Below are 60,948 nucleotides of genomic sequence, written 5' to 3' on the forward strand. Positions count from 1 at the left end.
AATATGAAAAAATTGGATAAATAATATTTCCAAGATATTTTGTAGAAAAAAATAAAATAGAGGTTTTCAATGATAAACAATAAAAAGAATTTGTATTGAAATATAAAAGTAAAAGGAAATGAGGGAGTAAATGAAATATAAATAATAAAAAAATTGTTTGAAGGATGAATAGTACTACCCGCTATGTATAGCGGGTTACTGTAGCAATTTGTATTTTACATGTTCTTTTACATAATCAAATGGAACTCATTTTATAATTAATTCTTTAAATAATTTACATTTTTTATATTATACATAAGCCATTGACAATGCTCTGTGTATTATATGGAGGAAGGTAGGTAGGAAGGTGTTTTAGGACAAGAAAGACTCGTTCACAAGCATGTGATCTTTAGAATTGAGGCCCTCATGCAATAAAAAAATTGGTATGCATGTAGTAAGCCAATCATGGCAAAATCTTCCCACACCGCCCCTTGTAAAGTTCAGTGAAACTAGCAGCTCCAACCTAACCCTTGCAACGTCTGCAACAAAACCAGGAGCGTTCGCTTTGTCTCATAGCTTTGTCATTAAACTTTCGTGGCTGCATTGTTTACTGAAAATTCTAGCCTTTTCCTCTTGGCATGCATGTCGAGCTTTTACCATTTATATATTAATGCCAGCAAATAGAGTATGTGTATGATTGAATCAAGTTTATACATAATCACATGAAAATAATAGATCCTCTAGAAGTATGATCTGCGTTCATATATTCAACGGTTTGGAATGATTTTATAATAAGAAGGGATTTTTTTTTTCTTTTTTATATATTGGGATGGGAGTTCGAACCTGCTCTTCCATTTGAACACCAGACCTTACGTCATATGGTCCAAATAACCTAATTGACATGCAGTACTGATTAATTCACTAAATCATGTCATTAAAGCAATAATTATTTACTGATTGATTCACTAAATCATGCTTGTTGTCGTTGTCGAAGTACTTTCTCGTGTAATATTACAGCTTTTGAACTATCTATATAAATAAATAAGGGCGAGTCGACATTGTTGAAATTACTTCTGGTTGAAAATTGAGAATAGTTTTTTTTGTTTTCGTTCCTCTTTCTTTCGCTTTGCACATGATTATGTTTATGGGGCTGGGCAAAAGTGTTTTAGGAGCTGCACGAAGAAAGATAGCCGAAGTTTCCATGCAATTTTTCTTTGAGGAAAGATAAAACAACAACTCCTTTAAAATATTTATTTTAATTTTGATGTATTTAAATTTTAAAAGTGTATTATTTTATTGATAAATTATAAATGAACTTTAAACCATGCATCTCTTTTCTTATTTGGTCAAAAGAACATCTTTCTTAGATTGCTCTTTTCAATTCCTACGAATAATTGGTTTCCCATATACAGTCGAAACCAGGGGCCTTGGAGATGCATCGATCGAATTAAGCCAACGCCACGTGATCAAGATGTATTTCAAAGTCGAGTTAGGCTGGCTAAAAATTGTCAAAAAAGAGAAGAGTTAGGATGGCTAAAAGGAAGATTATAGAACCCAACCCCACGAAAAAGGGAACAACTTTCTATATAGCAGCGCATACACTTTCTATATATATTTTCTCCATCGTTCTTCACCCAAGCAAAAAAATTTTGTGAAAGGAATCTGACCAGTTAGGTACTAGAAGCTGGTTTTGGGTATCGTATTAGGATGGTATTGTTCTCGAAAAGGAAAAAGCCGGGGGTTCTCTTTTAAGTACGTACATGCATTTGTTAAAGACTAATGTTATGTCACAAATAGATTACATAAAAGTAATATTATAGATTAACGTAATTTTATGTAATCTGTTAGATTTATTTTACAATTTGATTAACTATATCATATCACATTAATTTATAGATTTGCTTTTATTTTAATCTATTTATGATTAGAATATTTTTCTTTATTAAATCGCTACTTCCTTTCGTCATGTGAGGAAGAATCCGAACAAAGTGTTACTTGGAAGAAATCAAGAGGGAATTTTTCTTACATGAGATGGTTTTGTGTATCCAAACCGGACTCTTCCCAATAGAGATACTCGGAAGGCTAGAATGTAAATATAAAAAATAAAATTCAAAAATTAGGGTTTAATGACCGGGGGAACATTCTCTTTATAATACAGTAATACTCCAATATTCTTAATCAGTTTCAATTTTATGTTTTATTTTTTGCTTTTGAATTATACTTATATTTTAATTTTTGGCAGTCTTTTTTGGTGGTACGTAATTGGGTGAGTCTTTTCGACTTCTCGCATTTTAGTGTTTTAATATTAAAAAATATATGCACATAATCATTTTTATAACTTTTTATACAATCATATTTTAAATTAAAATCAATTTTTTATAAAATAATTTATAAAAAATAATATCAATGTACAAAAATACTTTAAATTTAAAACCATTCCTCGATATAAAATGCAGACATTGAAACATGGCAAAGCAAAAGCACTTCTTTTTCCATTCACTAATTCTTCTTTAATCTTTTTCCCGCAAATAAAAGCATATTTCTCAGGAAGTATATACTGAAAATGTGGAAGCGTACTGGCTTGTTGATCATGGGCCGGTGAAAAGAGTATATGATTCAGATAGCCACGTGTGTTTTCTTTGCTCCAATTAATTACCGACTGATTTTTTTTTTATTTTTTTTTTTCACTTTGTCGGCTGATTCTTGCACTTTTTGAAGCCGGTACGGTCAAATATTCTGCAATTTTCTATGAACCAAAATAATAAATTCACCAATTAATACCTAGATCATGTCAATAATTACGTAATCAGGTGAGGCAACTTTAGCATATTCATGGGGTAAAAAAAAAAAAAAAAAAGGTGCATGTGATCAGAAAATACACGAGTCGTTTAATTATTCTGATTTCAACAGATCCTTATGCTTCAACTTCCTCTTTTCGGTGATCCCCATCAGCTGTTTCCACCCTTTCACACCCTAAATGATCCCATAATTAAGCTACATTACTTTGAATGGTACCTAGATTTTGGCAACTGCTACAACTTTTATTTAATTCTAAAGTTGCCAAAATGCATGAACCCTATATATGTATATATATGGTCAAATTTAGCATCTAATCTGCCTCCTTTATCAATGTCTGTGGTAAAGAATTAACGTCCATGCATGTGGAGAAGTATATGGGATATCTACCAAACTCATGAAGGCCTGCATGGAGGGAGGGGGGAGGCTGGATGATAAATTAAGAATAAATTCTATATATATGGACCAACTTTATATATATAGCTTAATTAATGGAATATATATATAGTCATAGAACTCATAGAATACAAGGCCGACCTATAAAGTGGCAGGGGGCTCCCAAAGTTTGAAAAAAAATATATATATATATATATATTAATTTTTTATGATTTAATAGGATTATATTAATCTCATATTGTGTTGGTCTATTCTCTAAGAAAGTTATCTTGGCTCCCTCTATAAAATTATTTTGATTTAATAGATTATTTTGACTCGGAAATAGAATAAAAATATTTTATTATAGTTTTAGTTTTACTCGCCCCCTCCAACAAATTCATGTTCCGCCACTAAATACAAATAATCCATTTTTAAAAGAATATTCTCTCTCTCTCGTTTTTAATAGGATCACGCAAATCTTCATGGCAAAGATGGCCTAACCAAAAAAAAAAAAAAACTAAAGAGAATGGAGATCGGACTGCTGATCAATTGATGCGGATTTTTGTTCCTTTTTTTTTTTCTCATCATCAAGAGTCGCATATCTTCACCCAATCTTATTCAATTTGGTTAAACTTTGAGTTAGCTTTGCAATTATTGCAGTGTCAAAACAAATAAATAAGATCTTATGAGATATTTCTTTGGCGAATATATGCAGAGTCCTTTAATAATCTTGACATTTGTCCTGATTATTCTTATAAGCGGAATATTTAGGAATTAATATCGTACTTCCAATCACTTTTGTAATAATAATAATAATATTATTATTATTCAAATAATGATACGTGTATTAAAATATAATAACCTTCTAGAATTAAAGCACTACTATATATCAAGGTTTTGATTATTGAATTAAAATTCACCACGTAGCCGCCACTTTCTAGTTTCTACATCGCCAACTTTCCAATGAATCATTAACAGAAGACCAAGCAAGTACTGATGTCGTCCCCCTTAGTGCTATTAGCCTCTTAAGCTATTGAGTAAAGATCATATAGTAAACCTGACCCACTTCAAATCAAAGTATATATATATATATATATTAATTTGGTACAAATTAAATATATAGATCAAATTAAAACCAATCTTCCACATTATTGTTATTATACATATATACTAATTAATGGGTAAGCGAAGAAACAGCCACATTTCGGTTTACCAAAGTAATATATGGACCCCCCCATGCCCATGGGGGCCTTCTCTCTCTCTCTCTCTCTCTCAAAGCTTTTTGAGATATGACATGGCATGTTGCCATGACAATGATTCATCAGGGACCATCAAAATTATGCCATAGTGCTAAGCCCACTCTCATGGCCACCACCCGGCCGGCCCCACCAGCCTTAAATTCTGTATATATCCCACCCCGCCACCTTCTTCTAATATCAAGCTGGATATCCAGCCTCTTCCTCTGTTTCTTTTTCAAGATTTTGTTTTTAATTATTTTTTTGTTCTTTTGTGGAGTACTTGGCAAATATTGATCAGAACTTACAGATTATATATGTTAATGATCAAAAGTGGATTGTTGTTGTTGTGTGCTTGGCGAATCTGTTGGTAGGCCCTAGAATATTATGGTACGATTATTTATTGTTAACTTGGAATCTTGTACCAAATTATATTTGGGTATTCGAGTCATAATTATGAACATAGTAGATATAATCATTCTCATGATCTTATAATCGATCAGTATCTCTTATTCGAATCGTCAGTGTTCAAATTAATTTTTGGCAGCCCAATCTTTGTTGGCCGGTTGATATGGAGAATAACTAATTTCAACAATTTGTCACGATAAATAAACAATAAACAAAAAAGTTGATAAGTAATCCGTGAGGATCAATACCCGTGCATACATACCGATACGAAAGAAAGCAAAGTTAGAGACTAGGTGCATGTTTGGTATTACAGTAAAAAATATAGCTTATAATTTATAGCTTATATAATAAATTTTATTATTAAAAATTTATTTACTAGTGTTTGATAATCATATATTTAAAACACTTTTAAACATATTACATTTGTTTAGAAACAAATTTAAAAAATTACTTTCTGATGTAGAAATGACGATCATTTAATTTTTTAAAGATTATGATCATACTCTTAAAAGTTTGAAAATTGTAATTATCTAAAAGTTATATATTAACAATCTTTTCAAAATTTGAACTACATTACAGATTATCTGGAAAAGTACATTCGAGGAAAACTATCATTTTCATACTTTTTTTTAAACGTACATTTTAACTTATTTGAGATTAAAAAGTATTTTAATAAGTAACAACCAAACAACCTAATTTTTCTATTAAAGATATTTTAAAACTATTTAAATACTTTTTAAGATTCTTAACGCAATCCCAAACAGGCCCTAAGCTATATTAAAAAACAAAAACTTGAATTGTCACATTTTTAAAAGGTCAAAAACAAAAAAAAACAAAATTATCAACTGAATCCAAAAAAAAAAAAAAAAAAGTGAGTGGATCGGCCATTGTTCTCCATACCGCCACTGGATATATTTTGATATGATATTATATAATGTGAGCACTAAGAACAAGGCTCATACGCAAAGAAGATCTTCCCATGGGTGGAATACTTAAATCAAGCAAGATTATGCAAATAAAAAAAAGAGAGTAAATTATGCTTCTTCAATGATTGTTACTCCTCCAATCTCTTATGTTCTCTCCTTTAAAATATTTAATCTTACAAAACAAAACAAAACAATACAAAATCAAACTATACCTACTTATTTTTATAAGAGTAATATTACATACAATCGTATAGTATATAAGTACCGCACAATTATTTTAAAAAAAATAAAATTTATTATTAAAAAAATAAATTTTTTTATATAAATCTTATATTTACTTATTTTTTTCAAAAAAATTACATGACATTTATACAATCCATTCATTTCTCTTTTCATAATAATCTTTCCATGACTGATCATTTCTCTTTTCATAGTATGGTTGGGTGCGTGCGACATCGACGTGGTAGGTGTAGCATGCAAGCCCACGGTGCACGGGTTTCTGTAAGGACAAGTTGATGGGCCACGTACGTTACAATCATTAATCCACGAGTCCACTGATTACTGTGGATACAGATCCTTCCTAAATGATTGGATCCAAGCCCATTTATTGAAGACTACTGTAATAAACTCGAGATGGTGTTTTTTTTAAGGAAAAATCTTCTCACAAACAAGTTTGCACATTAAACCGCACACTGATCTGATATTGACATGTAAAGTATCCGTCTAATGAAATGGTACAAATTAAAAATGAAAATAATTTTCGTGAGATAGAAGATTTATTTTTCTCTCAAAATTTTTCTTCTTTTAATTTTCTTTTTAATAAAGAAATCCATGTAAATTTTGATATGCAATTTGGTGCGCGAACTCGCTTGTACCTAACAAAAATTTTTTTTTAATTCCTTTTTTCTTGTCTTTTATTCCCAGTAAACAAGTTAAACTAAGAAAATGCATGCCTAAGAAAAAAAAGTGCTACAAATTGTTTGTCATTTTTTTGTGCATAAGTTAATAGGAGGGGAAAATAATACAAGTAAAATATATAAATAAATGAAGAAAATAATTGTATTTTTCTTTCACTCTCAAGTTTAACCGAAGTCTTATATATATATATAATCGTGCATCCTCTAATTATAAAATAAATAAATAATATAATGACTCAATTATATATATAACGTTTTGAAAACTCAGATTTGATATTGAGTACGTATATGCAAGCTATAGAATGCATGCATGCCAACAGGCCTTCTCAATCCTTCATTGATCGATTGGGCATTAATGCACATGAGCTCTCCCTTTATTTCCTCACACCCCCTCTCCCCCTCCTTTTAACTTCCATAGCGTAACGAGCATCACCTTCACATGATCATGATCTGCCGTCATCGGATAACGGAGCCAATTATCGGCCCAACCTCAACCGCATTATTCTGGCCCCTGAGAATGACCTTGAGCGCGCTCTCCGCAACAACACGAACAGGCCGTACGTGTTGTTCTTTCTGCTTGAGTTTTTGTATGTTGGTTGTCCTCATCGTTGTCCTTTGTTCTTGATTTCACAGCAGGCATCTTCTCTGTCTCGCTCAAGCCCGATATTGATCCTGAGTTCTACGTTGAACGTGTGTTGTAAGACCCCTGCGTTCACATTCAGCCCGTAATCAGCTGCATGCATTCTTCCCATGCAGAGTACGACATCACGTTAATTAAGAGCCAATTATCATAATAGTACAATCGAACGAAGGCATGCATTAATTCTCGTTGTACCTAGGCCGGAAAATACCCAACTTTCTACCAATACCATATATAAGAATTGCGTTAGTGGAAGCATTGCGATGTGGGTGCGGTAAGCGGTTACCTGCCTGTATAAAAATACTTCAGGTATGCCTGTATATATGGGCGATATAGTCGCATAGAATTAAATTTGAGTGTTAGGTTTTAATTATTGGGAGATGATCATGTTAATTTGATATCCTCCAACGTTAAAGTAGCAGATAATTAATATCAATCAGCTCATGACATGCGTATCAATAGATTATATATATATATATGTATATATTTCAAGTTTCAAGACTTACCGGCACGGACTTCGACCTAATTAGTTCCAAAAATCATGGGTTTGGTAAAGTTTCACCTTAATGATGGACATTATCTAGATGCAACTCGCTGGGTTGTGGGACATTGTTATTGATCATGCTATGGATCATATATCAAGATTAATAGGTGTCACTTGTTTTCTTTTTTTTATCTTTTCTTTTTCGCCAGATTAATTTGTTTTCTACATTATTCTGATCAGTCGTGGCTAATTGCGAGCAAAAGATGTTCAACTGGTAACTAATATATTATCGATGAATTGCCTCAAAAAGGCCCACTTTAGAGGATATAATATATCTAATTTTTTATTTTCACACTTCTAAGTTATCAATAATGATTTCAACGAGATCTGTACTGAAGTGTGGAGAGGGTGAAATTTAGAGTTTACAGTCCTCAGGAAGTGCCCTTTTCCGCCAATCATTGGAGCTTGAAGAATAGTTTATTTTTCTTTCAGGCACCAATGATGGATTGAATCTAGTGGAACCTTTCTTTACACGTCTAAAGGAGGCAGGGGTTTTCCATGGATTTGAAGCATGTTCGATGTTCCTATTAAAAATCCCTTGTCTACTTCAATTCAAGCACTTTAAGTGGATTCCAACTCCTTCACAACCATGGATTCCTCTTCACCTAGTAGTGGGTTTCCCTTTCATCACCTAACCCTCTGAAATTACTCATTATCTTGAAAATTGGTACTTTCAAAAAGCAAATTGATTTTTTTTTTAGTCTTTGGAAGTGGGCTCTCTCGAATCTAGGTGTCCCAATGGTGTATAACTCTATCGATCCGTTTTGGGAGTAATGCTACTCTCTCAGTAGCTAGTCTAAATCTCATTCATTTAGGGGCCATCTTATACTTGTGGGTCTTTTGTTTATACTTGAGAGAATATTTCAATCACCATATTACCTAATCAGTTGATCATTTGCTTGTAATTAGTTCAAGAGTAATGTTATTGATCATTTTAATTTTTATCATCTTTTTATCATCTTATGATATTATATTAGATGATTGAAAATTATTTATTATATTTTATTTATGAATCTATTATTTAATATTATATTATAAAATGATAAAAATATGATAAAAATTAAAAATTAATAGATTTATTTTTTAATTCAAAAGCATAGGCTCTTTGTTTTAGTTCTCTAGCTTAATGCTGACAAGATCGAGCCCGGAAATGATTGAGAGTTGTTGCGCGTGAGATATAACTCTTCTTTTGGTGAAGGGACGTAAGTGTCTTTTTTGTTTGTGGGAAACTGGGAATGCAATTCGACTAGCACACATTTCAGCAGCCTGTTGTTGGAACAACTGTCATGTCACTTTTGTTTGGATATTGTGATGGAATAAGATCGTTATATATATATATAATAGTAAAATAGTTTATAAAAAATAATAAATTTATTTGAGTTAAAATATTTTATAAAATTTTGAAAAATAAAAAAATATTAAATAAAAAATATATTATAAAGTTAAAATATTATTATAATATTATAAATTTTTAATATTATTTTTATTTTAGTATTTGAAAAAATTCACTTATTTTTTATTTTTTTTTAAATTTAAAAAAGTTTTAATGCTCAGATGAAAATGTTAAGATTTGAGATTAAAAAATATTTGTATTTAAGTGATATTTAGATATTGAGATAGAGAAATGCTTTTTGTCCTTAATGACTTTTTTTTTTTACTTAGAGATTAAAGAAGTGTTTTTTAATGATGTTGTGAATTTTTTATTTTTTTTAAAAATGTTTATAATGACTAAAAAAATACATGAAAAAAAAAAGAAAAGAAAAATAAAAATGTAAAATAGCCTATTCAGGATATTTTTCTGTCAATATAGCAGTTCTCATTGAGATAATATAAGATGAGATGAAATGAGATTATATCATCATCCAAACGGGACCTTAATAAATTAGGTAAGTATTACTATTTATGTTCTTATACTTTATATTGGTCCCATCTCTCTCTCCATATATAGGATGGGTCTACGCCCATAGCTAGGAGCTCCAATTGGGGCTCCCGTTAATACATTATGTGTTTTTTTATTTTTTTGATATGATTTTTTTAATATCTTTAAATATTTTTTAAAAAATAAAAAAAATTCACAATATTATTAAAAAACATTTACTTAAACCCGAAGTAAAAAAAAAATAAAAATAAAAAATAAAAACAATCCTACAAGATCTCCAAGCGAGCGCCCCCAACGGTAAGCATAGCTTTTTCATCCATATATATATATATGTATGTGTCTGTTGCTAGGGTACTGTCCGAATCCCGTGACCCCAATATAATGTACTGATATAGGTTAGTTGCTTTATTTTTTTAAGCATTTATATTTTTTAATATATATATATATATATATATATATATATATAAACATACTAATGTAAAAAGCAAATCACTTATCAGTATACTTGGGAGCACGAAATTCAGGTTGCGTTTGAGGGATGATCTTAGATATTTTGTGAATAATAATAATAAAATATTAATAAAATATTAAATAATAGTGAGTAATAAATAATAATAAAAAGTAGATAAAAAATAATAATAAAATAATTAATAAGAATGGACTACCAAAACTAGCCCTGCAAAATAACATTATATATATATATATATTTACTAACACAGGCTAATTAATTATTTGCAGCGCGTGGCTCTGTATCCATATTCCTGCCCGAGACTAAAGCGTGATATGTTTGGAAGGAGCGAGAAGGATATCATGGGATTAAGAGTTAAGAGTTCATGAGTGGTAGAGATAAAATTAAATCAAACACTGATAAAGAATTTGGTAAGGATAATATTACATATATAATCAAATCTAATTCTTGATTTGATTTTATCTCTAACAATTCATGAGTCCATAAAATATTGAGTTTAATTAAATAAATATTGACTCAAATCTCCTAATCACGCCGGTTTTCAGAAGTTCTTTTCAACAATTATTTCAGTGGGATCGAATCCCTGCCATATACAATGGGCTGTACGTTGGTTAGGGTGAAAATTATTGTGAATAAGATGCTTAGGCATGCGAATAATCTATGTATTGCACGTGACTAACTACAATTTATCAGCCTAAAGATGTCAACATCCCGTGATCCAATAGGGCGCATGCAGCTGCCAACCAATAATTAATCAAGTATAATTATATTATTAAATTGTTGTGTAGAGTATACATAGTAAAGTATTTATATGATATAATTTAATTTGAAAGATACATTTTAAAATTTAAATCTTATAAATGAAATCTTACAATTTAAACGACGTAGATAGTGTGCTCTACACACGCCTGACAATATAATAACTCATTAATCAAAACTCCTCTCTTGGGTACTTACCCCAAAAAAGCCTAATATTTATACAATAAAGAATTCAAGATACTAATTAATTATGATGATTACAGAGACGACTCCATGCAATTAGGTACATATTTAAATCAGTAGCCAGCTTGCCACAAAATTGTACCATCTTATCAATAAGTATTGCACATACGTACTTGAATATATATATATATATATATATATATATTTATAGATCATCATGTATATCGGTCGGCAATAAGACAGCCTACATAGTAACATAAGACAGATATACTTGTCAAAAGTAGGCTAGATGTCATGTACATGCATTGCAATATATAGAGTTTGCTTTCCCGGTTTATATATACACGCCCAAGTGTGGACAAATTTATGTACGTACGTACGTAGGTAATTATGTTTCGGGGTCTCAGAAATATGTACGTAGTACAAATTAATAATGCATGCATGCATTCCTCAAGGGCGAGCATCGCTTTGGTAATTGATCAGTGTCACATGATTAAACATTTGTAGCATTCGGTCGGGAAGATAATAACAATATTAATTAATCAACTCACCAGTATACCTTAATTCAAATGGACAAGTTCCTGGGTTTCTAGAACTGATCGATAACAAAACTATATAAAAAAAAAAAAAAAAAAAACTTTGATAAGAGGGAATATACGTACGTACGTATATAGTTTAGTGTGTGCCATTCCGTCCCTGCATGCTCTGATTTAGGCCCTTTACAACTGTTAGAGATGCCATCCATTATTGAGATTTTAACCTTGTCCAGATCATTCATCATAGAACAAGGTGCATGGCCATTGGCCGCGCGCGCGGGTGAAACACTCGGTCCAAGAATGCACTTTTTTTCCCTTTTTTATATATGCAATTATATATATATATATATATATATATATATATATATATATATATATATATATATATAACATAAGCAAGTTCTAGAATTCACATAATTCTATTCGTTGACTGCGAAATAGTCTGATCCACGTACGTAGTTAATAGCTAAATAGCTGTAAAAACCAACTAATTAAGAAAATATATAAGGGGCCAATTATATACACTTGGCCTGGGAATGCACCAAAAAAGGATCATGTGGTCCTCATGATCAGTACTAGTAATGCATGCACATGATCACGAACTTAATAATTTCAGGAGTTTTTATGTAGTACTCCACTACTCATATGGGAAGGCTCCCGTTTGCAGATAGTGACCTGGTTTTGTTCCCCCCCCAAATTAAATAGACAAATGCTATTGACTGAATCAGAAAGAAACGGAATATAGTAATTCTTCCTTCCTCAATACCCTCCATGGTTTGGGGAATGTGATATATGGGACCATGCATGGATCTCTCTCCAAGTACTGTCTATATCATGTGCTTATGCATGAGTCATTAGTCATGTATTCAAAACTAGCTAACAGCAACTTGCTAAAACTATAAATAATTTTAAACTATAAAAAAAATTGTCTTCCACCTCGAGTACTTTTACCATTTTCATGGGTCGACTTAATTATGTATTTACATTTTTAGTAACTTTTTAAGCGGTTAACTCGTGACACCATTTAAAATGAATCAATTAATGACTAATTAAGTACATGTATATATGATAAAGGTAGTATTTATTAATACTGCTTGAAAAATGATAAGCACACAACTGATCTTTTATAATTATTTTACAACTTTTTAAGATATAAAATAAATAATAAAAATCTAGCTCTTCCTATTAGCTTAAGCTTTTGGGACAAATAGTAATTTCACATATAGTATCAGAATAGAAGTCTTGAATTCAAGTCCTGACTCTACACTCTATTATATTTAATTAAACATTCCACGTGTTGAGACACCCATTGATGAAGAGTCTGGCCTACACGTGAGAGAAAGTGTTAAGATATAAAATAAATAATAAAAATCTACCTCTTCCTATCAGTTTATGCCTTTGGAACAAGTGGTAATTTCATACAACTATCTATTACAAATGAGGTTACTATTGAAATTATGTGTGCGCGCGAGCGCGCATTGTTCAAATTAACATAATGTAAATATCTACAGTACTTCATATATTCATGGCGCAAAAATGCACACGGTTGATCGAAAATCTAACGTACTATATATATATATATATATATATATATATATATATATATATATATATAATCTGCTACTGCATGCATATATATATATATATATATATTTATATATAATATTATATATATACTGGCTAGCTAGTACTTGTTAAATATTGTCGTTTTAGTGGTTATAGTTTATAATCAGCTCTTAAATTAAATAACACTTTGTACGTCCCTCTGAAGGGGAAAGCAATTGACGGGTATGGTACGTATAGTACTGCCCTTTGAATGATCAAGAAATTAAGCAGCTTTTAACATGAGAAACCATGCATGGTTATTACCTTCTTCTCATGAATTAGTTGCTTTAATTTACTATAAAAAAATTATTTATTTATGATCAGTTAATTTTAATGAAATAACTATTTACAACTAAAATTAATTACAAATAATCTTTTGATTGTAATAAATTGATCACAAAAATTCGTTTTTCTTGTAGTGATTATTGCTGAAGATTCTGAATGTTAAATATTAGCTCATCATCACAAGTTGCAACATATTCTTTAATTTGAGACTTTGGTAGCCAGCTGATCATCTACGACGTCGATAGGTTTGTACGAGTACGCGATCCCATACATGCACGTACGTACGCAGGAAAATGGGCATGGCATATTTGCCAGTGCATCTATATATATCATGTATCAGAGAGAGAGTATTTGAACAATTTCCAAACTTACGAAAGATTCTTTTTCCTTTTAATTAATTTGATAATCACTTACAGTCTCTAAACAAGAAAATATAAACGTACGTACAGTTGCAATTTTTTTCTCAAGATGTACTTATAAAAGGTGTACATAAACATACAAGCACGCAGATAGCTAGCGAAAATTAATCCCACTCCAAAAATTATGCGATCAATAATATTTATAATTAATTAATTTACATATATATTGTCCTAGCCTTGCAGCGACAGTCTTTTCCACTCCACCACCAATTGCCGCAAAAATTCCTTGACCTGCAAATTAATTAGCAACGAAATTTATATATGTATGAAGCTTATTATAATTATAACATGCAAAATACAAACTAATTTATAATCTTTTATCTTGATCTTATTAAGTTTTAAATAACAATATCGATCGATCAAACACATGAAACTTTATCTTAATAGTTTCGATATATTAATCATGATCGTACGTACGTATATACCTCAGATGGCTCTTGCAAGGAATAAGTGGCATTTGTTTTCTTTGCAACTCTAGAAACAAGGATCCCAAACCCTTGACCTCTATCACGCAAAACCTAATTAGCATCCAATGTAAACAAAATATATAATAGGTTAGCATCCTGCTAGCTGCATGGCATAGTAAAAGAAATTAATAGATCACTCATCAGAATAGATCGTACTCGATAGAAATATACCTTAAATGCATCCTCGTCCGTTTGATCATCTCCAATATAGACCGGCAAAATGTCATTAGAATTTGCATATCCTAAAGATCAGAGGCATATATTGACCAGAACAATTAGAAATATTGGACAATAAACCAGCTTTATTATATATTTTTGGCCGGCTAGGTTATATATATATATATATATATATATATACACACACACTTCGTTAACCCCGAACTTTATTTTAAAATGCGCCATGCACCAAGCATACAATGAAAAGACAACATGATTACCATGAAAAGAAATAAAATTATCCAACACGCACGCACTTGTTTATTTATTTATCTATTTGCAATGCGATGTAGTGCGCGCAATTATAAATCTTGATCTCGTTTGTAAGTAACTTTGTTTTGATATATATCAGGATTTTTTTTTCTTTTTATATTATAGAGAAATTAATTAGTCATTTCATATACTTTTTTTTGCTCCAAATTAAGTACTTAAAGATGCAGATTGTCAGAATCGAAATCTAAATGTACTTCCAGTCATTTAAAATTCGACGATAGTGTATTTGATTAATTATATATAATGGAGTACTAGTACGGCCATTGTATATAATTTATAATCAAATACATCGATCATGAGAACTAGCAAGAATTATCGTTTTCTTTTTGTCATGGATTCCTGCGTTTTGCTCAAAGAAGTTGCTTCCATACTCACCCAATGACTCCAGCAAGAATTCAAGGGCTTTTCCCTTGTCCCATTTGATGGTTGGACGGATCTCTAAGACCTGTTTTAAACAGTCAGGCATATAAACATGCTATTAAAAACTTTGAACGTTACAAAAATTCACAGAATGTTTTTTGCGTCGATCATCATCATGTTCTGTTTCCTTTTGAAATAGAAACATCATGATCAGAACTAGCTACATAAAGAAACGAGGGGTACGTACCTTCCTCCCTTGAGTCAATTTAAGTTGTGGATACGCACTGAGCACCACCTTAACTTGCTCTGCTAATGCCGCCCATCTCTGACAAACACACACAAACTCATATTAGTCTTCTATTATAGATAGGTGGGTGGGGGGGGAAAATTGATCAAATGAAGAGATTTTCGGCTGTACCTTTTCTTCGACACAGCGGAAGTGTACGGATAGGCAAAACTTATTGTTTTCCACCTTTGCTCCTGGGATGGAACTTGTTTTGTTTACTAAGACTTTGTAAACCTGAAAAACATACACTTTTAGTCCTTCATATAGACATATATCCTTTTTTATGTGTGGTCTTTTAGTACTGATCATGAGGAAAGATCGGAGAAGTAAAAGGAAATAAACCTCGTCAATCATGGGTAGAAACTCGGTTCCAGCTTGGAAGATGACTTTCTTATTTCCCTGAATCATCTAAAAGTTGGGACAAAAAATTAGAAACAACGAATTAAAAGAGCAAGCTGGAAAAAAGTTACTGTTTTTCTTTTCTTTTAAAATTTTGATGGTAGAATGGTACAGATTACAACTCACTTTGTGGCATTTTGAGCGTTTGGATGGTGCCTTTATGTCCATCCCATGGCTACCCGCATAGTAAAGTTCTGCTAATCTTACAAAACTATAAACCTGAAAATTTGATTAACGAGAAACAAAATCGAAAAAGTCATATATCAAGAAGTTTCGCAGATAAAATGACCGCCTAGAAAACTAGGGCAATTTTGTAGTTCGGGAAAATGCACCTTATCCCTGCATCTCCCAGTCACTATGGCTGTGGGAAAGTATCTAGCAACATCCCTTACAACTTCTCTCATCTGCTTTAAAGAAAAATCGAAGAACACGTGAACGCAAGTTAATTAAGTTTACCAAATCTGGAACAATGACAAAATGTAGATTAAAAAAAAAAAAAAACTTTAGAAAACATCGGAAATGATTTTCTGGAACAGAGAACAAACCTCTCTCGACATGAATGCTCGATCTGGATCTTGGACAATCGGAGAAAGGGTACCATCGTAATCCAAAAACATAACAATCTGCTTCCCCCTGGAAGCTGATATTATCTGCTCCAGGTTACTTAACGCTGATGGATGACGGAGCTGTGCCCGAAGATTGAAGGAAAAAAACATATTGCATACCAACTTTAGAAACTTGTATGAAAATTAATAGCGCACCATTACCATTAGGGAAAGAAATATACAATCTGGAGAAAGCCTGACACTTACAATCCAAGAACTTCGCTCTTCTGTTTCAGGCAGAGAAGCTGTAGATTTGATTCGGGTAGGCGAAGAAGCTCTCATGGAATCAACCCAGGCAGTGACCCAGGCTCCTCCTCCAGTTTCAAGCCTCTTCAACAGCTTCTTTTGGGGCATGGAAATATGCCCACCAAGAGTAGCCAGCGTTTCCGGAATCGCTGGTGGGAGCAATGATGCCTTCCACCCGCCCAGTCCAACCATGCCAATACGCGATGTGCAATCAGAAACCAACACATTCTGTTTAGTCATTTTCTCTATATTCAACCCTGCATAAACACCGGAAAAAATACGATCAACTTCCGGTAGATATAGACTACTGCAAGAAGATGGAAATGGAAGGAAAGTCCAATTGAAAAGGTTTGAGAAAACCCATTGAAGAGTAATACGATACCTCAAGGTTTTCGAGAAGCTTAAGGAAGAACAGATTAGGGAGGTTAACAGCGAGAATGAAACAGAGAAAAAGCAGAGATGCCAATCTATGAGTTCTTGAGCAGAAACAGAGGTCTTATAGAAGCCTCGAAAGGAAGAGAGAGGAAATATTTCCTTTTTTTTTTTAAAAAAAAAAATGTTGAAATCCACACGCGCAGTCTCTCTCACATGTCACAAATAAGGCTGTCTAGTCAATATAGAACTGGGTTTCAAGGCACTATACGACTAAGACAACCACCCCTTTTTTTGGCCCCTGTACTTTGAGACCACAGTACTAAATACGAGAGTAGGGACCAAGATCTAGCGATCCTCACACCACGATGTATTATTTGCACCTGTTCTTAATTATATGTTTTATACTCAACCATCCTGTTGTGCAAACTTTCATAATTTCAATGACATTGTTGCTAATTAATTTGTAACACCAAACAAAATAATCAGTGTCATCCCAATGGTATTCTTTGAGTTTTTGTTTGTAAATTATTTGAATGACACTTTCAGTGTTATTTCTCTCTTTCTTTCTAGATTAATCATAGTACGAGTAATGCTATTCTTTATTTTAAATCTTATCATTATTTATTAAAATAATGAATTTTAAATGATTTCATAGTCTACCAACTTAAATAATAGCTCTTTAAATGTGCCACATATATAACATTTATGATAAATGATGACATCTTTTTCTAAGAGACTGCAACTTAATAACTGATCAGAGTAATTTAACGAGAGAGAGAGAGAGAGAGAGAGAGAGAGAGGCACAGGGGTAAACGCAGAACTAGTTAACTCTACGTACGAGATAAGTCCAACATTTGAAACGTAAAAAAAGTGTAGTACCATGCAGATGGGGAACAAGTAGTACTGAGGAGATTGATCTATTCTCTCTAGTCATGCAAGTGAGACTTTGATATATAAAAGATCCAGTACTCGAGGTCCGGACGCTCCCAGTCCAAGTGAATTTTTCTGCATTTGCCGGGAGAGCAAAAGTACTACGTTCTGGCAGTACTATGTTACAGCATTGGCCAGGATCGTGGGGAAAGACCACTTGAAGTACCCCTCTATTCTATATGTTTGGTTAATTTGTTTGGTCTACAATGAAATGGGGATAAGAATTGCCAAATGATAATTAATTATTAATGTTGCAACTTGTGATTTTGTCAGTTTGTTATTCAATTATTAGCCAGGACTTCTAGATTTCGTATCTCAAAGTACTATATATAAATATTGATATATTGTACTTCAAATTACGATTAGGTACAGTATCATCTATTAATTGATCTAGCTGTTAGGATGAATGAAAATAAGTCATGTCACATGTGTTACAATTTTGACCATTAAATCTTGATGTATAGTGGGCCTACATGAATATTATAATGTTTTAATAGTTTGAGGATATAATAATATCATGTCATTATTGATAATTTTATGAGCAAAGTATACATGATTATTTAAGAGGGTGGAAAACGTAATTTTCTTCATTTTATTAAATAAAAAAAAAAAAAAAAAAAAAAAAAAAAAAAGGTAGAAGAATTAGAATTCAAGAGTACGTTGATTTAAAAAATAAAAAATAAAAATTCAAGACTACTAGTTATACAAAGCCCTAGACACTCGTTAGGCTTTGACCCTTTTTTTCTTGGTCTATGAAGAACGGATATATAATAATGATATATCCATTATTATATATAATGGATATATATAATAAGAATGTATAAACATGGTTCTTCCCCCTCTAAGCTTAAACATCGATATCCGATCAGTAGACGTAAAGCTTTAGTTCCGTTGGACAAAAAGTTCGGTGAAACTAACGTACAGCGCCGGCCAACCTGGCCTGTAACCTGGCCTTACAGAGTTTGCAGCAAAAACCGGCCGGGAACGTCGTCGGCCGTACGTGTTTGTTTCTTAGATTTGACAATATTAAACATTCGTGCATGGCTAGCTGCTGCACTGTTTACAGAAAATCTGGCGTTTACTGATCTTTGCACGTCGAGCTTTTACCATTCATACTAATTCATACGTTGCTCTCAAATATATATAGTTTGTATACGATTAATTATTATTTTTTTACTGCATGCAGTCGAGAATGGTTTAACTTTTCCTTCGTCTTTCGACCTTCTTTTGCCCATGATTATGTTGTGAGCAAAAATGTCGTAGGCATCCGAATAAAGATGACCGAAAGTTTCTTTTCCTTCGTGTCATGTTTGGTCTAGATTGAAATAATCATCAGAAGCTGGCCTGCTTAATTACATGGAGAATCATGAACGCCTCCAAGATAGACCACATGCAGAGAGTCCCATAGAATCTAAAGACCGGCCAACCAATATTGCTAGTTCCATAATAGACTCATTTATTGTATCGATTCAATTATCTCTTTTTGTTAAACGGAATCTCTATCTTTTCTTAAAAAAATAGGTTTTTTAGGTCGCTCTTTTCAATTCTTGCTAATAATTTGTTTCTAATATACGACTGAAACCAGAGGCTTTAATTGGAGATGCTTTGACGCCAACCCCACGTGAGGTTTTTCAAAGTTGAGGTAGCTAACAATTGTCAAAAGGAGTAGTTAGGCTCGCTAAAAGCTAGCTAGGAAGAAGATTAATTACTGAGATGATCAAGTCTTTGAATCAGACACCCCAAGAAAAGGGAATAACTTTGTCATTAGGAAACTTAATTGCTTCATCTCTCTATTATTGTGACAACAAATCTCTGTCATTCTTCACCGACTAGTTTTCAGGTCGCCTAAACAACAATTATGAATGGAATCTGTGCCAATTAGCAGGCGGATGCAGCTAGAATCTGTTTTTGGTACTAGGATGGTATTGTTTCTAGCTAGATATCGTTTCTAACTCCTTAATTATAGTATTTCAAAAAAACAATAAAACTGAAACTACTTATAAATTATTATAATTAAACTCGAACAAATTAACAAGTTTTTGGTAATTCATTTTAAAACAAGTTTCAATTGTCTTTTCTTCTTCTTCTATAAGACCAGAAAATAAAAGTGTTTCCACATTTTCTATTTTGTTATTGTTGTTGGCGCTAGCTTATGCTGTGGTCTCTTCGAATAGGTTGGGGTTAAAACGTCATAGCTGCAGGAGATTGGAGGACGGCAAAAGAAGGAAGAGATCGATAGAAAATTGAGTAGGTTGCTGAGCTAGCTTATGAGTAATGTTTTCGTGAGTATTCAGACATGCATGTTGGTTTAGAATGTGTGACAACTAATCCTATAAATAATTAATATGCTTTAGCTACAAAAAGATTCTACAAATATAAATCTACAAATTGACTTGGTTTGATGTAGTAAATTAAATTGTAAAGTTACTTTTGTTATAAAAGAGATTTAACGTTATAGTACATATTATGACTTCTCCAAAAATATATATATATATATATATATTATGACTTTTCATATAAAGTCATGTAAGTTTGTAGATTTATTTTTATGAGATATTTTTGTAATTGTAATACTTTTGATTATTATAAAATAAAAATAGCTAAATAAAAGTAACGATTTTTTGCTTTCGTTGATTAAGAGCAAAAATGACTATAATTTCGACGAATGAGTAGCGAACTAAAAATTGACAGAAAAGATCAATTGCGACGATTTTGTCTACTTTTTGCAACGAATTAAGGCGCTACAAAAAGTATTTTTTCTTGTAGTGAAGAAATACTGAAAATTGCTAACAAATTTAATTTTTCTCTCTCTCTCTTTTATTTCATAGTATTTTTGGGCCGGTTAATAAAACGAAATACAATTTCTTAAAAAAATTATCAAAAATTATATATTATTAGTATTATCATTATTATAATTATTATTTGTGCTTGCATGGGAGTTACTCATGATAGGGATTCCCACGCTTCGATCCCTTTCGAGATTTGACAACTTGGCCACTTGCATATATATTTCAGTTTTCCGTTTTCGGTAATTTGTTGCTCCCACATAAAAAGAAAAAAAAAAAGGAAATTGCCAAATTTTCAGAGTTTTCTTCTTGGTTCAAGCTTATCATGATCATGGCAAAAGTTGAGCCTTAGTAATTATAATATGGTCCATTATATATACAACGTCGTAGTAGATTAGTTCTCAACTTCGGTGGAGTTCAGATTTCAAATTAATATCTTAAGATTGTTGAGCATCATTAATAATGCCACTTGCAATTTGCAAATTATCTTTGCGTTGCCAAATAAAAACAGAAGGTCGAATTATATACTATTTGATCATGGCAATCTGATCATGATGCGAGCTGATATTTTCTTTCTTTATTGTACAGGCGTACTTTGATATTATATATATATATATATATATATATATATATATATATATTCCTTATAATTATAATATTCCAAGTAGTTATAAGTACTTCTTCTTGATCTTTTCGGTGATCGATCCAAAACTGTTTCCACCATTTCACATCATAAATCCTTCATGCACGATCGATGCTCATATCTTTGAATCTCAAAGTTTTTGGGTAAGGTCATTAATTTATTCTGATCAAGTTGCCAAAATGCATGCACGAACCTGGCTATATGGGTCAAATATAGCATCTAATCTGCCGTAAACTATATTTTCCTGATCTAATGCCAATGGTCGAGATCGAACCATTTAATTGAGAATTACGTATCTGGAACTGGGATATCTGCCAAACTAAAACGTCCTTGAGGGCCTCCAATTAAGAGGCATAAATTAAAGAATAAAGTCCCGGTACTGGACCAACATGCATGCATCGAACATCCTTCGATGCATGTCATGATGTATATAATAATATAGAACTCCTCGAACACAAACATTAATTCGTATGCTCCATCGTTTGATACAAATAATTGGAGAAATTAAAAGAATGTACATGATTTGTTCTTGTTTTTTTAATTAGAAGAATCTTGAAATGATCTTCACGGCAAGTAATTATGAGTACCCATTAATATGATGAAATCATGATCAGGTCATGCATGATGCTATATTATATTTTCCTATAGTAACAAGAATAGAAAGTACTAGAATATATAGAAGGGAATATTGCATTAACCTAGATGTGTAATTAATATTGATAACTATATAGTTACGAGAAAAACGATTACTTTCTTTTTATTATAAAATTAACAAAATAAAAAAAATGTGATGATCGATCACAAAGATAAAATATCCTGTTTCGAATAAGCTGAGAGAAACCATTTACTTGAGTTTTGCTACTTATCAATTATATATATCATCTGATTCACACATGACCACACATCGCATTTTTTTTTATTTTTTTTTTCCTTCTTAAATTAATTAAATTTTTCTACTCATCATCCTGCATATACCACCACGCATTTGGTAAGAGGGAAAAAAACGTGGTTTGTGAGAATAATGAATATAATTTTTCATTAACTATATATTCAAGCCATGCACTTGATTAACTTTTAGAATAAGTAATAACTTTACATGATATTAAAGACGAATTCATCAACATGTTTAAGTTGAAAATTATGGACAAGGTTTAAAAATTCTCTACATGATTGGCTCCTGTTTTATTTCACAATCTTTGTCACCGTGATCGAGATGGGACGCCATCGCATGCATGAAGTGTCACACATCTACTGACCCTAATAATTCGTTTGATTAAGCTTGAAGTATTAATAGCAGTATCAAAACAAATCGATCCGTGAATTAAAGTTGTGTTTTATGATCAGATCATAATGTTTCTCTGGGCACAGCTAATATATATACGAGTAATTAATTAATTAATTAATTGAAGTACGCAAATATATATTTAAATAGTATAAGCTAATTAAGTCGGATTATCTAGAAACATATATAAAGGACGTTTGATTATTCGATTAAAAATCACCATTAATAGACGCTTCCAGCTTCTACACGATCCATCGCCAACTTTTCAATGAATCATCATTGCAGAACACCGAATAATATTTGTCGATCATGTCTCCATAATGCTGTGAGTACTTGTGAGCCTGATCGTCTTCATTGATTAAGTGGAGATCTTTAGCTGCTTAACCCCTGAAAAAGTCCGAGCCACTTTAACAGATTTGGCCCAAAATAGAAAAAACAATCCTGCCGGTTGCAGCTGAAAGAAACAACTAAAGAAACTGATCACACATTATATATTAATGATCAATATAATCTGGATTTTATGTTTGAAACCGATCGATTTCTGAGTTAATAGGATCAACAATTCATGTATATATTATCCGTCCAGACTTTACCTTATGTTTTGAAACAAGAAAATTCTTAACAGATCAATTGCTGTTCTAATTCTGACGTTATTCCCGCGGATCAGATCAATTAATCCGATGATTGGATTGGACGTTTGTACTATATAAACTTTTGATTTCCCTCGGCTGGCACCCAGATGGAAAAACCAGACGCAGCATAAGATGGATGTTTTTAGACGTGACGGCAGGGAAAATGTTGCCATGGCTATGACTCATCAGGGACCCACAAATTAAGCCATAGTGCTAAGCCCACTCGTGGCCACCACGCCCACTGGTCTCTATCCTCACTGGTCTCTAATTTTCTTTCCCCACTAGCTAACATGCACCTTCCAATAACCTGGATATTCCCGTTGCCATTTCTTTTCTAGATTTTTGTGGAGGCCGGGGCAATTTGAACTTAATTTCAGAGGTCGACCATCTTTCTCTGCATGCCAGCTTGCAGAGTTTGATCGAAAGCATGTATTATTGTTTTGTGTGTTTGGCAACTCCAATGGAGGGAGCTGGCTCATCATGTAAAGGTGCATGGGGTACGTACTATAAGAACCGTGGCACACTTTGCTTGTAATTGTATCATCTGGAAAGTGGAAACAACTCTTTCAACTTTCTATATGAATTGATCTAAAGTTTACACTGACGACTGAAGTGAATTTTATGACATGTATAATTAATCATGATCCACGTGAGTTTCAACGGTAATATATTAAATGTTTAATCTTAGCTAGTCTTCTTCAAGCAATTAAAATGCAGATCGAAGATGATATTTTGCAGTATAATATATATATATATATATATATATATATATATATATATGTTATCTTTATAATTATTGTGATGGGCCAGCTTGATCTGTAGTTTTGGCAGACGTTTTTGGTGATCAGTATAATTTGCAAGTTTTATGAAAAATGAAAGTCCATTAATCATGTTAGTAACATTCAAGTTAATAAGGCCTGCAAGGATGCTGGAAGTGGATTTATTCATTATAAATTTTGTTATCTTTAATTATATTTTTTGTGCTGACATATTTTAATATGAAAAGTAATAATTAACAAGATTTAAGATAAATGCTAATATATTTTAATTAAATAATATAAATAAATTATAATTATATATAAATAAAAATGGTGTACAATAATTCGGATGAAAATATTATTTCCTAGTTGATATATAATACTGTCATTGAAAGATAAACTCAAATCACGTATGGTATCTCCTTTTACATTTGTTTTATTTGAACAAATTAAAGCAAATGTACTTGGAGGGAACATGCCAAGAACATAATTATTGCAGTAATTTGTGCATCTTTGGAAGTCATGAAAAGATTGCTAATCGATTCCCTTTATTTGTCAAAATCAGAGTCCCCCCCCTCCCTTTTATTTTTGAGTGCCTATTGCACTAAAGTAGATGGTCCAAAATAGAATTGATTGTCTTGCAGTACTACCACAAAGGAACGTTATATCTTACAATGTGTCATTCCATTATCGAGGCTTCTTTAGCCGCCATTAATTATCACTCGAAGGTTCTTTAATTTTCACGTTTCTTTTTAGCCCTAATTACTTATACATTAATTGTAAAATTTAAGCAATTAAGTACAAATACCTCTTGAAATTTGTAAATATTTTTTAACCCAAAGCTTAATTTTCATTAATTTTGACATACCGTCCCTATCAAAACACACAAAAAACTGAAAAAAAAAAAAGTGTGATTTTCTTTGAAAATGCCCTAACAACGGTCTTCATCCGGCCGGGTTTTTTTCAGAGTTTACAACTTTAATTTTCTTTATTGTTTTTTTATTTGAATGTTTTGATATTTTTCTTTTTTTGTTCATTTCTAGCAACTAAATGAATAGAAACTCAAAAATAAAATGTATATTATATCCAATGAATCATCCATTTTATTTTTTTATTTTTTTTACTCTCTTCCCCATGTGGCTTTTTATTGGTGGTCAATGAACATGTAAGTCGCTTTGATTTAAAAAATTAAATATATAGAGTTTGAATGGCTTTGATTTAAAAAGTTAAATATATAGAGTTTGAATGTTACATCAATATTTTTTTAAGAAAAAATATTCATAATATGTAGGTTTTGATTTTTTTTTTTTTTTTCAAAAACATCCAAGTTTGACCCGGTCTAACCTGTTCTGAGTTTCAGCCCAGTTTTGAAACTCGGGTTCTCGAGCTAGAATTCAGATGAACAGTACTACTCAAATGATTTTTTGTATTGGGTCTAGTAAAATAAGGGATCATCTTGGCATGAGGTCCGAATCAAAACGATGTACACATTTCATGCGAAGAACTCAAAAGTTGGTGAATAACGTGAGAGGGAATCAATTTGGCAAATCATCGCTCAATTGAAAAAAAAAACTTCCATATATTCCTCCACGTTAGAGCAAGGGAAGCTTATTCGACATAATAAAGTCAATTTTTTATTTTTGATTTGATCACAGGCTTGCGCATGATATGATTAGATCTCTGCCCACTCAATGACATGACTGCAGTGTTAGAAAATACAAAAAAATATATATATATATATATATAAAGTGCGAAATTTATTCCAACTTTAGGCAATAGTCACGTGCTTATATATACCAAAACTGGTGGCTCATAAATAATAAATAAATAAAAACTTGGTATCTTTAGGGTACAAACTACAAGGACAGCCGCAAATGATTTAAAGCAGGTTTTCTTTGGGAATTTATACCTTTTTTTTTCAAAAAGAGAAATTCCATATTTATAATGAGAATTTTGACGTTTATTTTTTTTTAGATCAAATAACCTTTAAGCTATTAAATTTATCACTTAATATGACTCGAAATATTAATTACAGTCTAAATTGTCTAATCTGTATTCTAAATTAGAGAGTAAATGGTAATCTTAATATTCTGAATGCCATGTGACAAAATAGACAATGAAATTATGAAATTGAATTCAGAAATTGATCGGAATTGATCGGAAATTATGGTCACTTGGAAAAATGCAAAGAGTACTTTGACAACCGGCATTAACCCACTTTTTTGGAAACTGATTGGGCCTTTTCTTAATTCACGACTAGTCCAACCCAAACTTTACAGAGGCCCAAGGTTGGGCCTTAATGTTTTTGATTGCAGATCATCGCATTAAAATGTCCTCGCGGAGTGCACCCGAAATTTGCTTGATTGCCATGCCAGCCCATCTCCCCTCACGCCTCAATCTCCTGGCAACGTGGTGAACTAGTTGAGGTCGAGTAATGCTCTTTTTATCTTAATTTGTATCATTTTTAATTATAACAAGTCACAATGTTAGCATAGGTTTTATTCCTCCTTCTTTCTAAAATCTGTGTTTCAGATTAAACTCAAAGATCTTTATTTCAGAGATTCGAAAACCTCATCTTTCATTTTTTTTTGGGACTCGTGTATAGTATTGAGTTGTTTGGAATGGCCACAGTTGGGGCAAAAGTTGGTCAAGAGGGACGGCCGATGCTATGGTTGATTGCTTGTGCAGCGGAGCTCGTGCATAGGAGGGTCTTCTGCGCAGTGGAGGCTAGTGTTCATGCAAGCTGGGTGCTCGCCATCTGGGCTCGGGATGCCGATCCTTGCGGTGGACACGCTGTTCTAGGCTCACACCAATGCTCATGAAGGGTGGTGATAGCAGGGAGAGAGATGGGCTAAGGAGAGAGTAGCGAAGGGGGGAGACGAGCAACGTAAAATGCATAAGAATAAGGTAGAAAAAGGCAGTAAAAGGAAAATAATAAAATAATAAAAGGAAAGTATAAGGAGGCAGTAGGCTTGGAAAGAGATGAAACCCTAAACTCACTTGCTATGTGTTTTTGTATTTTTAATGTGTTTTCTTTTTGCAGTTTTTTATTTTTTAGTATTTAATAAAAAAGAAATAGGCTATTTGGACTTGTGTCTATAGTAGCAGAGTCCCGTATTCCTCTTGACTGGAAGGACGGAGGGAGCTAATGTTTCTCTTCTTTGGAAGATGGGTCATTTAGTTCTGTTTTTACAAAGCGTTCCCTCTGTTAAAAAAGAGTTTTATATAAGTTAATACAATATCCGTCATAAATGAATTTGTGTGCGGGGGTGCCCAGAGCAGATGCGTAGTTTAGCTTGCAGTTCAGGTTTTTCTTGTATTGATAAATCACAATTGCAATTTCAATTCATGGAATGAAATGAAGTCCGTTTCCATTAAAAAAAAAAAAGAGTTGTCTGAAACATGTATTATTTAAGGTGCCAACATTTATAATAAATTAAATTTTATTTGTAGTCCTAAGTGAGAGACTGCATGTGTAGTCTTATTGATGAATGAAGTAAAAAGAAAAAAAAATCATTTTATAAATGATATTATTGTAATTTAAATTTTTTTTAAACATAACTGTATGAGCTTGCATGAACAGTCTCCATTTGGGAATTGTATGTAGACTAACTATTTATAATAAGAGAAATCATATTTGCAGTTATAAAGTGTGTAAGTACCACGCACTCATTTAAAAAAACGAATAAATATGAGACCCATATAAAAAAAATTCATTTATTAATAGTGTATCTCACTCTTTTTAAAAAAGAGTGCGTGATGCTTGTAGAATCTATAACTGTCTCTAACATTATTCTTAAAATAAAGAGTAATATAAAAGAATTTGAAGCAGCCATACTTAAAAAGATAATGTTTATTAATTATATTTACTATAATATCAATCAAAGGATAAGGTAAAAAGCTCCTAATCCTTTATATCTTATCCAACAAGGATGAGGAGTCGAAACAATCTAAACTTCAAGATATTAAAAAAGAAAATAATCATATTAATTTACTAGATTTTCTTGGCCCATTTCTAGATGGCTTATTCATTTATATATTAATTGTTTGGATGTCCATTGTCAGATACTTTGTCACGAATATAGTTGTAGTTGTAAGTGATTTATATACTTATATTTTCATTATATATTTTAATCATATTAATCTGGCCTAAAAAGGTATTTGGATAAGTTACACTCATTTGTATGAAAATATGTCGAAACGAACCGTATTTAGGTTAACTCACTTTAGTTGACAATTACATGAGTTATATGGATTTTGTCGTTTTACTCGTTATCTATGTGAATTATGTCATTTTATGGTTTTAGGAGTTGATTCGTTCAATTAATTCCTAACTGAGTTGTGTTTAAATTTACCCATATAATCAAATGTTACATAAGAGTAATGTTAAAAACAGATATGAGTTGTGCAAAAATCGTGTGCTCAATAATGAAATATACAATTAAAAAATTAATTTTTCATGTAAATTTTATATTTACTTAATTTTTCAAACAAAATATGCAGCACTTGGGTACTCTATCCTTCACAAATAATTAGGCTTCGTTTGGATCATTAACCTATCTCAACTCATCATTACAATTTTTTCAAATCCAATACAAAATATAATAAACAATTCAATTTTTTCAAATCCTAAAATAATAATAATATTAAAAAATAATATTCTAACAATATTTTATCATCTCAACTCAACTCAACTCAACTCACTTCAACATCCAAACACAACATAATATTACATACAATTATCAATTATACAAGTACTATGCAACTTTTTTAAAGGAAATAATATTTATTATTAAAAAATTAATTTTACCTCATTTGTATTCAAAACTCATCTCAATCCACCTCAATTCATCTCATTTTATTATTGCAATTTTTTCAAATTTTTATACAAAATATAATAAATAATTCAACTTTTATTTTACTATTTAAAAATCATCTCAACTCATCTCTAAATTTAAATCACTCTTTATCTCATTTATGCTCTCTGTAATTATAAATATTATTTCTCAAATTTAAAAATACCACGTATGAAAAGGCTGGACAGGTTACCTACCTATAGGCTACGGTTTTTCAGGCCCGGAGCGGCATTGATAATTCGTTGATTGATAAGAGCCTGCGCGGTCTCCTGGGTCTTTCCCCCGTCCTCCTCACCCACAATCTTCAACGCCCCGTTAAGCTATTCCCGCGGCAAATCCGTCTCTAGGACTAGCGGGGCGTTCAAGCTCACCAACCCCCCCTTCGAGTTTTCATCCTTCATCAGTTTTATTCGATTCTTGATATTATCCATATACTTATAGAGAGAGAGAGAGAGAGAGAGAGAGATTAGATCGAGGAGTAGCGATGGACGGTATAATGAACAAGCTTCGGAACCTGGACGCGTACCCGAAAATTAACGAGGACTTCTACAGCCGCACGCTCTCCGGCGGCGTTATCACTCTCGCCTCCTCCTTTGTCATGATCTTGCTCTTCATCTCCGAGCTTCGTAACTCTCTTCCCCATTTCTAATTAGTCGCGCCCGTTTATGCACTATTTTATCTTACGAGGGTTTCAATTTTTGTTCTCTATATTTTGATCTAGTTCTATGCAAACGCTATACATACATAGATACAATTTCTTCGTGATCTGTTTAAATTGATTAATATAATACAGGCCTTGATATTGGTAATTGTTTTTCCTATGCTGTAACGGTCAAGAGGCTGAGTCATTGGATAGTCAATTAGGACCAGGAAAAATTCACCAGGCTTTGTTCCTGCCATATTTCTGATAAATTGGATTTAGTCTATTTTTTTGTGGAGAATATTTATTTCTTCGAATGATAAGAGTAAAACTAAAAAGTTTGAATGATAAATTGAGTAATTTTTGTTGTTCTTTTTAAATACGTCTGGCTGGGGAACAATGATCCGCAACATTACGTAGTCAGAAGGTTCTAATTCTGGTCTGTTCTAAACTTTCTCGCAATTCAAAATGGTTTGAGGACTTTATAAACTTTTTTTGGTGCAATGACATACATAGATTCACATCGTTTAGCCCTATTGCTGCATTCTTTGCGTCTCAATCATAAGTGACAAGGACAAAATCTCGGATGAATTAATACTTGGCTCTTAGGGTAATTAGTGTCTGATTTTTCAGAAGTCTAGTTGTGGTTACCCTTACAGCTTTGCTAGTTGTATGGCTGGTGTTGCTTCAATGTAGATAGATAACGTAGTGCTTTTGTTTCCTTCATCTATCTTTCAATTGACCGAGTACCATTGACTAAGTAGCATAATTTGTGTTATTCTTCTAAATTGCCAACTATGCCTTTTATTGTGCATTGGTTTCAGAATTGTATCTCCATGCTGTAACTGAAACAAAGCTCGTGGTAGATACTTCCAGAGGAGAAACACTACGCATCAATGTAATGTTTGTCTTTTCTGTTTAAAAATTCAATTTTTTTGTTATCTTTCTATAAACCCTAGAATCTTGCATAAACTTTCTTTGAGGTGCTGCTACAACCATTTTTTATGACACTGGGAGTTCCTTGTTGTTCTTGAGGGCTCCTGGTTCTCCTACTTAAAGCTCCTAATCTGCTTTATTTCCTATTCAAACAAGATCTTATTCAGAATATGGCATTGATCCTATAGTTTTTACCTATATTATTAGGGTTATGTGATATACTTCAATTGTCCACTTAAGTTATTGATTTCATGTTCCCCATGGTATTTTAAACTGCAGTTTGATGTTACCTTTCCTGCCCTCCCATGCTCTATACTCAGTCTCGATGCCATGGACATCAGTGGAGAGCAACATCTTGACGTGGTATGCCTTGCAAGAATATTTTTTTTCACTTTCTTCAATGGTTATGTGTTTACAATTCTGTTTATGAATTTGCCCACTTTCTTTCAAAAAATTAGTTGTAAATGCTGATGCTTCTGATTAAGTTTCCCTCCCTCTTGCCGTCTTTCTCACACCATCTCTCTCACACATACGAAGATGCAGAAAAGCACAAAAGACTCTTGTGATCCTCTCAGTTAGAGCATGAGTGGGATTGATTGTTTGACTTATTTTGCTTGCAGAGACATGACATAATCAAGAAAAGATTAGATGCTCATGGAAATGTTATAGAATCAAGACAAGATGGAATTGGTGCTCCTAAGGTTGGTAATGCAGTTTTCCTTGCAGTTTATTTCTTGGTACTAACACACACATGCCAGCACGTATGCATATGTGCGTGCACACACACACACACACACACACACATTAAAAATCGCTTCAAATTTTTACTGGATATACTGAGCTTTAAATTTGGAGCATCTTATCTCCAACCTAGTGTTGTTATGTTTGCTCAAGAAATTTGTGTTTTGCAACCCATGAGAGATGCAGAAAAATGAATTGGAGTGATAAAATGTTACATGAAATGAATATTTTGCATTAAAAAAATCTGAAAAGGAACAATGTTGGAGCTGTTCACCCATAATATCAATGAAAAGCCATTTAGATTATGAATATTAGCCTCGAACAACCTGGGCACTCTGATTCTTGTTCAATAAAATTTCTTGGTTTTGATCTTATGTGGCGTTATTTTGCAACTGGGATTACCTTAAAGTTATATCATGGAATTCAGTGACTTTTTCTCCTAATCAGTCCAGTAGTACATCGTCTTTGTTCTTTCTGCCAATTTAGTGATACTTTTCCTCTTTGTTTCTCTCTACTTATTTCCTTATCTGCTCGACTCAGATTGATAAGCCACTACAGAGACATGGTGGCAGGCTCGAGCACAATGAGACATACTGTGGCTCCTGTTATGGTGCAGAAACGGTATGCTTGTCTGTGCCCTGTGCAGGCCCTTTTAGTGATTCAAAATTTTTTAATTTAGTGTTGGAAGCTGTATGTAGCTTGTTGAACATAAAATGTTGAAAGTTGTTGGTGCAATATGGGTATCATCGATTCTGTTTCCGTCACTGCAGGCAGATGAAGATTGTTGTAACACCTGTGAAGATGTTCGTGAAGCATATCGAAAGAAAGGTTGGGGAATGTCGAACCCAGATCTGATTGACCAGGTTCGTCTTTCATGGAAGCTTGTTTATCCATCCTGAATCTGCAAATATTTTGTAACAAGCTTTCAAGACTGGAAAAGTAGCCTGATACTGGAAGAATAACATGCCTTTATATACTTCTATTGTACTAGACGTGTATCTTTAATTTTTACCTTATTGGAGAACTTTTATGTGCAGGTAGAGATATTTTTTTAATCTTTTGATTTTCCTCCACTATCTGATTAGTACACACAATACTATTTGCTTCTTTAGTATGATATCTTATAGTGCGGTATGCTTGAGACAAACAGATTTACCACCACCCCGCCCCCTTCCCCTTCCCCCCTCCCCCCTCCCTCTCCTCCACCCAAACACTATCCATCCAAATAAAGAAGTGATCGCTCCTAATTTTTCCCATTAGTTTGGTACTGGAAGCTGGAGGGGATATCAACTGGCTAACAATGACCGAGGTTGAATTAAACATTTTTCTCCTAATACTGGGTGGTTTATTTTTTTCAAAACGGAAGGAATAAAATGTTATATTTGGTGTCTAAATTCCCTCATGTCTGCATTATGCACACCTCATAAATATGGCCTTGAAAGTATAAAGTGAAATGGCTACTAGTTATAGCTGGCCTAATTTGGCGTGCTCAGTACTGTCATACATGATCAGAAAAAAAGCAGCTATTGCATCTCCAGAACACTTGTACTCATATGGATCTTTGTGTAGTTATGTCCAGTAGATTTATCATGGAGGAAAATGCCTCAATTAAATTATAGACAACGATTCCTGTTGCAAGTTTAATTGTTCACATGATTACTCTGAAAAGCTTAATGCTACCTTTTACCGTGTTTAGGTCCTAACTTATTCGAAACTTTCCATATACTTTGAAGCTTTTACCATTGTTGATTAGGTTAGAACCAGCAACTGATTAGATCAAACTAGATTTGAAATCCTGTTTTTAAACATCAAATTTCCTATTAAAACAGTTCTGTATGTTTTGATAAATTAAAATTGATTAGTATAGTTGTGGGCCAGTAACCCTTCAATAAAATAACAGGTGTGACAATCGTCCCTCCATTCCAGTTTAATTACCACTGTTTTTTTTTTATGAGATATATACTTAAATATTATTTTTGGGTCCTCCTCCCCAACCCCCCCCCCCCCCCCCCGGCGGGGGTGGCTCACACACATATAAGATTAATCTGGATCATATGAGACCACAAGTACATGGTGTAGCAGTTCTCTGCAACTATTACCTGTCCAACTATCTAATTGGGGCATTATAATTTTGATCAATGTAATATTTGCATTAGATAATGAATATGTATTTATAAAAAAGATAATGAATACTTTAGTGGTGATAGTGCAAGATGTATTATATATAATACCAATAACATGTGACAATCAGTGCAAAAGAGAAGGTTTTCTACAAAGGATTAAAGACGAAGAAGGTGAAGGATGCAATATATATGGATTCTTGGAAGTCAATAAGGTGGCAGGAAATTTTCATTTTGCACCTGGAAAAAGCTTCCATCAGTCGGGCGTTCATGTACATGATCTGCTAGCATTTCAAAAGGATAGTTTTAATGTAAGTTATGAGCCTGATCTTTTCATTGATATGCTATTGATCTTTTGACCTTTGTTTACTTTCTGATATGGCATCTGATAAATATGCTATATGTGATACAGATAAGTCACAAGATCAATAGATTAACTTTTGGAGACTATTTCCCTGGCGTTGTGAATCCTCTGGATGGGTAGGCAATTTTTTTTTTCCTTTCACCCTAGTCCAATGAGCCATCCCTTTTACAAAAAACATAATTCAATTTTTGTATATTTGTCACATTGTATATATTAAAATAAAAATTTTGTATTCTGTACAATTTTCAGGGTGCAATGGACACACGAAACACCAATTGGGATGTATCAGTATTTCATCAAGGTTAGTGTCTTGGATGATTGCCTCGTGTTCTCATATAATGGAAGCCAAGCATTTTGATGCCTCTCGATTTTATTTTGATTATTATACTCTCTAGGTTATTTGCCTTCTATAACCTCTTTATAAGTCACTTGATTTTTTTTTTTTAAGTCACTTGATTCTCTTGGAGCATTTGCACCAAACTCTATCTGGTTTTACAGATTTGCTTTATTTTGTAGGTTGTACCTACAGTATACTCAGATGTGAGTGGGCACACCATCCAGTCAAATCAGGTGCGGTTAAACTCACAGAAGCCATTAATTAATTATTTTTCTCTTGTATACAGAACATGACATAATACAAACTTGAATTTGATTTTGGCAGTTCTCGGTGACTGAACATTTTAGGAGTTCAGAACTAGGTCACTTTCAGTCCCTTCCAGGAGTATTTTTTTTTTATGATCTTTCTCCAATTAAGGTGGGTTTGCAATTCACAAGAAAAATCTCTCAATTTTACAAATATACTTGGTGATGCTGGAACACTATTGAGGAAACTTTTCCTGTGTGATTCTGGTGCGTGGACTTTTACTTTTGGGCACACTTTTATTGTATCTGGCTTGCATTCCGCAGGTAACTTTCACAGAGGGGCACATCTCATTTTTACACTTCCTAACAAATGTGTGCGCTATTGTTGGAGGTAATTCCAAAACATTCCCTTTCATTTCTCGATCCCAAATTTATTGAGAAAGAACGTTTCTTTTTTAATGTTTGTTTTGATGCATAACAATGATGTTTGGCTGTTGTGTTCAGGAGTTTTCACCGTTTCAGGAATATTGGATTCATTTATATATCATGGTCAAAGGGCGATTAAGAAGAAGATGGAAATTGGTAAATTTAGTTGATGATTGATCTGGTTGGCAATTGTCGCTGCTGTATTTGGATATTTGGTCGGTAGATGGCTTTATGGTGAGGAGGGCTAAATTAAGAGGAGGGAACTATCCAATTGACACTCCGTAATTTTGGCTGGGCCGCTTATGATCACAATTTACAGCTGAAAGTATTCTCATTATATCTGTTTGGTCACTGAAGGTTGAATTCCCACTTGACAGCTCCTTTTTGCCCAGTCTTACCAGTTTGTAACTGCTCTGTTAATCTGACTTATCGGGGGAGATTTCCTAGTGAGACATGTCGAGGATAAATCAGGCTTTTTCGAAAGATAATTGTGAATTATATATATATTACATGTTTTGCCCTTGCTGAAGGGGAAGAGTGTAATAGTCCTTTTTGCTTTGTCGACTTTTCCCCTACCTCCAACATTTTCAATATAGTTTACGTTATATTATTCATGGGCATTGCTACTAACTCTAAAAGAGTTTGGTTCAATTAGCCTCCCAATTCGAAAGATGGTTTAGTCTCGTGTTACTTTTTTTTTTTTTGGGAGAAGGGGATTTGTGGACCTTAAGATTAAATAGGTTACAGTATAATAATCTATACTCACTCCAGTTGCATTTTTCTGATCGTCGATCATTCAGAGTTGCTGGTTAATTGATGGTTAATGGGATGCATAAATGCATCAAATAAAGCCACACTCGAAATCAGGTATCAAGGGTTAAAAAAGTTATACTCCTGATGTACTACTGTAAAGAATTAAAAACTAATATTTTTTGCGAGGCCGACAGAAGTTGCCAAAAAGGGCAAAAAATCAAAACAAAAATAAACAGAGCCCAAGATACGGCCCAACTTGCCCGATACAGTTGGGCCAACGGATAATAAATTGACCGAAGAGAAACGGCGCTAGGGTTTTCGTCAGCTCGCCTCCCTACGTTACATATAAACCCGAGAAACCCTAACAAAGCTTCGTGCGGCCGAGCGAGCGATAAGACAGACAGATAGGCTTAGCTTCATTTCGTCGGCGACGCTGTAATTTCCCCCCACTTCATAACTTTCTTTCACATCATTTCGTTTTTATTGAATCTTCATCTTTCTCCAACTCTCTATTTGGTTGCTGAGAATACTGCATTTTGGTTAAGAAAATCCAAACTGGTTTTCTGCAAATTCCAAGGTATAAACGAATATCTTTTGCCTTTTAACCTTTTTGTTCTGCCCCTTTTCCAGATCTATGCGTTTTGCTGCTCCATAGTTATCATAGTCCGGTTTATGAATTGGTTAATGCTTTTTTAGATTTTTTCGGGGATGGAGTTTTTGATTGTATGTCTCGAGTAGCTTCTGTTTGGTTTCTGAGAAAAAAAAGTGGGGAAATAGAAGAAAAGGGAATTTTATTTTTAATCCAAGTGTAGTTTCATTTGCCCAAATAGTCGAATAACCTGGCTATTAAGGTGCTTCCTTCATGCCCATAAGAATAGCAAAAATGGTTTTGTTGTGTTGAACATCACGTGAGCATTCTACGGGGTTAAAACAGCGCCTGAAGAAGATAAAATATTGTATGCTGTATAAGCTGTATCACGTCCATTTTTTTGTAATAGCCCTGTTTTTACTGATGCATAATATTTGTTCTTTGAAACACTGATGTGAAAAAAGAACGTGGTTAGAAGAACATGGTTTATTGCACCGACCACAAAAAGCATGTCTGAACTTCCATTTGAGGGTGCATTTTAACGTATATATATGAAACAAATTCTGTTTGCATCTAACAGCATTTCTCAGTTTTAGTTTAGAAGGCGTCACTTGGACCCCCGTAACATACATTAATGTCCAAGCACAAGATAAAGATTATTTTTTAATCTTTCGTTGTGTGGATTGCACTTAGTTCAGAGCTTTTCTTTGCTCCATGTACCATATGCTCATGGTGTTAACCGTATGTTTATTATTTGAATGTATATCTCAGTCATTCCATGGCTTTACAGGTAAGAAATGGTTAAGCACAACAATGTTATCCCTAATGGGCACTTTAAGAAACAATGGCAGAATTCTGTAAAGACCTGGTTTAATCAACCAGCTCGGAAAAACAGAAGAAGAATTGGTGAGTTTTTTTCCCCTTTAGGGATGTTGTTCCCCATTTCTGGTACTGAAGTGCTACAATTTGAATGTTCACTCATAAAAACACCATGCATGCATCCTTCAAGGCAAACACTTTTGTTTGGAGACGGAAATTTTGACTGACTTTTGATCTGTTCTGTTCAATAATTATCAGCTCGCCAGAAGAAGGCTGTCAAAATTTTCCCCCGTCCAACTTCTGGACCTCTTCGCCCTATTGTACATGGGCAGACATTAAAGTATAACATGAAAGTAAGGGCTGGGAAGGGCTTTTCTCTTGAAGAACTGAAGGTGGGGTGTCCTGAATGTCAACTTTACTGTCTATTAAAGTTTGGTTTACCCTATACTAACTTGTTACTACACTGGTCAGTTTATTTGCAATATTTCCTTGTTTGCTGAACTCACAATCCTTGAAAATCAAGTTGTAGTCAGTAGGATGCATTCTGCTTCTGAATCTCCATAGATGTTTCTAGCGAATGGTTTTTTGAAGATAGTCTCTAAAGATAATGGTTGTTCTCTTGCAACCGAACAGAGGGTTGAATCCTAGTCTTCCCTTTCCTCTCGCAGTCATGCTTAGTATATGTCAGCTTTCTATTGTTCTTTATATTGTTTCGATATTGAGAGTTTTTTGTAATCCAGCAACTTTCTTTGATATAAACAGGCTGCTAACATTCCCAAGAAACTTGCCCCAACTATTGGGATAGCAATTGATCATCGCCGGAGGAATCGTTCCCTGGAGAGTCTTCAGGCGAATGTACAGAGGCTGAAGACATACAAGGCAAAGTTGGTTGTCTTCCCAAGGCGTGCTCGCAGCAAATCTAAGGTTGACTTATGGCTGAACTCCAACGGCTGGACAATAGTTATTTGCTTGTGTTGCATTACATCTAACTTTCGTACCTTTACTGCAGGCTGGTGATTCTGCACCAGAGGAGCTTGCAACTGCAACACAGGTCCAAGGCCCATACTTGCCGATAGTACGGGAGAGGCCATCTGTTGAGCTGGTGAAGATTACTGAAGAGATGAAATCATTCAAGGCATATGACAAGCTTCGCATTGAACGGACCAACACACGACATGTTGGTGTTAGGATGAAGAGAGCTGCAGAGGCTGAAAAGGAAGAGAAGAAATAGTTTTGGTTTAATGCCCCATCAAGAAGCAGCCTTTGGAACTTCTAATGTTGAAAGGCGTTTTGCATTTTTGGTTTTACACATTTATCTGGACTCTTGAGACTTTTTATTTTAGGTTGTTTAAGGTCCGTGGAATTCATGAATTTTCAGGGCTTGGTTATGTTGACCTCTATTTGGTAATGGTTCTGCTTCCCTTCTTGGTATGGTTACACTTTAGTGCCGTCGTTTATAGTGTTGGATGAGATTTTGGAGTTTGAAATAACTAAGCTATGCCTTAAGATGCACTTTGGTGGGGAATTTTAGCGAAGTTATGGTCTTCGTTTAGGGCATCTCACTTGTATCAGAAGTGTTATTAATTGATAAGTTGGAAATTGAGTTTGGGTCGTTGGCTCCCTGGGCTCCGCTCCAGTTTGATGTTGTGGTTGAACTCGTTTAATATGTGTGTAGAATTTAAAAAATGATGGAATTTGTGGGTTTTATCTATGGGGGAGCTTGGTAAAGGTTATTTTGTTTTTATTTGTTATGAATAGCCGTGAGCGTGAAAAAATATTAATGCAGTATATATGCATTTGCAGCATCCTAACTTGTTTATCTTTTTCCCTTTACCATTTTCAGTTTTTGGCATTATCAAAAAACGAAAACTTGAAAATAGTAAATACTGGTGTATGGTGGTCACCATCGCTAACTCGGTCTGCGTTCATATATTCAACGGTCTGCTGTTATTAACCCTCGTATTACTAACGCAATACTTGATGGATGCCAAAAGATTCACAGGGATGGGTGAAACTGAAAGTGATAACATTGATATATAGACCATGTTATGAGGTAATTACCAGTGCGTTTACAGTTCAAACTTGTACATTTTAAAGTGTATATGCGTAGCAAATTAATCAAATACGCCAAGTAAACCATTTTGGAGTCACAGGCTGCATATATGCGAATGAGATCTATCATTTCTGCAGCTTCTCATATTCTGGAAAGACCAAGATTAGTAAATTTTGTTTAATTAGTTTTTGTCATTACTGCATCAATTCCAGTTTTATGTCATTTTTGCATATTCTTTGTGCATTACACATTCCACTGATGTGATTGGTTAAAACAGTTATTTTATATTAAAAAAAATAATGCATCAAATCATATTAATAAAGTATGTAAAAAATATATAAAATGACTGCACATAGAATAATTTTTTATAGAAAACAAAATGTATATAACTAGACAAGTCAGAAACAGGGTAAAGCAACCACCACGTGTACACTTAATAGCCAAACAACCAGGGCATTTTTTTTTTTTTGTTCGAGCAGGCTGTACTAATTCACTAAGGCATCAGACGCACCCCTGGACGGAATATGATCAGCGACGGGTCTGAGGAAGGATACCAGCTCCCATTAACATGGTCAGAAGCCAGCTTTGATTAATCAGAGTACTTTAAGGCCTGAAAAGATTGTTCCAAGTTGGGTCAATCACAAGATTTGTTGTTCCTTTTCTTTTAGGCAAGTGGGATATTTGGTGAGAATTATATATCAAGAGCTGTCATTTGTGATAGTAATCAGTGTCATAATAAGAAATTGCAGCTTAAAAAGTAAAGAGTGCCAGAGCAGTTGAATCTATGGCATGCCATACGACTTTCTGGTTCCTCTGTCATTTGCTGTGTAGTAACTGCTGAACGCCATATTGGCAGGGTGATCTATAAGTTCATGTTGCCAAGAAATAAACGATTCTAATAAGCTTTTATTGATATAATGACTCACATTGACCTGGAGCACTTACAGGAGGATTCTTCTCCACGTGTTATTGATCAACCAAAAAACTTTTTGTCCGAATTACCAAAATTAAGCAGAACCTTTCAATTTTCTATTACCGTCCGGACTCCGGACAAGGAGAATTCCGTTTTTTTTTTAAACGTAGTTTAGCAACATTTACATGAGACTTTGGACGGAGGGAGAGAGTGGTCAATGGTAAGACTTTTAAAGGAATATATCCTAAAAGAAGAGAAAATCTATTTAGCAAGCTTCTTTTTTAACACATCCAACACATTATTGATGTGCAAGTTTTACACATCACTTATACCTGAGAAGCCCTGACCCAAGTTCCATCTATCCAATCTAGGCGGGGTCTTAAGGCAGAGTGCTGAAACTCCTCTTCGTCTTTCGTGCCCTTGAAGTAAACTTTGTACCTTGAGCCCTTGAGAACCTGGAAATCACACCCTCCCACCAACCATCATTGTAAAAAGCATCAACTTCTTCATTCAAATTGAAATCACAAGCCATGACACTTTCAGGAGGCCGCGGCCTTATGTGCTGTATATCAACCTCTTCTCTCAAAAAGTTTGTGCCATCTTCTGTTCTCAGGCTCCGGTACTCAATGAGGTATTTTTCCTGTCCGATAGCATCAAGAACTGTTGCAGCAAACCAAGCACCTTGAAATCCATCTTCGTCACTGCTTACCTCCACTGGTGTTCCTTTCTTAAACTTTTTCATCCTTGCCTTGCTTGAATTTGCGTCTTTCTTGATCGACCATTCCTGCAGTCTAGGATTTGAGAACATTGAACTAAACAAGAAAGAGGAACCCACAAAGATAAAACAAAAGTAACATAACAAAAAGGTAATTTGCCGTGACTATTACAGAACAATTAGGTCAGAAAGATTGTAGAGGCTCCGCATTCAAAATACTGACTTTTACAGGTTTTTCTCGATCCACTTTTGAAGTGTTGTTTGTTGTATTAAGGCATTCTTACGCACACATGAAGTCCCACGCCTGAAACAAGTGAGAGAATATTTTCTTGCGCACAAAATTATATGTTCTTCAATGCTTATTGACATTAAACAGTTACAAGATTAGCCAGGAGAGAGAGATTAGAGGCGCGCGCGCGCACACACAAGCAGGCGCATTATCACTTTGATTGTGCATGGTCAATAAGAAGAAAGCCATCAGCTAGTTCTTACAATTTGTTCATTTTTAATTTCGGATTGAGATGATCTCTCCGGCTCTTTACCTGAATTAGCATTCACATCCCATTCCTCATAAAATTTCCTATAATTTAGCTAAAAATACCTTTCTTAAAATTTTTCTCTAAATTTTATTTATCTTTCAAAAATCTCCTGCATCTCATTTTCTATCCTTTCTGTATTCTATTAAAATAATATTTCTCTATTATTTTTTTATTGCTTTTTTCTCTTACTTTCATTTACAAACTTAATTATTCAGTATTTTTTCTTATATTTTAAACTATTACTCCAGTAAATATTTAAAACAAAAATTTAATTTTTTTTTTGTGGATATGATAATATTTTTAAAATTAATTTTTTTATAATTTTGTAATTAATTAAATTATTTTTAAAATTATAAGAAATATGAGTATGAGAAAAAATTGTAGAAAATTGGAAGAAGAATTTATTTTATGTATTAGAATAAAATATTTATAAAAAATAGTTTAAGAGATGAATAGTGATTATTTATATTTAGAAAATCACTGTTCATCTCTAAAACATTTTTTCCTAGAATATGAATTAGGATGTAAGGAGTATTATGATCCAAACCCTAAAATAAATCTCAAATTATAGGGAAAGTGGTGCTTTTGGCATGGCATGAATGCTCTTAGATGGTCAAATTAGGGGAGAGAAGGATCGATATTCTTAAATATTAGTGAGTCCAAATTATCCGGAAAGCGAGGAAATGCATATGTTGGGTCTATGCAGAGAATCGAAGAAGATCCCGTTGAAGGCCAGCGCCTACTAGAGAAAAAGAGAGAAACAAGAACAATAAAGAAGACAACGAGAGTTCAGTCAATTAGAAGTTAATAACAACTAATATTTTATGTGGATGGAAACCCAATCTATCGGTGAGAGGACAATTGTTCTTTATAATTGGCTATATCTCGTGCGAGTCTAACCCAACTATGACTATGAGTCTCACAAACAGTCTCAAAACAATCAATCTTTTGATGAACAGATATTACTTCACAGATTTCCCTTCATTGGATGAGGAAAAGAAACCAACTTAGGTTGAAAAAATAAAAATAAAAAGGAATCTTACCCTAGGTGGAAGCCAATATCCCTCGACCCACTCCCGATGATGCCTTAGCTCCTCGGCCTGAAACGAAAACTGCTGCTGCGCAAACCTAAAGTAAACCCAGTACGTCGGACCCTCACCGACCTCAGTGATAACTCCTTCCCACCATCCGCCACTAAAAAACGCGTCGACCTCGTCCCCAAAATCGAAACTGTAATCGTGTTCTGGTGGAGGGAATGGCCTTAAGAGCGCCATATCAATCTCTTCCCTCAAGGATTCATCGTTTTCCAGTAGATTCTTGTATTCAACCACGAACTTGTTGCTTTCGGATGGCCCGGCGATTATCGTCGCGGGGAATAGCGTGCCTCGTAGGCCGGGGTCTACACTGGTGGCCTCGACCTCGGCTCCTATCTTAAGGTAAGACCGAGCCAGGTTTGCCTTACTGCTAGCCATCAAGGCTTCAGGATTTTCCTTCTCTTGTTCAACTTCTTTAGGGTTTCGGTGTCGGGGAAGGAGAAGTGAGAACCTTAACGTTCCGCCATGACAATAGGCCGTGCATGTATTCTAATTCCCATATCAGAATAAATATGGTACCGGAGGTCGGGTCCACAACTTTTTATTGGACACAATTACCCTCGTCTGGAAATATAGCGTTACCCTTGACTCGTTTGGCAGAATAATATAAAATGAGACGAAATAATTTTAAATGATTTGAATAAAATATTATTTTTTAAATATTATTATAATTTTAAAATTTTAAAAAATTGAATTTTTTATTATATTTTATGTAAAAATTTAAAAATATTATAATTATGAGATATAATAAGATGCAAAGAATTAATTTTTATATTCAAACAGACCTTATATTATTGTTGTTGTTATTTGTCGTACAGGTTATTGCTCAATTAAGCCACTTTATTTTTCAAATTAGAGAAAATCCTAAAAATATCTTTTATTTTGTAGTTTCAACCATTATTTCAAATTAAATAGGTGAAATATTGTGATGTCAACATTTTTATTCTCAACATAATATTTATGATTAAAATATTTATTATATTGTTGAAGATTGTATAAATCAAATTTCAAGCAATTGTTGAGATATTCGATTATAGATATATAAAAAGAGAAATTCTATTTATAATCTCCATTTGGAGACTGCATGTGTAAACTTTTCATTAAATAAAAAAAAATACCATTTTGATAAGGATATTATTATAATTTTAAAAAAAATTTAAAGACAAAATTAACTAAGCTTGCAATGCAATCTCCATTTGAAAACTGTACATAACATTGCTCTTTCTGAACACTGCTACAATTAGTAACAAGATTTATAGATAATTATGCCATTTGGTTATCTATTTAAAAGTCTTTACACTACACACCATCAATATAACATAATTTAATTTATAAGACTCAAACTTTAAAATCTATCATCTAAATTAAATGATGTCATATGTGATAATGTGTGGTGTAAAAAACTTCAAATAAAATTATTCTAACCAAATACCCATATTTCCCACAAAACTGAGATTATGTGGAAACTCGGGTTCCCATTACATTCATCTTGGGAAAACACATTCGATTAAGTTATAGCTAACAAAATAATACAACCAGAAGGGGGAATCTGTCATTGTACGGGATAGGTAGATCTGTGTTACAATGATTACGAAAAAACATAAAAAATAACAAAGATTACAAAATAAAAAATAAAAATAAAAACGACTTTTTAACTACCGTTCAAATGGATTACCTGTTAGAAGTGTTTCTCCACGAGCTACTATCAAATGTGAGATCTCTTTATCCTAAAATAAATATGCCCAAGAAGAAAATTGGAGCAGTCACCAAAACAAGTCCATGTTATAATTTCATGAAATGTCGCATCTTTAAGTTTCACTCATCATCATCTACATAACTGTCGCTTTCAAGAGCAGGAATTCTTCGGAAACGGGCCAAGTATCGAAAATATGATCCTTCACTTTTATTTGATGTTATTGATCTCTTCCGCTTGGCTGAAAATCCTTTTGCAGATAATGAGTCAAACAAATCTCCCATGTCCATATCCTTTGGGACCCCATTACTTTCATCAGCAAAACTATAACATCACCCACGACACAAAATATTAGCATAAAAAATAATCATTTTCTAATGTAGCATTACGGATACAGTTTAAGATATCAGTACATCTGATGATAGACATGGAGGAAAGTAAAATTATAAATCCTATAAAAGTCCCAGTTGTTTAGATGAAAATGTCTGATGAGTTTCCTACATCAATTGAGAAAGAAGGCCACTAGGAGGTAAGGGAAGGCATACCGCTCGCGAATTATTTTAAAAGCTTCTTTTGTTGCATAAGGTAGCCCTGTCTTAGGATCGCGGTACCTACAACATCAGATGACAATTAATTGCAAGGTGTGATGAGGTGAAATTATAAAAAAAAAACAAAACAAAAAATTTCTATATCAAGGGCCAATAGAAGTGAAAATAATCTAGTTTCCTAGGGCGTCAGATAATTATGTTCACCGAAAAAATATAATGTCAATGTAGAGCAGCTGAAACACTTGGTGGGGGGTCCAGTACCCCTTCAACTTTCCTCATCCTCTTCCCAACCGAATAATTAAAAATAAATCTAAACGGGGGGGACCCCTTCCCCATTCATTCCCTAGCCTCTCCCTCCATCAAATTAAGGGTTAGTTATTCCTAATAGAACATTGAGGTAAAAGCCACGCGTAAGCCAACTGTACTGGTATAGAAATGCAATCGTTTCCAACAGTAGTTTCTTTAACAAAATCATTAACTGCCAAACAAGAAATTGGATCTTACCTGGCAGGCAAACCAGTAACTGCACATACAGCTTTTTCCGGATCTGGAAAGAAATTTAAATAGAGTAAGTGAATCAATAGCACAGCCATAGAGTACAATCAAGAAGTCCCTAACAGCCACCAAAGAACGTGATCTGCATCTACATGTGCTTCTAAATGCAAAAACCTTTAGCATATATTTATTCTTTTTACACCCTATTCTACCTAAGCCCGGAATTAATACTTTGAAAAGGTCGATGAAAAGATTTACCGATAAAAATATATATATATATATATATATATATATATATATATATATATATGGATGAAAAGAAAAAATTGAAACAATGACAGATTGAAACCTTCAATCAATTTAAGCTTTTCTGTAAACCAGGATAAATATTAATTTTGGAAGTAACTGCATCACATGGTTAAGACCTATTCCTATCCTTCCTGGAGCTCCAGGTTTTATGGAACATTTAGGTGTCTAAAAGGCCATTTCAAACTGAATCTTTGCCACCATCATCTTAATAGGCCACTCACTTCAACTGCAGAAAGCAATACAAATTTGTTTCTATGAAACAGAGGCAGAGAAAATGGAATTTCCACAATGACAGCAAAGCCTTCAAATATAACCGGAGATACAAACTCTGAAATTATCATCAGACCGTTAAGATTATTTCAAAAGGCATTTGTAAGATTCCTACATTGTTAAGGCATGGGATCTAAAGGCTCATCTCAACTCCAACAGAATCTATGACTGAATTGTTTGGAGACTCTTCAGCAATTTCACCAAAATGATATAGTGCTCACAAGCATGTAAAGTGAAACTCACATGGAACAGACAATGTAGAAATCTCTGACTGAAATGACAATCCTTTACTGAATTCTAAATACGAAGAACCTGTACAAAAGTTAAAGATGAAGATTAAATTAATCGAAATTGAAATGATATTTCCAATAAAATAAAACCTCATATATCACTATGTTCTTTTCAAAACAATATGAACACCAGAGAATGAAAGAAAGCTTGCCATCTTTTGAATAATATCGTATCTGTGGACCACTGTAGACAGCTTTATGCACAATTGCTCTTTTCTTAACTTCTTCCTCCCTAGCTAAAACACGCTCCAAGTTCCTCAAGTTCATGATTTCTTCAAAGGTGTCATCAATGTCATTCAAGTTGAGAATCACAAAGAAACCACCGTCCTCACAACATCAGACATTTACTTACAAAGTTTCTGGCAATCTACAGATAATCTCCTAAATATTGAGATAAAAGTCAAAACCTGTTTGAGCTGCTTCCAAAAGCATCTCTTCTTGGGTCATCCTCTTCTCCTCACCTTCTTTTTTCCTTTTTATTGGCTAACAATGTTGAAATAGCATTACAATGATGATTTCACCAATAACAAAATCTACACAAATCAAATAAACCAAGGAACGCTGAAAATGAAACTAAGAATCGCAATCACATGTTCAGCAACATGGGCCAACTCATTTATGAGAATGTTAAAGAAATGCACGCGCATTTTGAAATAATTGGGGCCTTTAGCAAAGTGCAAAGCAAGATAAATGTGTATCTTTCATTTATTTTTTTATCGGTAATCAAGAAATTTTATTCATAGAAGTAGGCGAAGCCCAAGTACACAGAAGAAATGTGTATCTTTCATACCGGGACAGGCATTTGAGACAGTTAAAATAGTTCAATTCAAACAACTTCAAAGGGGATTGGCCTGAGACCTAAATCTATATATAACATCTTTCAACTTATTCTATCGTATGAGATGTTAATGATAGCATAAAAAGTTTGGTTTCTGTCAGCAACCTTTTGTTCCTCTATTTATTCTTTTTCTTTCTCTCTCTCTTTTTTTTTTTTTTTTTATAAGTAAAAAGAATTCTTTTTCTTTCTCTTAACAGAAAAAAACAACTGAAATTGCAGGACAAAGGAAACAAACAATAGGAACTCGAAATTTGAAAAAAAAAGAAAAAGAAAAAAGAAGGATAAGATATCTATGAACTTTATAAAAATTGAACTGAAAACATTGTTTCAGTATATGATACTTCAATAATCCCACAACCAAGTCGATTTGGATTCATCAAGTTAAAGTATCATCACAATCAAAGTGAATGGTTATTAACATCGATTCTCATTTCATCTAACCAACAAGCAGCACTTCAATCATGATTCAGAAGTATGTCCAACACGAAATGCAGTGAAACAACCCCAAACTGACCTTCATTGTTGCTTGCAGAGCTGCACGTATTGCATCTCTCTCAGCTTGCCTAACAATGACCGAAGTTCTAGTAGATTTCCTCACTGTTCTCTCTCCTTCGTTCTCATCAGGGACATCGTGGTGTTCAGGCGAGGCAGACTTTTGAGTTGGTTTTTCATCCTTGGTACCAGCCTCTAACTTCGAAAGGACTTTCTTTTTCTTTTTCTTTTTCGGTACAGGTCTCCCTGGGAAAATTAATCTCTTCTTTGTACGCGTCCTATAAGAAAACCAAACAATAAGAAACACAAACAAATTTTTTTTTTTATAAGTAATAAGATGTTTTCTTGATAGAATATGCATAACCCAAGTATACATGAAGTATACATGTGATTACACCTGATTAGGAACTAGCAACAGTTACAAGGAAATCATGAAAGTTGAGACCATTAAAGTCTATAACATTTGCCCACATAAATAGAGCCTTCCAGAAAAAACACTGAAACTCTTCCGAAAAGCGCTCTCGATCCTCAAAATTTTGGTCATTCCTTTCACTCAAGAAACATAAACAAATTATAGTACATAAAGTGTATCCTTGGCTTTAGCCAATAGAAGTTAAACCTGTCATCCGCATCGTTATCTACTTCTTCATCGGGCTCGGGCTCCTAAATAAGACGATAAAAGAATTTTGAGCAGGACTGGAAAAGTAAAATACGAAGCTTGATTGCATTACAGATATCATTGACATGAAATATCTTAACAGTGATAGAAATCTCACATCTTCATCAAAGTCGCTATCAAACTCGTCAGCAACCTCTGGCTCTGCTTCATAATTAATATCGTTCTCTTCCTGTAAAACATATAGTATACTTACAATTTTGTTGGCCATTCGAGATTTTCGTAAAATATAGACACGCACACAGAGAAGCTTAATGTGCAAATTTAGGCAAATAATCATAAAAATAGGCATATTTCTGACTAGATGAACGAAAAGGAAAAGAATCGTGAAGAATGAAACCAAAAAATTGAGACAAATAAATATCGAATCTACATCTTTAAGAGCATCCTGGTTCCAGAACAGCTCATCCTCCTCAACTTCCTCGTCCAGCAACCTGGTCATCCTCTTTCCTCGTGTCGCTCGAGAGCCGCGATCGAGGAAGATAGGGGCCTCTGAGTCTTTTGAGGTTTCCATGGTTCTACTTTTGCTCCTTCAACGCAAGCTCCGAAGGAATTTGAAATAGTTCTACAGCAAAACGGAGCTAGATATATATAAATATATATTCCGATCGAAACAATAATCTAAAAATCCGGAAGTAGCAGTTCTCGTCCGGGGTTTTATCCCGGCGAGGGACCGATGGGATTTGCAACAGCGGTGGGCCGACGGTTCACGGCGGGGACGTGGGTGAAGCGGAACCAAGTGCGTGTGGCTCGAGTTTTCGATTCAATGGGCTTCGCGACTCCAAAAGCCCTTCTAGATAAATCCAATATCATCGAAGTATTAGGATGCGGTTTTATTTTCGTTATTACTTTTTTTAAAAAAAGTTAATTTTTAATTGCACTCATTCCGCATGTTTTAAGTGACTTCTTTGATAATGACTTCACCTATTAAATAATTAAATATATATACATATTTAAAATATAACACCATGGACCAAAATATTTTTGATCAATTGACAATATTTTAATTTTTCATTAAAAGAATCAATGATCAAATCTCTCTCTATTTATCAAAAAAAATATATATATATATAACATCACAAGATATAACAAAACTTATAATAAAAAACGACACCGATAGATAGTATAAATAAAGATATGAGAATCTTATTATTATTCAATGATAATTTATTACTACCATTTCCTCCTATAAGATTTTAGGGTTAAAATAGTATATTTAAATTTGTATCTAATATTTTTTTTTATGCATGTGCATTTGGGTAATTTTTGTCCAGTTCGGTCCGAAACTCAAAAAACTTGATTCATTTGGAGGGTATTCGAATTTCGTATATGATCATATTCGAATGCGGGTACAATTATATAACATGGGTTATGAATTAATACCTGGTACTTGTTCACATTAAAAAAAATACTTTATACATAAAATGGTGTCGTTTTGTGTTTGTAATCCCCATCTTTAAATTTTATTTTTGTTTTACAAATCCAGATGTCCATTACAATTTAGATAATCGAATATCTTAAGTCTCGTTTGTTTTCAGAAAATATCTCATCTCATCTTACCTAATTATTACAACTTTCTTAAATTTCAATACAAAATAAAATAAATAATTAAAATTTTTTAAATCTCAAAATAAAAATAATATTAAAATATATATTCTAACAATATTTTATTCAACTTTTTAACTTTAATCTCAACTCATCTCTAAAAACAAACGAGTACTAAGTTTTTATAATTCAGAACCCACCCAGATTATAACCAAGTTAATCTGCTCGGGTATCCAAATCAGATTATAAATCCAAATGTGGACAAGTATAGTCGGGTACCTTGATTTGCATCCAAATTTACACCTCCACATCCTTGAATCTGCGACCCATTTTATAATCTAATATAGAAATTATTAATCTTTAAATTATGTATCATCTATTTATTAAAAAGTAATGGTGTGCAGTATGTACAAGTTCAGTTATGATTCAATTATCAAATCATTCTTATCATTTATTTTTTGTCTATTTTAAGGACGAAAAATAGATGAACCATGTAACTTGTAATTCGTCCAAGAATTTGTTATTTTCATTTACACTTGTTAAAACAGTATAATTTAAATAAATTTTGATGATAATTATTTAAATAAATAATTCTCAAAATGTGATCGAAAATAATAAATTTAAAATGCATCTCAATTTCAAACCGCCTTGCTGAAAGGAGAAATAAAAATAAAATAAAATAAATTCCCGTGAGTGATATAGGCCTATCATTTCGCTAAGGAAATTGACACGTTGGATCGGATCACTTGCGTGTTACGGGTTCGATTGTATGCCATGATTTCGCACTGCAAACATTCGTAAAGCTCAGCACCCGACCCAGAAAACCCACCCTCCCACTCCCAGCAAAAGTATTACCAATTTACTTGTGTCCTAATTTTTGTGGTAGGCTACGATCATGGCCACAACTCTGCCATGGCAACCCCCACTCCAGTTAAAGCCACGCCACCGTATCCCTATGCCCTACCGTATCCGCCAGGCCACTTCTGTCCGCCAATTGGCGCCCATCCGGGCCTTCAGGCGCAGTGACATCGACGGTTTCGCGAGGCGCATGGTCTCCGGTGAGGCCTGGAGGGACGCCTGGCGCAGCGCCAACGACGGATTCGAGCAGCTAGCCTTCGAGGCCAAGAAGGCCGCCGAGCGCCTCGATCGCCAATACTCCGTTTCACGCCGCCTTAGCTCCGTTGCCCGCTCCGCCTCCGAACGCGCCCGCGACATCGACAGGGAGTTCGAGATCGGCCTCCGATGGCGCACTTTCACCATGGACTTCAATAGAAACTTGCCGAGGGTTTGTTCTATCTCCCTTCCATCAACCTGTTACATTTCGTAAATTGTAAGGGGTTCGTTTGTTTGGTTGCTGAGGAGACATTGGAAATGAAATCGAAACTGGAGAATTATTCTGGTTTTTAATTGGGATTAGCTGTGAGAGTGTTTATGTAGGTCTTTCTTTGTACTGTGTTTCATCCAAATGCCATTATTTTTCTCAATTGTGCATTTTAATTGGTTCGAAAGTAGTGGAAACTAATAGTATGAAGTTCACGATTCTTCTTCCTAGTCAGGGAAAGAAAATCACTATTCCTTTGATTTTTTTTTTCAGTATTCAATATTCTTTTGATTGCCGCTTTTTAAACTCGTTTCAACCCCACTTCCTGTCCAGCTTGCATTTGTTGAGCTTGCCACCAGACGATCGAACCCTCCCTGAGATTCGTAGTTGCATTAATTATACCTTCATTAGTTGTTAACAAAGCGGATTCTGAATTTTCATTCATTCTTAGGCATAACTCGTATCCCTGCACTTCAGAAAACAGAGTAATACAAAATAGAAAAGATGAAGCTAGGGGGAAAGAGTTTTACCAATTATTCTATGCACACACCTTGACATATGTTTCGTATATACTACTACTTTTAGAATTTACAATGATTCAAAATGCATCTTTGTTTACAGATTTCAGATCATTTTCAGAATCTGTATTACCACTACAACAATACTTTGAACAGCTGAAGTACTCAAGTACACTGCAATTTCATCTACCTAGGATTTTTCAAAAGATATCTTTGAACAACAAAGAAGATAACTTTTTGGTTCATTGACATTTAAACTTCAGAATTTTTTTTTTTTTGATACGTCACATTTAAACTTCAGAATTGTAAGCTCTAAACCTAAAATATGCCTTCTTATCTTCAACAAAGAAGATAACAAAGAAGTTACCTTTCCTTATGATCCATGGTTTGAGAACTCATCTTTTCTTGAGATTTTTCATCTATATTACGAACTGCTAGAGTGCATAATGTAGTGCTAAGTTAGGATCCAATACAAAAACGGATGGAGGATGGATCGCTCTGCCAGAAACTTTGACGTGCGATCTTTTGAATTTAGCACTATATATTGGTACTTTGGGTTTTGGATTGAGTAGAAGGTGGTGAATGAGATCTCACATTACTTATGAGAGAGAAATTATTGTAGTTTATATTGATCTTAAATGGTTTCAATTGTACCATTGATTTATTCATTTGGAGTATAAGCCTAGATGTAAGTTGGGCTTTCTTGAGTTGACACATAAAAAACAAAAGAAAGCAATTTTTTTTCACCTTTTAAAGTTGCTTCTTCCAAGGCTTCTAGTTGGGGTGCCTTACATTTGTTTGTGTTCTGTATGAAATTGGCCCTGTCTTTGTCTTTAAGTATTGTTTTTGCCTAATTGGATCTTATGTTTTCAGATGTCAGTGTGATTACTCATAATTTTTCCTCATCATCCATGCAGTACAGGAAACAGCTCAGTGATTTTCTGGATACTCCACTGGGAAGAAGTTTTGCGGTATGTATACCTCAAAATTTTGCAGCATGTTACACTTAATAGTTAATGGTGTTTTCTATGAAAATTATTGTTGGTTACACTTTATATTATTTGACAGATGGCCCTGATTGAAATACATTCTTGTGATTATTCAGTTTTGATTGTGTTTTAGTTTTAGAGAAAACTGTTTCCTTGGAATTTTGTCTCAGCAGCTGATTAAGGTTTTGGAGGGAAACACAACAGGGAGAAATTATTGAACCTCTCTTTTGACCTTAAGATATCTTAGTAGTGATCGTTCTAGAAACTACCAAATACAAAGTTGAATCATATATATTTAATCTTGCCTATTCTTGTACCAATAAACAGTTATGCTATTGCACATATTTTGTTTGGTAGGTAAGTGAGGAAGAAAGAGAAAAAAAAAGGCAGGTTAGAACTCCTAGGGAATGACACTCATGGATCTGTTGGAATCAAAACTTTGCCTTTGAATGCCATATCCCTTCTGTCTGCTGCTGTCTTTGGTTTTAAATAGGGAAAAATCCAATTGTAAGCGATTCTGCGCACTAATACGCACATCCTTTCAATATGATTGTTCAGAAAGTAAATTTTATTGAAAACAGTACTAATTTGAATTTAGAATATAAAGGTAACAATATTAGTACGCAGATTGGTACGCAAACTTGCTTGTACATAGCAAAACTCTTTAAATAGACATGAGTGACTTGCACATATACAACCTTTGTGAAATTACTACTAGTCCCAAAAGCTTAAGTTAATGGAAGAAGTAGATTTTATTATTTATATTTTTGTTTTAAGACTCCCTCATGTGTGGGCCAAGCTCGTCAATAAGTGGGTCATCACATAGAATATTTAATTGATTGGGTGAACTATAGAGTTAGGGCTTGAATTCAAGACTCCTGCTTTGGTATCATGTAAAATCACCACTAGTCCCAAAAACATATGCTTATAGGAAAATGTAGATTTAATTATTAATATTTTTTCTTAACAACCTTTCTTTTATCTTGTTGCATTTTAAGGTTGAAATTAAGCATGGCGCCATGTGTTTTTCCCACGACAAACTAGTGAAGATTGCCGACTCACCTGTAAAATAAAATTAAAAAAAAAAAAAAAAACACTGTGATACGACTTTTCCTGCCAGATTGGATATGCACATGTTACAGGGTGCAGATACTAAATGTTTGCCAGCTCTATAGCTGTGATACAACTTGCTGGCACTTTTCTCACTTCTTTTCTCGATAATCAATCAAGGTTGGGTTTCTAATGGTGAAGCCTTCACCTAACACAAGACTCTTGTTTAAAATGACTTATTTACGGTGGCTTGTAAAATGACTTATTTACTCTAAGCACACAAGATTCCTATGTACTTGGGCTATGCTGACTTTTATATTATGAATAAAATCTTTTACTTATAAAAAAAAAAAAGTTTGAGGGTTGTATATTCTGTTTGTGAGTGGTGTAGAAAATCTCAAATATGAAATTGATAGATTTATTTCATACTTTGAACACTTGGGTAATTCTTCATAAGAATTTGTACGCTCGTTTCCTCTCCCTTTCACCATAGCCTTGGGGGAAGGAGGTGTTGGAAAGGGGTGGAAGTGGGGAGAGACATTGTATTAATAAGTATATTCAGGAAAAATATTCTTGAATATGCATTCATGTTTTCTCTTTGTGCATTCTGGATGTCAGCTCTGCAAATGTTTTCTTAGCTCACTTGATGTAGTTTTTCAACTTTCTTGTTTTCTTTTTGTAGACTATTCTCTTCCTCTGGCTTGCATTATCTGGATGGCTTTTTCGGTTCTTGATATTTGCGGTATGGATACTTCCATTTGCCGGTCCTCTTCTCATTGGGACTATTGCCAATAACCTTGTTATAAAGGTATGGCCAGTTCTTGTTCAACTTTTGCCTGCAATGTGCATGCATATGTGCTCATATAATTTTATTATTGCTCTCAGTTACTAGTTGCATTGTATACCATTATCAGGTTTGCTTTGTACCTCATAAACTCAAATGAATTTTAGGACAGAAATCAACCTGATGAGATGAGATAACCAAGTGACTCTCTTTGTTTGAACTTTCTAGCTGTTAGCATTCCACTGAAATTTTGGCATCTTGTCTGTATAGCTTTTGCAACTACTAAATGAAAAGGGAGACCCTTACTATAATTCTTTTTGTCTGTATTCAGGTTGAGTCCCTCGGACTCTCGCGATTATAATATCATTGCTTTTACTTATGCAAAAATCCTCCATTGGCATATGCACCTCTTTTTTATCAAATAATTCATTTGGTTTTGAAAATTGCTAAAGGGTGGAAATAGTTTCTGCTGATTTTGGGCCTTGTCATTTAAATAAATAATTTCTTAATTATTTTGGGTAGGAATTTAAATATTTTCATCCTACTTAATTATAACTTAGTTCAATAATTCTATTTGAACTATTTTGTATGTATAGCTTGTTCACACGTGTCAGGTATTGTCAAAGATAATCATGTTTCCTTAGCATGAAATAGTAGTGATCAATATAAGTCATTTTGGTTGTTAGCTTTTCTTGATGTGCCGTGTTGATAAATTTACCCATCTCTCTCTCTCTCTCTCTCTCTCTCTCTCTCTCATATATATGTATATATTTATATATATCGTAACATGTTATTCACTCCATTTTGCACTAAAATTGGACAGGGGGCTTGCCCAGCCTGTAAGAGGCAATTTGCTGGTTACAAGAACCAAATAATTCGTTGTACAAGCTGTGGAAACATCGTCTGGCAGCCAAAAGGGGACTTCTTTTCAAGAGGCAGCAGAGGCAACACTACTTCAAAGTCGGAGCCTGACATTATTGATGTGGACTTTGAGGAGAAATGACGGGATACCCAGGTAGTAGTGCCATGGCGGACATAGTATACAGAGAGCTATGAGAATGCAAGCCTTTTCGCTGTTCGTCTGTTCTGATATTTAGTCTCATATATTTTTCATGTTTGGTGTTAATTTTTCTTCCTGTAACTTGAAAGTGCTTGTAATTTTTGCTGGATAACGAGGATCTGTATATTTTTTTTAAAAAAGAAAATTAGGAATACCTCAATGTCTTGTTCAGCACAGAAATCTTCATATTGATGGTAGGCGGCCTTATCATCTTAAGAGAATCTGCTCACCTTAGCTTTTGCAAACATAATCTTTTCAGAGTAGGGTGAAGTTAGTTATTTAGTTATGTTTGTTGTTATCCTTTGGACCTTCGGTAGCACTAATATAGTGAAGTCTTGCTGTCATTTATTCTTTGAATTCTCAATATGAAGATGATCGTTTGATCTTAATGCATGAAGTTCATTGATTTATTCTATGCATGTTATATAGATCCGATTTATTGCTATTTTCAATTGTCTTATTACTTTTTGTTATTATTAGGGTGTTCACGGTATTTTCATCACCCCGGTTGCACCATTCTGGCAGAATTACCATTTTAGAAATGACTTATTGGAAGTGATTTCTACATTCTATTGTTAATTGTCAGAACAGTTTTCTTCATTTCTCTTCACGATTGCATATAAGACGGCGTTTCTGAGTATAATTTATCTATCTACCAGACGATTAGTGCACGCTGTGCATAATCGTGATTGTAGACTGAATTGGGACAAAAAGTCATGTATTTTGTTCCTCTAGCTAGCTAGCTAGCCAGTATCCTCAGAGTCTTGCAACCTATTTAATTACGGAGCATAGAATTATAGATTTCTACTTACTCATGTAATTATATTGTGCAGCATGCAATTAGGTGGGCCCTAGATGGCAAATGGCAAAATTTGATGTGTCACACAGAAAAAACTAGTTTAATGCATTAATGCCGTAAACCAGTGTGGATTAATACATAGTGAAAGAGATCTTTGGAACTAGCTTAACAAACGCCAGGAGAACCACCTGATTATTATTTTGATTGGTAGAGATTCTATGATAACATATATCAATAAGATTTATGCATCTGCAAGAGATTAGAAATCACTGATACCCAGAGTGACCATTGATTTTCATCTTCAAACCAGACCTTGATATCACCACTATGGCTTTTTAGGCTGATGGAGAAGTTGCCATGAGCTTCCTCAGTTTCCTCCGTCACATGAAAAATCTTGTCTGCACGATTTAGATTACACTTCATGATTTTACTTGAGTTAAATAAGGGGAGAAAAAAAAAGGTTTCTGGTATTATGAGGGCATGTGAATTTTGCTGTTGCTATATCCAGTTTGGCACTACCCTAATCCCAATATTCTACCTTGAATAATTATATTTGAAAGCCTCTACACCACACACTATCTAAGTGTCATAATTTGATTTAGAAGATAAATTTTAAAAATTTGAATATTACAAATCAAATTATATCATATGGATGGTGTGTGGTGTAAAAGTCTTCTACCTTATATCATTTCGAATCATTTCCAAGGGCATGCTAAAACTACTTAATTAAAAAAGAAGAAAAGTAAATCTTACACTTCTTTAATGCTGTCAAAACTCCCAAGAACTTCTTTTCAAGGCTCAAAATGAGCTGCTTACGTTTGAAATAAATGGAGACCCGCATATGTCTTTTATGCCCTGTGCATATGAACAAAAATTGTTTAGGATCATTTTACCAGCAATAGCAAAGTGTTGCATCTTTCATAAACTCTCATGTACTTTTGTGACAAAAAAATTATGGAAATTATGCAAGGGGACAGTAATTATACCAGAAGGTGTGACAACTACTAACTGGGCCCCTACTTCAAGCAGTTCTGGACACCTTGATAAAGAGTCGTATGCCATAGCTCTAGATTTGAGTATCGCAGCTCCTCTTAAACCTGGCCCAAATTTCCTCATACCATCAGTTTAATCCATTGGCAAGAAATGAAGTGGTCAACAGAAAGGGAAACTGTATAATCAGATCGTATTCTGAAACTAAGGTACTGAGTATAGGATGCATCACATGTTGCAGCAGTTGCTGTAAGTGTAATCATGTCAACAGGGGTTTGAGCGGCGAGGCCCGAGTTGACGGCCGAGGCGACATGGGCTCTGTTTGCGCCAATGGACTCTGCCGTTTCAGCACATACTGTGGCTATAAGAGCAGCAGCCGAAGCAACGATGTCGCCCATGTTCTTGTCCCATGCTACTTTGCCTCCATCTCCATTACTGATAGGGATGAAATCTTTTGCTGCCTCTTTGGTGCTGTTGGCAGCAATGCCAGCTATTGCGGCAGCCAAGCATGCCACAGAAAGGGTAGCATGAACATTGGCAGTACGAAGTCGGTCTTCCTCTTTTGTTTTCACTCTACGTCTTAACAAGCTGGCAAAGAACTTGGGCTTTTGAATAAAAGATGGAACAGACCTTTCAATTGTAAACAGTGCCTGCGGAAAGTGGCCTAAAATACGTTAAAATGTTTCTACTTCAGCTTTATGGTGGTAATGTTCAAGGAAATTTCCTTTTTCTTCAACGCAAAATAAGGTTTTAGTTTGGAAAACATCGATAAATTCGTAAGGAATGAGAGAGAGAGAGAGAGAGAGAGCCACCCGACTGAAAGTACTTCTGTTGCTTTGGGCTGCATACCCTTTGGTTTCTTTGGTTTTCTCCGTCTTTGCTTTTCCTCCTTGCTCTCCTATGGTATGATCGTCATGTAGCTTTTCCTCCTGCCGTCCTAGATAGCAACTGTCTTGTGAAGGAGACAACAGATTCTGCAAAAACGACAATCATTGCTCTCCTTTATCAGAGCAAGCAGAAACTATGCCATCTAATTGTTAGTACTCTTAAGAAACTATGAAAGATCGATCATCTTCAAATCAAGCAAGCTCGATACCATGTAGAGAGAGAGAGAGAGAGAGAGAGAGAGAGATTATCTCAACTCTCCATCTCCATCTTTATCTCAAAGATACTGTGAATAGTGAACGGCATTAGTGAAATTAGTAGTTGGACATCATTCATATCCCATAGCCAAGTAACAAATACCACTGATCAAGCATGTTAAAGCCAGGCTAGCTACACCCATGCTTACTGCTTCCCCGGCCCTTCTTTTCCCTTTTCAATATTATGCAGCCAAAATCATGGTAACACATTTCATCCATATAAGCATTATGTTAGAATCAAGTGAACTTGTCAAAGAATAAAGACATGACATCTGATTGTGGTTTCTCACGTACAGTACTTGATGAAATTATCTGCATGAAGTTAGTTGCAGAGGGGCTCCATGGGCGACACAGGAACTCCATGGCATGGACAGGGCCCTGCAGAATGTCCAAGGAGCGGCAGGAAGAAGAGCAGGATGGGTTTTCATTTGTAGTCAAGCATCCATGTGCTGATCTTGTCGAAGATTCGGACTTCCCCTCCTAACATTAATCATGTTTCAATGGACAGACAGAGGGAAAAGATATTCAAAGTACAAAAAAAAGAGAGAAGTAAATAGTAATGTTGCTTCAACCTGAACAAAATATTAATTCTAACGGAAAAGGAGTACTGTACTCATACTTACTAAATTATAAGCTGTTGATTGGTGCTCATTTTTAAAGGAGATTCTCCCTGCTCTAAATGCTCCTTGTGAATCCATGCAAGATTCAAGTTATGCCACCTGTGTGGAAGAAACAAAATCGTACAGGTCTTTTCTACCTGTGCCGAACACAAATCATGGTTTTTCCGATCTACATGTGCTTAAACTAGAAAAAGAGTCGAAAAGGTGTACAAGTTTATACTGATCATCTGGTTTTAAATACTAGCTAGCTGTATTGATCAAAGTAAGGAAGTACTTAGGGTTCATTGAAGATACAAATGGCCACCTCGAGTTGCTAGAGAGTGAGAAAAAAAAAAAGGAACGATCGACCAAAAATACAGACCATAATTGTAAACTGTAACCATTCTAATGGAGAAAACATAATATCGATGAAAGTTGGGGAAATTACTGTAATTTAGCATAAAGATGCATCTTGAATGGAAGACTTTCTCAAAGAGGAACATCAAGGCATGCCATCTATCTATGTTTGTAAAGGAATGATTAATCGAGAGAGAGAGAGTGAGTCCGCACTCATTACTTAAAGGTGGAATTCTGTTGGGACAAAAAAAGACACACTGCCCGCAGTAGTGTGTCCTGTATCTGGATTACCATACAAAGCTCCTGCATTCTTCTATTTATAATTAATAATAGGGTTCTTTTCTTTACATTCCACAAGTGGGAAGGGAGACTCCCAAAAATAATATTCCCGTGAAAGCATTTTAGATCCTCCTTCACAGATTAATTAGAGTTCACATATACCATTAATAACCAAACACTAATTAGAACTCCACAATAAACTAATAATTTTTTTAAAACTCAAACACTAAATCAAAGCAATTGTAAAAAACAAGTGACAACCATATTTTATTTTAAAAAAAATAGTATTTATACTTATAATTTTACTTATATAAGGGCAATGCTAGGGATCCCGTTCATATTCCCGATTATTTTTTTTCTTTTTTTTTTTTTTACTTAGTGATTAAAAAAATATTGTTTAATAATATTGTGAATTTTTTCTTTTTTTAAAAATATTTAAAAGTGTTAAAAAATTATGTGGAAAAAAAAATATTTAAAACTTTATTGTTTTACATCATTTTTTTAACACTTTTAAATATTTTTAAAAAAAGAAAAAATAATTCACAATATTATTAAACAAAATTTTCTTAATTACTATGTAAAAATACTAAAAAAAAAAAAAAAAAAGCAATCGGGAAAACGTACGGGATCTGCCAGCAGGATCCCTATAATTTTCCCTCATAATCAATCATATGTGCTTATGTGTGAGCTATTGAAAAAGGTAAAAATTTTAAATTTTAAATTAAAAAATAAAATATTGATAAAACAAGACTGTTACTCAATACATATAATATCATGTATAAAATTATACATACATGTAGCACTCGTATTTTATTTTATAGAATTATAATTATTGCAGCACATAGATGACAACATATTCTGACTGGTACTTCTGAATCTTGATTTTAACACCCATATTGTTCTTGATCAATGGGAGCAACTTAGATCGAGAAATAGAAATTAGAACTATATATATATATATATATATATATAATGTTGATTAATATTTAGGACTTAGCCTTGGGACCACGTTGACTCCAAGGAGATGGTATCGGGCTACATGTAACCCTCCTCTGTTTGAAATGCACTATATAAGGATATAAATCGGTTTGGTCTGGGGTGGCGATGGATCGAAATTTTTGGTCCATCATTTTTCTCAGGCCGAACTGAACCGAACATCCATAAGGACCTATCGGTCCGGTCCGGTCCGGTCCGGTCCGATAAATCCGGCCCAATTATTTCTTATTTTTTTCTTATTTTTTTTTTCAAATAAATTAAATAAAAATTTTATTTAAATTACTAAATTAAAATTAAATGAATTATTAATGTGGATTATGTAATTAACTCATTAAAAAAATATTTTATATAGTCAATGATAATAAATTAGATGAAAATTATATTATTAACTTATATAATTATTATATAAAAATAATATATTAAATTATTAAAAATATTTTAAAAATATATATAATAGTTCGGTCCAGTCCAGTTAAAAATTTATAAACCCTGATCGATATCAGACCAAATGGTTTCGGTCCACAATTTATAAGACCGAGACCGACCAAACTCCTT

The 60,948-nt window shown here is 33.8% G+C and overlaps 7 protein-coding genes across 13 annotated transcripts; 3 read left to right on the forward strand and 4 right to left on the reverse strand.

Moving 5' to 3' along the window:
• Positions 1-13,895: 13,895 nt before the first annotated feature.
• On the reverse strand, positions 13,896-17,329 carry LOC121261537 (probable trehalose-phosphate phosphatase D). The gene is made up of 12 exons (XM_041163960.1): positions 17,190-17,329; positions 16,769-17,064; positions 16,502-16,642; positions 16,289-16,360; positions 16,083-16,175; positions 15,900-15,965; positions 15,690-15,791; positions 15,519-15,596; positions 15,287-15,356; positions 14,594-14,664; positions 14,381-14,473; positions 13,896-14,186 (listed from the first exon to the last, which is right to left on the reverse strand). Exons 2-12 carry the CDS (start codon positions 17,045-17,047, stop codon positions 14,127-14,129), a joined length of 1,125 nt encoding a protein of 374 aa, XP_041019894.1. The 5' UTR covers positions 17,048-17,064; positions 17,190-17,329; the 3' UTR covers positions 13,896-14,126.
• Positions 17,330-29,316: 11,987 nt separating this feature from the next.
• On the forward strand, positions 29,317-35,169 carry LOC121261538 (endoplasmic reticulum-Golgi intermediate compartment protein 3-like). Its single transcript, XM_041163961.1, has 13 exons — positions 29,317-29,695; positions 30,534-30,607; positions 30,925-31,008; positions 31,266-31,346; positions 31,927-32,007; positions 32,157-32,249; positions 33,638-33,817; positions 33,919-33,986; positions 34,120-34,171; positions 34,387-34,440; positions 34,532-34,624; positions 34,777-34,843; positions 34,957-35,169. Exons 1-13 carry the CDS (start codon positions 29,554-29,556, stop codon positions 35,046-35,048), a joined length of 1,161 nt encoding a protein of 386 aa, XP_041019895.1. The 5' UTR covers positions 29,317-29,553; the 3' UTR covers positions 35,049-35,169.
• A 744-nt stretch (positions 35,170-35,913) lies between these two features.
• LOC121260631 (60S ribosomal protein L13-1-like) lies at positions 35,914-38,468 on the forward strand. Of its 2 annotated transcripts, none has more exons than XM_041162571.1 (5): positions 35,914-36,066; positions 37,011-37,126; positions 37,298-37,431; positions 37,802-37,963; positions 38,049-38,468. In XM_041162571.1, the coding sequence occupies exons 2-5, from the start codon at positions 37,018-37,020 to the stop codon at positions 38,268-38,270; spliced, it is 627 nt and encodes a 208-aa protein (XP_041018505.1). In that variant the 5' UTR covers positions 35,914-36,066; positions 37,011-37,017; the 3' UTR covers positions 38,271-38,468. The 2 variants fall into 2 exon arrangements, with proteins under 2 accessions (XP_041018505.1, XP_041018506.1); XM_041162572.1 differs by having other exon boundaries at positions 35,950-36,208.
• A 930-nt stretch (positions 38,469-39,398) lies between these two features.
• LOC121260340 (protein AGENET DOMAIN (AGD)-CONTAINING P1-like) lies at positions 39,399-44,167 on the reverse strand. 2 transcript variants are annotated; one of them, XM_041162175.1, is made up of 5 exons: positions 44,029-44,167; positions 42,471-42,917; positions 42,303-42,422; positions 40,338-40,789; positions 39,399-39,702 (listed from the first exon to the last, which is right to left on the reverse strand). In XM_041162175.1, the coding sequence occupies exons 2-4, from the start codon at positions 42,729-42,731 to the stop codon at positions 40,385-40,387; spliced, it is 786 nt and encodes a 261-aa protein (XP_041018109.1). In that variant the 5' UTR covers positions 42,732-42,917; positions 44,029-44,167; the 3' UTR covers positions 39,399-39,702; positions 40,338-40,384. The 2 variants fall into 2 exon arrangements, with proteins under 2 accessions (XP_041018109.1, XP_041018108.1); XM_041162174.1 differs by having other exon boundaries at positions 42,303-42,917.
• Positions 43,845-48,763, reverse strand: LOC121260339 (SWR1 complex subunit 2). Of its 3 annotated transcripts, none has more exons than XM_041162172.1 (10): positions 48,338-48,763; positions 48,065-48,136; positions 47,908-47,951; positions 47,311-47,566; positions 46,366-46,441; positions 46,111-46,230; positions 45,912-45,980; positions 45,099-45,141; positions 44,592-44,657; positions 43,845-44,370 (listed from the first exon to the last, which is right to left on the reverse strand). In XM_041162172.1, exons 1-10 carry the CDS (start codon positions 48,476-48,478, stop codon positions 44,169-44,171), a joined length of 1,089 nt encoding a protein of 362 aa, XP_041018106.1. In that variant the 5' UTR covers positions 48,479-48,763; the 3' UTR covers positions 43,845-44,168. The 3 variants fall into 3 exon arrangements, 2 of the variants coding, with proteins under 2 accessions (XP_041018106.1, XP_041018107.1); XR_005939687.1 differs by having other exon boundaries at positions 44,280-44,412; positions 44,493-44,657; XM_041162173.1 differs by lacking the exon at positions 47,908-47,951.
• Positions 48,764-50,284: 1,521 nt separating this feature from the next.
• LOC121260830 lies at positions 50,285-55,402 on the forward strand. The gene is made up of 4 exons (XM_041162865.1): positions 50,285-50,794; positions 52,266-52,319; positions 54,070-54,195; positions 54,995-55,402. The coding sequence occupies exons 1-4, from the start codon at positions 50,405-50,407 to the stop codon at positions 55,172-55,174; spliced, it is 750 nt and encodes a 249-aa protein (XP_041018799.1). The 5' UTR covers positions 50,285-50,404; the 3' UTR covers positions 55,175-55,402.
• Positions 55,403-56,111: 709 nt separating this feature from the next.
• Positions 56,112-59,389, reverse strand: LOC121259155 (VAN3-binding protein-like). 3 transcript variants are annotated; one of them, XM_041160651.1, is made up of 8 exons: positions 59,210-59,389; positions 58,786-58,881; positions 58,457-58,642; positions 57,833-57,994; positions 57,253-57,670; positions 57,017-57,127; positions 56,784-56,885; positions 56,112-56,428 (listed from the first exon to the last, which is right to left on the reverse strand). In XM_041160651.1, the coding sequence occupies exons 2-8, from the start codon at positions 58,858-58,860 to the stop codon at positions 56,262-56,264; spliced, it is 1,221 nt and encodes a 406-aa protein (XP_041016585.1). In that variant the 5' UTR covers positions 58,861-58,881; positions 59,210-59,389; the 3' UTR covers positions 56,112-56,261. The 3 variants fall into 3 exon arrangements, with proteins under 3 accessions (XP_041016585.1, XP_041016584.1, XP_041016586.1); XM_041160650.1 differs by having other exon boundaries at positions 58,786-58,919; XM_041160652.1 differs by lacking the exon at positions 59,210-59,389 and having other exon boundaries at positions 58,735-58,853.
• Between the last annotated feature and the right edge of the window lie 1,559 nt (positions 59,390-60,948).

Source organism: Juglans microcarpa x Juglans regia, chromosome 4D (assembly GCF_004785595.1).
Source record: "Juglans microcarpa x Juglans regia isolate MS1-56 chromosome 4D, Jm3101_v1.0, whole genome shotgun sequence".
Classification (NCBI taxonomy): Eukaryota; Viridiplantae; Streptophyta; class Magnoliopsida; order Fagales; family Juglandaceae; genus Juglans; species Juglans microcarpa x Juglans regia.

Coding starts and splice junctions, on each gene's coding strand:
- LOC121261537 (XM_041163960.1), bottom strand. CDS start 17,047: ATGACTAAACAGAATGTGTTGGTTTCTGATTGCACATCGCGTATTGGC. Junction 16,361..16,501: donor GAGCATTCATGTCGAGAGAG/GTTTGTTCTCTG, acceptor TCTTTAAAGCAG/ATGAGAGAAGTTGTAAGGGA. Junction 15,597..15,689: donor TCCGCTGTGTCGAAGAAAAG/GTACAGCCGAAA, acceptor TGTGTTTGTCAG/AGATGGGCGGCATTAGCAGA.
- LOC121261538 (XM_041163961.1), top strand. CDS start 29,554: ATGGACGGTATAATGAACAAGCTTCGGAACCTGGACGCGTACCCGAAA. Junction 31,009..31,265: donor GAGAGCAACATCTTGACGTG/GTATGCCTTGCA, acceptor TTTTGCTTGCAG/AGACATGACATAATCAAGAA. Junction 34,441..34,531: donor ACACCATCCAGTCAAATCAG/GTGCGGTTAAAC, acceptor TGATTTTGGCAG/TTCTCGGTGACTGAACATTT.
- LOC121260631 (XM_041162571.1), top strand. CDS start 37,018: ATGGTTAAGCACAACAATGTTATCCCTAATGGGCACTTTAAGAAACAA. Junction 37,127..37,297: donor GAAAAACAGAAGAAGAATTG/GTGAGTTTTTTT, acceptor AATAATTATCAG/CTCGCCAGAAGAAGGCTGTC. Junction 37,964..38,048: donor GTGCTCGCAGCAAATCTAAG/GTTGACTTATGG, acceptor CCTTTACTGCAG/GCTGGTGATTCTGCACCAGA.
- LOC121260340 (XM_041162174.1), bottom strand. CDS start 42,731: ATGGCTAGCAGTAAGGCAAACCTGGCTCGGTCTTACCTTAAGATAGGA. Junction 40,790..42,302: donor GATATTGGCTTCCACCTAGG/GTAAGATTCCTT, acceptor CCTAGACTGCAG/GAATGGTCGATCAAGAAAGA.
- LOC121260339 (XM_041162172.1), bottom strand. CDS start 48,478: ATGGAAACCTCAAAAGACTCAGAGGCCCCTATCTTCCTCGATCGCGGC. Junction 48,137..48,337: donor ACCAGGATGCTCTTAAAGAT/GTAGATTCGATA, acceptor TATGTTTTACAG/GAAGAGAACGATATTAATTA. Junction 46,231..46,365: donor TTTGGAAGCAGCTCAAACAG/GTTTTGACTTTT, acceptor ACACCTTTGAAG/AAATCATGAACTTGAGGAAC.
- LOC121260830 (XM_041162865.1), top strand. CDS start 50,405: ATGGCCACAACTCTGCCATGGCAACCCCCACTCCAGTTAAAGCCACGC. Junction 50,795..52,265: donor TCAATAGAAACTTGCCGAGG/GTTTGTTCTATC, acceptor TCATCCATGCAG/TACAGGAAACAGCTCAGTGA. Junction 54,196..54,994: donor CCAATAACCTTGTTATAAAG/GTATGGCCAGTT, acceptor AAAATTGGACAG/GGGGCTTGCCCAGCCTGTAA.
- LOC121259155 (XM_041160651.1), bottom strand. CDS start 58,860: ATGGATTCACAAGGAGCATTTAGAGCAGGGAGAATCTCCTTTAAAAAT. Junction 56,886..57,016: donor AGTAGTTGTCACACCTTCTG/GTATAATTACTG, acceptor TCATATGCACAG/GGCATAAAAGACATATGCGG. Junction 56,429..56,783: donor TTTGACAGCATTAAAGAAGT/GTAAGATTTACT, acceptor TAAATCGTGCAG/ACAAGATTTTTCATGTGACG.